Source organism: Spea bombifrons, chromosome 1 (assembly GCF_027358695.1).
Source record: "Spea bombifrons isolate aSpeBom1 chromosome 1, aSpeBom1.2.pri, whole genome shotgun sequence".
In the NCBI taxonomy this organism is placed as follows: Eukaryota; Metazoa; Chordata; class Amphibia; order Anura; family Pelobatidae; genus Spea; species Spea bombifrons.
Genome location: NC_071087.1, coordinates 118,980,266 through 119,033,826, shown reverse-complemented (window position 1 = coordinate 119,033,826; position 53,561 = coordinate 118,980,266). Strand labels below are relative to the sequence as shown.

The following is a 53,561-nucleotide window of genomic DNA, read 5'->3' as shown; positions in this document are numbered from 1 at the left end:
ATTGATAGGTTGTTGCCATAAAACTGAAATGCTTCTGTGTGATTTTTTCTGTTATCAAGCAATAACAGAAAAACAAATAAGGTGACAGATTTGTTAAGGTTTACTTTGTTAACATAGTAGAGAGTGCGATTATGTAGTTAGTGACATCAGTTTGGTCCCTTTAGTTGCAAAGGATGATCTATTCTATTGCTTTAAAAATGTCCTGCAGAGGGAGCCATTATGTTGAGGAACATCAAGACCCCAGCAGACAAGGCCTGGTTTCCATGGTAACGCCCCCTCCCCTCATTCCATCTCTTTGAGACTGCGCGGCCGGCTCGGCACTGCGCCTGCGCGGATTGAGGATCGGTTACACTGTGTGTCCCGGGCATCGCCGGTGGAGTCTCTTCAGGACACTAAGCGCACGGAGCTTGGAGCCCGAGGCCCGGACCCGCCACTATGGCGCAGATTTTGCCTATCCGCTTCCAGGAGCACTTTCAGGTAGCGGATTCATTTTTTTTAAGGCTTATCTTCATAAGGGTTGGGAGGTGGTGGTGGTGATTGCGGAGGTCTTTTCTTAGTGATGGGTGCCTTCATCTCGGTTTCCTGAGTGTGATAAGTGTTTATATGATGGCTTACAGAAACCCCTTAATGGCTACAGGGGCTTCAGGATTGAGCCTCCTCCGTAAGCTTAGTGTGAGTGTCGTGAATAAGTAGTGAGTAAGCAAATGCCCGGCTGCCAAGGGCAGGTTTTTTTTTGTGTTGCTGAGGGCCAATTTCTGTGCGGGCATTCAAGGGTTGAATTATTTGAGGAGGAGGCGCTCAGACGTTTTGGTGCCCCCCTGTGTAGTATTTCAGGGATGGCAGTGTACTACGCCAGCTCTATTCGCCCCTGTACGATTCTAGCATCATGACCGTCAATGTAATTTACAAATATTTTCCCTTAGCCGTAAAGCACCCCCTTGTTTCTGTCATACGGACCCATCTCTGGCATCCCTTGTGTGCTAGATTTGATGTCACCTTCCCGTTATAAAATTGCTTGGTTATGTAACACCTCACACAGTGTCTTTCTGAGGATGCTTCCTCATTGTAAATGATCATGAGTGTATTCTGATATTATAGTGTATAGTGTGTATGTGCATACGATTGTTTTGTGACAGACTGCATTTTTTGTGTTATATTTGTTATTGGCTAAAACCCTATTGAGGTCATTTTTGTGTCACTTATTTTTGGTTCAGTATATGTGTGTGTGTGTGTGTATATATATATATATATATATATATATATATATATATATATATATAATATAAATATTGTGTGTACAAGTGCCTATATGTAGCCTGAATCTGGGGGAGCTGCAGGTAATGCAGATGTGATCCCCCTTCCCAGTTATTGATTTCTCCCAAGGAGAGAGATGGCAGATCTAGGGCTGTGTGCAGGGATTGCCCTCACTTCTACCCCTGGGTACCGGTGGAGGCGGCAGAGATATTTGGATGGTGTCATATATCTGCACGTAATGATACAGATGCCAGGTATCCCGGAGCAGCTGATTTCCTGCTCATCCCTATTATTTACATTTTTTTTCTGCCTCAACCTAAAAAAAAATGATCCCCCCCCCCCCTTATGGGGAAGAAGGGTCAGTGTTAAGTGTGAGTGTAATAACATGCCGGCATCCCAACAGTGTCCTAATCAGATGATGTGGTTGTTTTTTTTTGTGTCGAAAAGGTTAAAATCAGGAATTAAAGGAATGTGTTAAAATGAATAGAGAACAGGAAGTGCTGACTCTGCTCTCTCCCCCACCTTCCATGTAATAGTGGGACTGGGAGTGTCAGATGGCCTTGCCTTCCTCCTCACACTATTTGTAGGATGTAAATTAGCCGGTAGCCACAAATAGACCTCAGCCACTTCTATATAATTGTGGACAAGGTGCACCCATGTTTAATCATTGCATCAGTCCTTGCAGAGATCTGACGGTGCGGATTCTTCTTACGTTACCATAAATCAGACGCAGCCTGCTGCTGCTGCTGCATAACTCTTCCAGGAACGGTTCGGGTCATCGTGGCAATGGGAATGTATTGTCCAAGGTCATAGGAAGCCGGCAGCTTTTTTTTATGTTTTAAATTGTCCTCATCAATTTCACAGTTGCTTAAATGCTCGTGCTTGTAGATCGGGCAGTTATGATTTTGAAGGCAGCAAATATCTGTAGTATACACGCATCACTGCTGGTGTTCTTCAAATGCCACCTAGTGATATATGCATTATAACACCAACACCCAAGTTGCTAGCTTTATGTTAAGTGCAAACATTCTGCTGGTTTTGGTAGAAATGTGCTTACTGTTTCAAATACCTTATTCCTCGCCATTTTTCCTTGTGCCATCCACTCCGACCTGCTCCATGCAACCGTAAACTGGTTACTAGGAATGCGGTGCAATCGCACCATATTGTATCTCCAATCGTTTTAGGTGTTTAGACTCGTTAGTCATATTCTTTATTGACCATTATATCGATAAGGCAAAATGTTGGTTAGATTAACACTTTTGAGAAAAGTAGATGAAAGATAACATTCAAAGAGACAATGTAATGTACCATACAGCCCCACCAGGGAGGATGTGCGCGCGCCTACAGCCAATGGGAGGATGTGCGTGCGCCTACATCCAACGGGAGGATGTGCGCGCGCCAACAGCCAACGGGAGGATGTGCGCGCGCCTACAGCCAACGGGAGGATGTGCGCGCGCCTACAGCCAACGGGAGGATGTGCCCGCGCCTACAGCCAACGGGAGGATGTGCGCGCGCCTACATCCAACGGGAGGATGTGCGCGCGCCAACAGCCAACGGGAGGATGTGCGCGCGCCTACAGCCAACGGGAGGATGTGCGCGCGCCTACATCCAACGGGAGGATGTGCCCGCGCCTACAGCCAACGGGAGGATGTGCCCGCGCCTACATCCAACGGGAGGATGTGCGCGCGCCTACATCCAACGGGAGGATGTGCGCGCGCCAACAGCCAACGGGAGGATGTGCGCGCGCCAACAGCCAACGGAAGGATGTGCCCGCGCCTACAGCCAACGGGAGGATGTGCGCGCGCCTACATCCAACGGGAGGATGTGCGCGCGCCAGCAGCCAACGGGAGGATGTGCGCGCGCCAACAGCCAACGGGAGGATGTGCGCGCGCCTACAGCAAATTTTCTTAGTTTGTTCTTAGGGCTTGGTTATAAATCACGTTTTCTACGCAATCTCAGTGGGGACCCCAAACTGATGCTACGTACCACCTAGGGGTTTAGGTATTATATGACAAGCCAAGCTGTTCATAGATCCCTTAAGTACCACTATGTATGCGACTGCAGGAAAAATGTTCTGTACAGTAGTGGAGGTTGCTGATCCTGAACCAAAGAGAGAGCCCCCCCCCAATATAAATTCCTAATATCCCAATTTTTAAAAATGACAAAAACCACCCAAATTATAAAAAAAAAAGAGTAGTGTGAGCAGGTCATACATGTAGATTGCACACACAAGCCAGGTGGCAGTACACAATAAAACAGGCACATATATCGAGACATGAGGCATATGTGAAAAGGGATTATGTACAATAATAATGATCCTGCAGGAGCAAAATATAGGTGAAACAGGCACAATCCCAATTAAACCCCACTCACCCTCATCATCATTCTCTGTCATTAGCCAATTGTTTATGAAAATGCATTAAAAAAAAAACATTTATTTAACATGTGTGTTTTGTGTGTAATTTTTGGTTAATAAAATATGTTCTGTGGGGTGGCACTTGTGATGTCACACAGACTGATCATAGCCAATTGCATGCAGGTTTGTAAACTGCCTCCTTGCTTCATTTTCTGCATAGCCCAGTGAAACTTTGGTCTTCAGAGTTGTCTTCAGTTCCACCGTAAAATAAATCTAATTAAACCTTCTATTGCCCGCTAGTCTTTCTGTGCAAACTACTCGTCTCCACTTTCTACTTTCTGTCTCTCTCTGAGGATTCTGCTATGGTTTAGTTTCGTTGGTAGAGTAAATTTGGGCATAAAGTAGCAGGTTTTAGTGCTAGGGAGGGAGATGGCGCATTTTTACATTGAGGAGGCATGGGTTGAAATACTTTAAACCCAGGCTGTGGAGTGATTTTTCACATATATACTATTCTGGCTTTCATGGTAGTTGATGGGACGCTCCGCTGATGCAGACAAGACATAGGCCTTACAAAGCAAAAGGCATGTAACCTATATGGGCATGTTCCGATGTGTGTCCTGTGACTTCCAAAAGCCACAATAAACCCGTGCATGTGGGGTAATTTCAGAATCGGGGAAATGCGGTTGAACACGTTTCGGTGGGTTTCTCTACATTTACGTGTAACGGCACAAAAAAGCCTAAGAAACACTCTCTTTCACAAATGTTACTTTATTAGCAAATTGGCTGCATAGGTAGCTTTGGAACAATGTACACTCTGTAATTGCCAGAAATGTATGAAAACTCCATATAAATGGTATTTCAAGATAATAAATAAACTAGGAAAAACCATCTCCCCCCCCCCCCGTTTTTCTCTATTGTTGTATATGATTCATACTAAATGTTGTACCATACATATAAGATGGCATAAAAAGAAAGCCAAATCTTTTCTTGATAGAAACAATATATCATTTTTCTGGATATGCTAAAAATGAAAAGAGGCGAAAAAAAAAAAAAGATATAGTAAAAATGACAAAAAGATCTCATCTCTAGGGTTAAGCACTTGTAAGGAATTCTTGACTTCAATCTTTTGTATGTCTCGCTATATATATATATATATATATATATATATATATATATATATATATATATATATAGTTCTGACAGAACCTACGCTGTTTTTGCTTTGGTGGATTTTAATGATATAATTACAGTAATTTTTACTGTTAGCCTCAAAATATAGAAATAGAGCGCTTAATGTGTTTTTTTTGGTTGGATAAGAGTGGGATTGCACTAAATCTTCACTGTCATTGAGTTCTGTTGAAGCGTAACACTTTCTATACATTATGCAGGGCTGCATGGATTTCTCCTGCGTGGAGGTCACGGTTGGCTCTGTACAGTTGTTAAAAATCAACTGTAAATGAGCTCTTATAGGATGATCTCTGGGGCTGGCGCTTCAACATAGTTATGAAAGTGATATGTAACTTTTCATGATACGGAGATGAAAACCCCAACAGATGTATGTATTGTTGGGCCAGCGAAGTTCGTGACCGATGTTTTTGTATAGTCTGTTTTGTATGTTGAATAACCATTTCTACCATCTGACCTTTTTACGCAGACGCTATTATTTGCCGGAAGTGATCGCAGATGACATTTGCCAATTAAATTAGTGCAGTGTGCATAGTTTTGATTTCTCGTAAAGCAAGATTTTCTTTATTTTATTTCATCTAAGGAGTGCCGAAGCTATGCAGACACAATAATCTTACCAGGATTCATCTGTAAACACATGTTTCTCTTGCCGACCCTGATAGATGATATTGTAGTCGCTGGTCATTAAGCAAGCCTCTGCTTTAGTAATTCCAGCCCCGAATGGGAAGTGATTCATATCCTCGGTAATGTGCAGGCCGGGCGGCCATTGCAGAACAGCTGCATGAGACAGCAAAAGCTGCAAGGCTGACATCCTCTGCTTAATACCATAAAGTAATCTCGTGTTGTCCACACTTGGTCTGCATAGATGGCCTGAGTGGAAATGTCCTACTCGTATGTCACATACAAGCATTTGGCGTCACACGAGTGGGGAGTGCGTTATGGCGTTCTAAACGAGTTGAGTCGTAAACCCTGGCAGCAGACTCTTGCCGGATATTTAGAAACGGCATATTCTGTTGTTATGGTGCCTTGTATTTAATTACTCTGGGGTGATCACGTCCCCATGTTATTACAACTTTACAGGTACCAAACTCCCCCTGTCCACCTGTTAGCTAAGCGCCCCATTCATAATGCCCCCCATTCATAATGCCCAGGCCTTGTTTAACCCCTTCTGTCATTTTTTCCTGTGATTCTGGAGGGCGCACAGGACATCTTCTGATTCTGCTATGGAAACTGAAGCATATTTTTGATATTGTAACTCTGAAGGTGCCAGGCGCTGTTTCCCCGTGTGACCCCAGCGTCTGGCACCTGGGACAGGACCTCTGGCATCCGTTGAAATTTCCCTGATTGGATGCTGCTCATGTTCCGCTGATTTTATAGCGGGGTCCGGCCAGGATTCCACCTAATATTTATGGGGATAGATGCCCTAACAAAAAGTCATTTTTTTTCTCTCTTATTCATGCAAGATGCATTGTTAACCCTCCAATATAGGCATTTGCATGACGGCACAGCACTACTGTTAACTATAATCCACCTGGTTTCAAACATGAGGCTGGAGTCAAATAAATGCAGTATATGTATATTTTTTTGTTCTTTCTCCAGTTATTGGGCATTACATGAAATGTTAATTCACCTTCCTTTCCTGCTGCCATCAAGGTAATGTTGCCTTTTGGAGCTGTGTCTGAACGGCGTTGGTGTCATCTAGTATGCTTGCACCATTGCAGCCAACGTTTTCACTATCCTTGTTCTATAACTTATAGGCATTCGGTTTTTTCTCCATACAAGACATTCTCCGATAGCGAGAGTAACTCTTCTCATGGCTCAGCTAGTCTTTCTGATGGATACATATTTCTCCGACAAATATGCTGATCATTATTAATAATAATAATAATAATAATCACGCTCTAAATGTGTGCAGCGGCAGGGATGGGTAATGCTGATCAATATATTTCACTGTACTTTGCTCCAAGCATGTGGTGAATGTGTGCACGTAAGCGTGCGCTGTTCGTGTGTTTTTACCCAGCGTTTCTTAGGGATTGTAGGGAAGCGTTTTGTCAGCGTGCGGTGTATGCGTGCGCGTATGTCCTCTGTGTATTAAACACGCCCCGTGGTCCCTGGCCTCGGTTCTCTGGGGAAACCACCTGTCTCTGCTTTGCTTCACCGGCTTTCTCCAGTAAACGTAGCCTCGGGTTAGTGGTTTTATTCATGGGGTGAATCATTTGGATCCTGGCCCGGTGCTCACTTAGCGCTACATTCCCCATACTTACTCATCCTTTTTGTATTGCGATTGAGGCCAGTGCTTGCTGTGTATATAGAATGCGGAGCAAAAATGCATTTATCTGCAGTGCCGATATTGCAGTATTAGATGTTTTTTTTTTCCACGTTTAATCATTTTCATATGTTTTTTATTATTTATATAACTAATATTACGAAGGGACAAAGAATATGTATTAACACTTAATTACGTAAGTACTTTAATATGTCCTGTGAAACGGCAGCATCAGCTTCTAAATGTTTTCCCCCCGGCTGCTTGATGCCAATCAGTGGCAGGAAATGTTCCCATTGAAGTCTATGGGAGTGTTTTTTGTGCGTGCGCACAGTGGGGTCTTCATTAGACTTCTGCTGGAATACTTGCCAAGCCCAAGCCGGTGGTTAGTATGCTATGTTGGTACGGGGAGCAGTCATATTTGCAAGAGGAACCACATAAAAACTTAAAGGGGATGCTAACCTATCATAGGTGCGTGTAATAGCAAAACGCTTGTGCAAACCAGAAACCTGCCGCTATTTTGCCCACTAATTGTGCAAGTGTAATTGGACAACAGCCTTATTATTATCTTTTATTTATATGGTGTCAATTTAGACAGCGCTTCCTACAATACATATATTCAAGGGGTATGACAAGACGAGAATTTACAGACTTTTGGGTAAAGAGGGCCCTGCTTGCACTTTAACCACTTATTGGTATGTTTTCTCATTTGCGCAATTTCAAGAGATATGTTAAGTTTTGTTTTTAATATTGTTTTCTGTTTATTTTAGCTCCAGAATGTGGGTATCAATCCAGCAAACATTGGTTTCAGCACCCTAACTATGGAGTCAGACAAGTTTATCTGCATCAGAGAGAAGGTTGGGGAGCAGGCCCAGGTGGTCATCATAGATATGGCTGACCCGACCAACCCCCTGAGACGCCCCATCTCTGCTGAAAGTGCTATCATGAACCCAGCTTCCAAAGTCATTGCTCTGAAAGGTAAGCTGCCACGGAAGAAATGGTAGTATAATCATAATAGGACTGTAAGTGAGCAGTGCTTATCTCGAATAAGCAGAAGTGGGCTCCATAACAGTTTTGTCTGCATATTATCTGTCTGACCTTTTTCGCTCCGTGCCTCCGTTTCATAGCAGCTGTATAGTTTTTTGAAGGAGCAGGAGGTATTCCGTCTAATATGTGTACATATGATTTTAACAGTAAGTAACATTGAGAATCCAGGAAGCCAATTTACAATGGTATTTTTCTCTTTTTCATTGTACTAGTGAATGCTTCAGTTATTAAAGTCTTTAATCTTCTCGGCCCCCAATTAGAGCTTTGCAGTGCATCCCGTTTGGAGGTTAAATGGGGGAGATCATTTTTTGTTGCATTTGTCTGTATTTATACTAATTTCCATACCATGGGGTTGAAATGCACTGTGACATTATTGGAAACATGTTCCTCTGCTGTGTCCTATTGCAGCTGTCCATACTGGGGGTCATGGTGTCGTATATAAACTATAGCTCTTGAATGACTCGCTGTACCGGGTAGGACCTGCTGCAGAGCCGCTACGCTGGTGTCACTGCAGTGATCGCTCTGCAGCAGGGTCTAGAGCTGCTGCACCGATTCCCGTTTTCAGGCCAATCTTTAGAATGCATCACTGCCAGGACAAGAGAAGGCTCTTCAGATTCTAGGATGCAACTCTAATGAAAGCAATAGTTAACCCTCCTACGAAATAAATGGCAAAGGCATGGTTAATGTGTATGCAGCCTCCACTCGCTGTGAAACTCCTTTTGCTTGCTGTCTGGCTTGTCTGTAAAATTGCACATATAATATGTATTTAGTTTTTTAGGAAAAGTAGACAGTGTGTGACTAGATGCATACGAATAGAATCAGGCTTTCATGCACCATTCTCTGGCTACCTTATTTCCAATTTTAGTGTGCTTATTATACCTGAGCTTTTACAGTGATAACGGCTCCTTAAAATTGATCATAACTGAATTGAAGACATGCCATGTCCATCGTAGGCCGATATCGCTTTCACCTGCCACCGGTAAAATATAACAGGTTTGGACAGATTCTGTGTATATATTGTAAGCATCCCGTGTAAGGATTCTATTGCATGATGAGCTTGAGGTGGTTTATTTATAAAAACTGTCCTCTTTTTCTGAACGACCCCTCTGTAAAGATTCCCTACAGCAATAAAGGGTTAATGTTTTAATGGATGTAAGACATAGGTTTAAGCCTTATTTGTTGAGGGGCTCCTAGGTCAGATGTTCAATGGACTCCATTTACATGGAATATTTGAATCCCCAAGCCTTACAGGAGAAAATCAAAACCTGCTCGTAGACACACAAGATTGAGGTTTATGCTCTATTTCTTTTATTCTTCTTGCTTCTAAATGCTGTTTTGCAATGTAACGTGTAAATTTCCCCCACATGCCTTACGCTGCCTTCGCTTTGTATAAAGCACTGCTTCTTTCTCTCTCTTGCTCAGTTTTGTTACTTATGCTTTGTTTTCTTTCTTCCTGCTTTCTCCTCTCAAACAGACGGTGAGTTTACTTTGTCCAGTCTTTCTTGCCGTGTCTTTGTCTTGACTGTTGTGTAAAAAAGAGGAATCCTTTTTCTTTCACTCTGTACATCCTCAATACTCTGTTTTAACTCTGTGCTGCGTTTTCCAAGAGCATATGGCCATCTCTTGGGATTGGGCCAGTGAGAGTTTGGGGGAAAATACATATTTAATGAAAATGTCAACTCAAACGAACTATAAATAGCAGCCTATAAAAGCTACTGGTCGCATAGATCCAACTACGTTGTTGATGATGCTTTTTGGTATATTTTTAGGTTTTGCTATTTATAACCTTCAATTCCAATAATCCTTTCTGATTGTGCGCAACATCAATTACTAAGAATAGAAAATACTGGGGGAGGGCTGAACAGATAGTTTTAGGCTATTTTTCTCTTGTTTCCAGAACTCGTATAAATCATAACTCTTTCCAGCAGTATATAGATTGCCAGGGAGCAGGATGATGAGTGCACCCATTCACAGAGCCCCCTCCTGGTTCGCACAGCCCCTTCCTGGATGAGCATTAAAAGGCTATACAGATCTTACATGTGTTTTTGTTCATGTCTCCTGGTGAAACAAGTATGGTGAAGCCAGTGGGTGTTTGTAACACAGATGGCACGATAGATAGGACAAACAGGCTAGGTTTTTGGAAACATTCTAAAGGTACATTTCTAGAGTAGTGCAAGTGATAATGTCCTAGTGTCAGCCTCCTTCCCCCTGTCTTTATTAGTGTACAGTGTCTCGGCCTGATCACCTTCATTATCCATTTCATTTCAGAAGTTAATGTTTGATAATGTTAATAACCAACAATGTGTGTCGTCATATTCTGCTGAACTCAACTAAGTCCTTGTACGTTAAACAAAAATAAAAAAAATATCAGATCTCAATATGAGCAGTGGTCTTCTTAATCCCAGATATTAGTTGAATATGGAAGAATGCTCGCCTCTGTTCTGTTTTCACTGAAAAATGCCTGTTTTGTGAAGCAAACACCGCTTCATTGATTGCTTAAAAAACTGTCCTTTGAAAGAAAAATCAGCGTGTACGCTGTTCTGTACGCCCGCCCTGTTGATTAAATGTCTTTTACAAGCCATCAATATATTTTTTCTACTTTGAAGGAACAGAAGAAGTGTGTGGTTGTGATATAGCGTAAACAGCTGGTCTAATGAGCAGCAGCGCTATTGCTTCTCAATTGACGTATTTCTTCTGAGCTATCCCATGTGGCCATGTGGAATGTTGGAAACAAACAGACTCATACATTTCATCTGACGATAGCCCCTCCACCCAGCCAATACCCGTAACCACCTACTCCTGTGTTGGATAACCGGTCAGCCCATTTGATTTAACATATTCCCTGCAGAAACTTGTATATTTCGGTATTATTTTGGGAGGGTGTTATCCCAGTATTTGCTCCCTTACGGTGAACACACTGCAGTTACCAAATGTTTCTAAGTTTGGGCATCTGGCAAAAATTAGTCTGAATGACACATTTGGGTAATTTTATCACGTTTTATGAGTGCTGAATTCTATGTTTTTTCCCCTAAATCTCCCGCATTGATTAACCCTTACTTGCTTGCTAACCCTCACCATCGTGATCATCATGTCTGTTAATAATGTTGTTTCATTGGCCTCCAGCTCTGTTAAGGTACCCTGTGGTATTGTTTGTGCTGGGAATGGATGGCTGCAGTCTTGTGTGGCACCTCCAGGGATTACTCCCTGTAAAGACTTAATAAGAGGGAGAGAGTAGATCACTCTGCCATCCTTGATACAGACAGCATCCTTGAATTTGGATGCATCTGGAAATAATAAAAATGTATTGAATTTACAGTCGATATGGGACCAACTGTCAGTTTAGGCAGTATTCTGTAAAACAGAGTTTTGTGTATATGATGAATTGAAAATTTAACGTTTTGTCATTAGCCACATGCTAAACGTACAAATTCATCCAAATGTCACCTATAGAAGTCGAGCAGGGTAACGTAGACAGTTCCTTGCGTTCCTCTTTATTTGACTCCAATACAAAGTAGTAGAACGTAAAAGTCATGTTCACGATGCTTGTCTACGACTTAGATGGTCCTCTGGGGATGGGTGGGTGTCCGCAGCAAAAATGCAGTGCTGCAAGGCCAAGTTAACAGAGGAGCATGTCGCTTCCAGTTGTGTGCAGCTGTACCCACAGAAATTAGTTAAAAAAATGTTAAACTATGAACTACTTAGTTCTTAAATAAAGTTCTTTAATAAAAACCCGAGTGTGGCATCGGTATTTAAACCAATGAAAAGCCATGTTATTGCCCAAGTCTAGTAGGCCGTGGAGAGAATAGAGTTGAAGTTGAGCAACACGGGATGGTCCCTGAAATATCCTGTGGTTTTTCGGCATCATGTTTGAAGTCTAACTCAGCAGGTGAGGCTGTGCTGGGTCGATTAGCTAGGCATCTTGTCTCCTAGGATCTCTCAAGCTCCTGCTGTTTGCTGGGACTGGGCCAAATTCCTCTGAAAGCTTTTAAATGTGTAGGGGCTGTGGGTAGGCTGTGGTGGGATTATCTCCAGAGCCCCAGCAGCTTCATGTGATATGGCGTAGCTCCAAAGTATGTTTAATATTTTGTTTCATCTTGTGTATAGCCAGTGGCAACAGTTTTCACAGGAATGCTGATACATTTTAAGACGCACTTAGGAGCCAAGAAAGACAAACCTCCCTAGATTTCAATATTCAGCCACACATATGATTCAGAGGTCAGCGGTAACGTTTTTAGTAGACTTGCTGTGTCAGACCCTGCGTTAAGATGTCTTGCTGATTCATCTGACGGCGCAGATTTAAATGTTAAGCCCAAGAGGAAGCGACAATGGTCTATTCATTGGGTTACTTTGATCCTTAACTAAAAAATACTATGTAAACTCATGTGGTTTATTAATTCATGGTAGCAGAAGTTTAATGTTACAGCTGTTTGTGCAAACTGGCCGTTCGCTGTTAGGTCATCAGTGATTTCCTGCATCCGTGATGCCCGGTTTGAGATCGGAGGCTGAATGCCACACTGCTTGTACAATCATATATGAAGAGTCTGGCACAGCTACGTGTCAGTCTGCTAACATAGTGTGACACGGACAGTGCTTCCAGCTATGTAAGGAGAAGAATTTCAGTCTGTGCGTTACTCTGATCATGTGGTCCCTTTAGTGCGGGGTAGCCTAGTATTCACAGTTGGAGTAGTCAGGGACTGTAGGCCTTTTCCATGTTGAGAGATTGGCTGAATGTACTGGTATTTTGGGATTAATAGCATCATTTAATCTACATTTAAGATCTCGTTAATAAAAATGTTTTCTTGCATCCCAGCTGGGAAAACCCTCCAGATCTTCAATATTGAGATGAAGAGCAAAATGAAGGCTCACACCATGTCCGAGGAGGTGATTTTCTGGAAGTGGATTTCTGTGAACACAGTGGCCCTGGTGACTGAGACGGCCGTGTACCACTGGAGCATGGAGGGGGACTCTCAGCCACAGAAGATGTTTGATCGTCACGCCAGTTTGGCCGGCTGCCAAATCATCAACTACAGGACAGACGAGCAGCAGAAGTGGCTTCTTCTGATTGGTATCTCTGCTCAGGTACAGGGGCAGTTTTGTAAATATATTGAATCATGTCTATGAGACAACCAGCATTTATATGAGAAAGCTACCAGCAGTGCTTTTTCTTTAATTAGCACTGCAAATGTCTTTAGGAAGAGATGTTATTATATTTTCTTTCTTTTGACTAATCGAGTTAGGCAGTCATAATGCTTATTGAAAACAACATGTTGAAAACACGTTCCAGTTCTGTTAATTCTTTGGTGATTCTTATATTTACCATGTTGGCCCGATTATAGGCCCCACCCCCATTAAGTTTCATGCCATTTTAAAGAAAAAAAAACTTTTTGTTTTTTATGCCGTTAGTCAGCATAGGTTTTATATGATATGGCACTCTGCCCATCTGAAATGCTTTATGCCTGCTTATGTGCCACTCTGACCCTCAGATATGCCACTCTGCTTCCTAAAATGCTTTATGCCCCCCAAATATGCCACTATGCATCCCCCCCCAACTTACCAATGCATCCCTAGACTCCCTCTGCTGCTGCTCTCCACTCCATGGGTTCTAAGAAGGAAGGCCGGCATAGAAGCACCGGCGGAAGTGCCAGCAGCAGAGGAAGTTGTCTGCGTGCATCGCACAGACGCTCACCGGCTTCTAGAGAGGAGGGTCCAGGTTTCCTGCAGCTTTGCAGGAATCCTCATCTCTAGCAGCCGGTGAACGTCTGCGTGATGCGCTCAGACAACCTCCGCTGCTGGCCGGTACTTCCCCTGGGGCTTCTATGGTGTAGGGAAGTGACGGCAGCAGCGGGGGTTGTCAGCATCGTGCAGACGTCCAGCAGCTGCCAGAGAGGAGGATCCAGGTCTCCTGCAGCGCTCGGGGGACCTGGAACCTAACTCTGCTGCTTGCACACAGTATTTTTTTCTCTAGTACTTAGCCCTGCCTGGCGCCCGGAACTGCATGTCCTGGGCGTTGGGTGATACGAATTGCCCATCCCTGCGCTAAACCCTGATTATAGGCCGCACCCCCATTTTAAAGACTTAAAGTGAAGGGAAAAAGTGTGGCCTATAATCGGGCCAGTACAGTTATATAGGTCTCAGCAAAGGAGGGGTTTGTATCAGATCCTTTTCATGGTGGACCAGATCTACGTTTTGGCAGCTCTTTATATGCTATGTTTATAAAAACATTCTTTCCAACCAGCTGTCTTTCACTTTTCCTCAGCTCTTCCTTTAAAAAGAGTTGTAGTTTTATTTTTTTTTATTTTTTTTTTATTTTTTTTTACACATTTTGGTTTTCTTACTTGGTTGTATTTCCTTCATCATTATTCTCTGTGCCTATTCAGCAAAACCGTGTTGTTGGTGCGATGCAGCTGTATTCAGTGGACAGGAAGGTTTCTCAGCCCATAGAAGGCCACGCTGCAGCATTTGCAGAATTCAAGATAGAAAGGAACTCAAAACCGTCCACACTCTTCTGTTTTGCTGTGCGTGGACAGGCAGGCGGCAAGGTGAGTTTGATTACCGCAGTTCCCATTCAACCTAGCAGAACAGATTATCAAGGTGGATTGGTAGCAGGGAGAAATGTGGATATTAAACATCCTGTACTATTTTCAGTCTGTCTTAATTAATTATACACTTAATTATAAACTTTCCTAATCCCAGGGCTTTGTTGTATTATGGAACACATACCTTTCCTTTCTAACATTCCTTATAGATTGATTGTTGGATAGAAAGGGACTGATTTGTCAGCAGTTGTTTTGTTTGAACACATACCCGAAACAGCTTGGATGCTGTCCTGATTAGCAAGATTAATCTTGAAACCTTCAAATGAACAAGACATTGGAATGTATGGGCTTCTTTGAGGTTTCCATGTTTAGAATGTTTTAAATGAAATATGCTATTTGATTTCATAATTAACAGGCTTCTCTAGTTGTAATTCTGATACCTTTTGTAGCCTACTGCTCTCTGATACTGATACTGCTCTCTGATAGTGAGATGGTAATTTAGTATTGGTAATTAACAACCATGCAAACTTATATTTATCTGCAATTTGTTTTGTAAACGCTTTCAGCTGCACATTATCGAGGTAGGACAACCTGCAAACGGGAACCAACCTTTTGCCAAGAAAGCTGTCGATGTCTTTTTCCCTCCTGAAGCTCAGACTGACTTCCCTGTGGCCATGCAGGTAATAGATAATATTGCTTATACCTAGTTGGTCTCATGTGCTGTGTCAGTTGCTCAATTGAGTACTTTTGGATGGTTTACATCAAGGGTTCAAGCTGAGCCTTCCTAGGAACTTGACAAAATGATTCTTAAATTGTGTAATCAGTTTTGGAAAAATCACTGGCAGACACACTATAAAGCTGGGACTGGTGTATTATGTAGTCCCTCTATTGGATAGTCAAAACAATTGAAAATATGTACTCATTAAAAGGGTAAATGCAGAATTTGTCATTCTATAAAAATCTGAAAACATAATAAATGAGTCTTTGCTTTTGGTGGTTAAACTGAAGTGAAAGAATAAATTAATTACTAAAAAGTATAAAAGGAGAAAACATAACAGGTCTACCTTTTTAATGTGCAAGTTGTTTTCACTCTTAGATTGGATCCAAGCATGGAGTGATTTATCTCATCACGAAGTATGGATACATTCACATGTATGACTTGGAATCTGGCGCATGTATCTATATGAACCGCATCAGTGCTGATACCATCTTTGTCACTGCTGCCCACGAACCCACTTCTGGCATTATTGGTGTCAACAAGAAAGGACAGGTAGATATCCACTGTTTTTTATTTTTATTTTTGTCATGAGTGATAACATGAAGGTTGTCTAAATATTTATCTGGTTTTTGTGATTTTTAAAATCATAAATTCAACTTAACCTTAAGTTATCTTTCATATAAAAGGGTTTAATCTTCATGACATGCAGTGCTTTTTTTAAAACACAAAATGGAATTGACCTAGCACAAATAATAAAGCAGTAAGTATAGAAAAATAAACTCAAAGTACATATTTATATCTGAGAGGTTTGTGTAAGGATGAATTCCTCCTGGGACCTTCTGTTTGGCAAAGTAAACAATTCTGTAAAATCTTTAGCACTAGAGCATTGAGAAGACCCACAAATCATTTGTTACCTTCCAACATTTCATGGGTACTCCCATCGTACCACTTGTTTGGTGGAAGCCGAGACTTTTATAAAAGGATTTGTGGGCTACCTAGCCACAACATAACGAATGGCTTGCTGTCACACACAAATCATCAACTACCACATTTGTAACAACTGCTATGTAAATCAACTGATACAGTTGACTATAGACTAGATTATTTTTTTCTTGCTTGTCGGTGCCATCTCTGTCTGCAGCTTCTCTGTGTCATCTTTACCTCCAAACAGCTTTTCAGTACCCCCAAACATCCTGCCTATACTACCCCCAAAACCCCCAAACAGCCTGCCTGTGCCTCTGCTTACACCTCTTACCTGCAGGAATGGCATATCTGTTTTCTTCCATGGTGTGTGCGCAGACTGATCGGAATGTAGCAGGTGGATGTGATGTCACTTCCTGCCATCTGGATCAGTGAGACACAGCATGCAGGGATAGATCATCCAATTGGATGATCTCTACATTATACGTGCCACTAGATGTGGGGATTACCGGCACTCACCAGCTTTAAAGGGGGGGGGTGATTGGCCGCAGGCAACCTCTGGGGTCCCCTAGAACGGTACGCTTGAAATTATATATGCGCACAGACTTTTTGGAGCTGGCGTGAAGAACATACAATTTGCTTGTCTTTGGTTCTTTTATATCCCTATTTACTTGTTTTCTTTCTCATCTATCTTACCCTGTCCTGTGTCTTACCTGCTTTGTCTCATCAGTGTCTCCTCTACTCTACTATGATCTTCAAATAAACGGAGAACTCGTGTGTGCCCCGTGTTATTCATGCAAACATTTTTGATTGGAGATAGTTTCACTTCCCGCACTTTTTTTGTGTATGAACAATACACTGTACATCAGATGCTAGAATACCAGTACCTAGCCACTTAAGTTCTGTTGGGATGTTCCAACACAATATTTGCCATTTCATCTATGTTTACTTATTTCATACATATTTCACCAGAATTGGCTTTCCTTATGTTAACACGATCCGTCTAATGTGTAGTAAAGTGTCTACATCTTTAAATGACTTATTGCCGGTGATAAAATGTTGGCTTTTAGGTTTTAAAATGTGTCTCACATTAAACAAATGAATGAAAGTATAAGGAACAAATGCAAAAGTAAACTGCAATTTTCTGTGGCATTTTATGAAATGTCTTAAAGGGAAGTTGAGTAGCTTTGTATCTTAAATGATTTTCTGTTCCTTTCCCTCACAATTTCTTTTTTTATTTTTTTAAATTTTTTATTTTGATACAAACAAAGAAATACAAAACATAAATAATAAACGGCAAAGATACACAATGACCCAAATTACAACAAATGATGCATAAATACATAATACTGATATATATGTTGACGTATCAACATTGAGCCATAATCATAATCATAACATCAGATACAGACTTAAAAGTGGGCCAGGATATTCAATAATAATCTTCAAACTTTCCCTCGCAAATTCTAATTGTAACGTTTTTAGCAGATATAGTAACCGAGAACACACTGTGGAGTATGTTTGTACGAATGTGTTAAATGCTTTTCTTCTTGCATGTGATGTGTTGATTTACAACATGCATCGTGTAACTCTTATAATCCCTTGCTATAAAGGTTCTGTCAGTCTGTGTGGAAGAAGACAACATTGTGAATTACGCCACCAATGTGCTGCAGAATCCAGACCTGGGCCTTCGTATGGCTATCCGTAGCAATCTGGCAGGAGCCGAAGAACTCTTTGCAAGGAAGTTTAACACTTTATTTGCCCAAGGAAATTACTCAGAGGCTGCGAAGGTGGCAGCATCTGCTCCAAAGGTATCCTTTCCTGCATTGACATGTGTGTAATGTATCTCATTAAATGCTCCTCTCCCTTTCTGTATCACATTTTGATCTATCTGTCCAGGGCATCCTTCGCACGGCAGACACGATCAGAAAGTTCCAGACCGTACCAGCACAGCCTGGGCAGGCATCCCCTCTGCTTCAGTATTTTGGGATTCTGCTGGATCAAGGGCAACTGAACAAGCTGGAGTCGCTGGAGCTCTGCCGACCTGTTCTGCAGCAGGGACGCAAGCAACTCTTGGAGAAATGGCTTAAGGAAGATAAGGTAACCAGCACGTTATAAGTCTTAATGGACTTCTACCTATACTCCAGTGCAAAACGATGTGGAATATTTCAGTAAACAGTGAGATTAGAGAAATCCCTGCCATTCTACTAAATATTGGCTGACTTTGCCCTTGTTGCAGGGGAACTTACTAGAGTTGTCTCTGGAAAAGTGATATTTTTAATTTTTTTGCTAAGCCCCGGTGTCTCAACAGACAGGTTCTAGAGATTTAGCTAGAGTTATTCTAGTTTCTGCATTGAATGTTCATTTGCAAAGAGGTGAAACAAGTCTTCTAGTGTTTAAGAACCATAACTGTCATTGCATCAGTGGCCAGCAAGATGCACTTAACTTTTGTCTGTGAATAATGGAAGGGGAAAAAAGATATTTAGTCAATAAACACCCCAAAATAAAAACAGAAAGCGACGTGCAAACATAGATCAAAAGCAAAAATTAGAATGTGAAATAACTTATACACCATTTGATTTATATATACTTATTGTTTAGCTTGAGTGTTCTGAGGAACTTGGAGACCTGGTGAAGGCTGTTGATCCAACCCTTGCTCTGAGTGTTTACCTGCGTGCTAGCGTGCCAAACAAAGTGATCCAGTGCTTTGCAGAGACGGGCCAGTTCCAGAAGATTGTGTTGTATGCCAAAAAGGTGAGAGCCATTCCTAGCTAGTCGCACAACTACAGAGTGGCAGAGAATCGGCCAGAACGAGGCAGGTGAAAACATTAAGATGTGTTCTATATTTTGATTTTTGTCCTGTTAATTTCTTTTATTGAGCTTTTACCTTTTATAACACTCTTCCTTCTGGACACTTGATGATAATTGTGTTGGAGCTGCCATATTTACCCTACCATTGTTTGAACAATCCTATCTCTGTCAGGGAAACAATACAATATTTTGTGTCCCTTTTTAGGTGGCGTACACACCAGACTGGATCTTCCTTCTTCGTAGCGTTATGCGGATAAGCCCGGATCAGGGTCTTCAGTTCTCTCAGATGCTAGTCCAAGATGATGAACCTTTAGCTAATATTAATCAGGTAATGATTGAGCTTGGCTTCTGGCACGGAGTTAACTAAATTATTAGTTAAACTGTACCAGTTATGCTATTTTCAGCCCACTACTTGACTGAATTAGCATCCTTTTAGACTTGAGTGATAATACAGGGATGATATTTTCCAGCTTCTTTTTGTATATTAAATTGACCAATTATACTGTAACATAATAATTAAGATTTAATTAAATATCTTTGTTGCAGAATACCATATAAGCCAATTACAAGTCACTATAGCTACACAACGTAATTGAGTCAGCATAGTAAATTTCATCTGATTAGATGTTTAAATCCGTGTTTTATAAAATATATTATGTACTACTGAGTATGTCTATTGTACAAATGCTATAGGAAGTTTTAATAGCCAATATTCAGATGTTCTGGTTTTCTAATGGATGAGATTCCAGAAGTAGGGATCCTTGAACTTTGGATTCATACTAAGTAGTTATAGCGCAACATTCCTATTCAGACAGCTTCATGTAGCTGCCCTATAAATTACTTTTGTGTTTAAAAAGTTACTCTAACACTGTAACTTGAATTATTTCTCAGCCATGAAACATTCAATTTTCTTTGTGTTTTCCTGTAATACTTTATTTAGGTTTGTTTTAAAAATATAAAATCACTTAGACGTTGACGTCACAGAAATTCTTGCTTTCTCTCCCTAGATTGTGGATGTCTTTATGGAAAACAGTTTGATCCAGCAGTGCACATCCTTCCTGCTTGATGCATTAAAGAACAATAGGCCAGCTGAGGGCCATCTTCAGACTCGGCTTCTTGAGATGAACTTGATCCATGCTCCGCAGGTATTGCTGCTCAGGGATTTACTTTTATTTTTGCATGGTGCATTCTTTAAAAACTAACAATTACAAACGTAATTGCGACACGCGATCTTCTGCAGACTATTCTTGCATAGCATTTGTCATTGCGTAATGCTGAATACTGCCAAAATGCAGTGTTTAGAGTGCTGTATAACACTAGTAAAAGCTAATATCGAGCTTTGTCTGTGTCAGGTATTTGGAAGAAGTCCCCAAGCAATTCATTTGAACGCATCAGATCTGACTACCTTTTTTGAACCTGTCTTTGTGTCTCGATTAGGTTGCTGATGCTATTCTTGGAAATCAGATGTTCACTCACTATGACCGGGCTCACATTGCCCAGCTGTGTGAAAAGGCTGGTCTTCTACAGAGGGCGTTGGAGCACTACACTGATCCGTATGATATCAAGCGAGCTGTTGTACACACTCACCTTCTAAATCCGGAGGTGAGAATCACAGAAAACCTTTGTTTTATAAGATTACCTTTATTTCCCTATTATACAATGGCTTTAGTTTTATTTTTCCAACGTTTGCCAGGTAACTGTTAGAACGGAAGTGTCTTATGATCTGTAACAAGTCATTTGCTCGTGTTGCGCTCATAATTTATTTTTTTTGCTCGGTTGATGACAGTGGCTGGTGAATTTCTTTGGCTCCCTTTCTGTGGAGGATTCTGTGGAATGCTTACGTGCCATGCTGTCTGCAAACATCCGGCAGAATCTGCAGCTCTGTGTTCAGGTGGCATCCAAATACCACGAACAGCTGGGTACCCAGTCCTTGGTGGAACTCTTTGAGTCTTTCAAGAGTTATGAAGGTACCAGTCATTTGTCTGGCATTATTAGTAAAACATGTTATTTGTGTTCATGTAAATACTTTAACATCAGACCTTCTAAAGAGATTGGCTAAGATATGTTCCTGAGGTTTACATTTGTACAATCTCTCATACGTTGCAGGACTCTTTTACTTTTTGGGATCCATTGTGAATTTCAGTCAAGACCCTGATGTGCATTTCAAATATATCCAGGCTGCCTGTAAAACAGGCCAGATAAAAGAAGTGGAACGGATCTGTCGGGAAAGCAATTGTTACAACCCAGAGCGTGTCAAGAATTTTCTCAAGGCAGGTTTCTGTTCTGATTTCTAGTATCCAGCAATCTCTTACACGTTCCTGGCAAAGACAAGCAACTAGGGACAGACCAGCAACATCTTGTAAACTAACATTTTATAGATTTTCGACCACCTGAGTTCAGGAAGAGCCACTTAGTTTCTTGGAGGCAGAATAAGTGCATTCATTTTGTATGTATTTGGAACAAGATGATTTTTGTACATTTCTGCGCCGTAGTACACTTTATTATAGTTCCCGAATATTTGAATCCAAATAAGAATTGATGCAGATATTGTAACATAATATATTTGTTTAATGGAACATCTATTTAATAGTTACATGCAAGCATGCAACAGTTTGTCTGCAGTTTTGTTCCTAAGCTCACTTTCTCATTTTCAAAAACTAGGAGGCCAAGCTCACAGACCAGCTCCCACTGATTATTGTCTGCGATCGGTTTGACTTTGTACATGACCTTGTTCTGTACTTGTACCGTAACAGTCTACAGAAGTACATCGAAATCTATGTGCAAAAGGTGAGTGAGCATCTGTGTGTTGATTCACACCACATGGCTGGTTGACAAGAGATGAATCTTTGTGTAGCCATGAAGATGTACGTTTTTCTGATTAATAATTTTGCCTTTTTTGCATTGGTTGTTACTTTTTTGCAATATTGTATAAAATTATCATCCATCCGTGTGTTTGCAGAGCTATAGAAATAAGCCATAACTTTTTTTCTGCCTTACCATGGATAACAGTAAACATTACTAATGCCTTAGGTGAACCCCAGTCGTATACCAGCGGTAGTGGGTGGACTCTTGGATGTTGACTGCTCTGAGGATGTCATTAAGAACCTGATTATGGTTGTTCATGGTCAGTTCTCCACTGATGAGCTGGTGGCTGAAGTAGAGAAAAGAAACCGGTGAGAACTTTGAGTGTTCCCAATGCATGCGCAAGAAACATTTGGCTTAAACTTGTTGCGAGACCCATATAAGTTCTGATTTCTCTCTGTCAGAATGCATAATCATTTTAATTTGACAGAGAATGGAATTTATTTTAACCTTTTGATGAAAGGAAAAGATTATTAGGGGAATATTGATAAACCTACAGACCAAAAAAAACCTGAACAATTTTCTGGTTCAGTAGATAACTGGTTTTAATGCATGCCATGTTATACAATACAGGCAAATGTACTCACTTAAGGAATTGTGGATTTTGATCTCACTAATAACCTAATAATTACATTGTTCTGCCGTATAAAGCTGCTTAACGCTCTTCCCATTGTCCTTCATATGTTCAGGCTGAAGTTGCTCTTACCTTGGCTGGAAACCAGAATCCACGAGGGCTGCGAGGAGCCGGCTACACACAATGCCTTAGCAAAGATTTACATTGACAGCAACAATAACCCTGAACGATTCTTGCGGGAGAACCCTTTCTATGATAGTTGTGTGGTGGGCAAGTACTGTGAGAAAAGAGATCCTCACTTGGCATGTGTGGCCTATGAACGAGGCCAGTGTGACCTGGAACTTATTAAGGTGGGTGGGATAAACCTCTGATTTGCAAACGTTCTTATATTATTTAGAGGTTTGACCAGAGTGGTTTTAATTTCAAATTGATGATTCTTCCTAGGTGTGCAATGAGAACTCCTTGTTTAAAAGTGAAGCCCGTTACCTGGTGAGAAGGAAGGATCCTGATTTGTGGGCAAATGTCCTTGAGGAAAACAATCCCTTTAGACGACAGCTAATTGACCAGGTCAGGGGAAATTATATTTGTCAAACTTTTGAAGCATAAAGTAGTTTTATAGCATTGAGGTTGATTAACTCCTATATGCATCATCCTATTCTCTATTACTCAAAGGTGGTACAGACAGCCCTTTCAGAGACCCAGGATCCAGAAGAAGTATCTGTAACTGTGAAAGCCTTCATGACTGCCGATCTCCCTAATGAGCTTATAGAGCTTCTGGAGAAGATAGTGCTGGACAACTCTGTCTTCAGCGAACACAGGTTAGACAAGGGCATAGAAGGAATGAAGACTTCGTAAGTGGGTTATAGAACGTTTTGTAACGTAGACTTTTTTTTGGAATGATTACAGAAACTTGCAGAATTTGCTGATCCTGACAGCCATTAAAGCTGACCGCACAAGGGTTATGGAGTATATCAACCGCTTGGATAACTATGATGCTCCTGACATTGCTAACATAGCAATTAGCAACCAACTGTTTGAGGAAGCCTTTGCCATATTTAGGAAGTTTGATGTCAACACGTCCGCCATCCAGGTATGCAATGCTACATAGAAAAACTGGTATAAGCTATTTTCCAAACTCTGTGGCATGTATGAATAGATCTTCTGCAATACTTCTGCAGGTTTTGATTGAGCACATTGGGAATTTGGATCGTGCCTATGAGTTTGCTGAGAGGTGCAACGAGCCAGCGGTATGGAGCCAGCTGGGTCGAGCTCAGCTACAGAAGGATTTGGTAAAGGAGGCTATTGACTCTTACATCAAAGCTGATGATCCCTCTTCTTACATGGAAGTGGTACAAGCAGCCAGCAAAAATAGTGAGTCTTTTTTTTTTTAGTGTATTTTTTTACTTTTTCCATGCTACTGAGATTCATATTTTTTTCTTTTTTGACTCTGTAATATTTTTGTTTACATTCAATGTATAACCTTTAATTATAGATAACTGGGAAGACCTAGTGAAGTTCTTACAGATGGCACGGAAAAAGGCTAGAGAATCCTATGTAGAAACAGAACTCATCTTTGCATTTGCCAAAACGAACCGCCTGTCTGAGCTGGAAGAGTTTGTCAGCGGGCCCAACAATGCCCACATTCAGCAGGTACTGCAAGTCGCCTTGCTCTTATGATGTGTGTACACAACATTTATAGATGTATATCGATGTAGTGTTCTGTTGTCTCCTTTAAATTTTTTCTTGCACCCACAGGTTGGCGATCGTTGTTATGAAGAGGGCATGTATGAGGCTGCCAAGTTGCTCTACAACAATGTATCTAATTTTGCTCGTTTAGCATCAACGCTAGTACATCTCGGCGAATATCAGGCTGCCGTGGACAGTGCAAGAAAAGCCAACAGTACCCGCACATGGAAGGAGGTAACATATGCTTAAGGGTAGATGTAGCCAATGCATTTCCTTATGTCATTATTGCATAGAGGTATACATCTGACATAGTGTCTGCATGGTATTTCTGTGTTTCTAGACTTCTTTCTTTTCTCTTCTTTCTAGGTATGCTTTGCTTGTGTGGATGGCACAGAATTCCGCCTGGCTCAAATGTGTGGCCTGCACATTGTGATACACGCTGACGAGTTAGAAGAGCTGATCACTTATTACCAGGTGAGTGTGTAGAGCTTAATTTTAAGGTTAAACAGTTCCTGCAGGACCATCATCCACGCCATTGACTCAGTCACCAAAGAATACGGACGCTGTTTTCAGGCACAGACTGACCCATGACAGATTTTGTCTTTTGTATTGTCCACTCAAGCATCTACTTTCTCTCTCCGTAGGACCGTGGTTATTTTGAGGAGCTCATTGCTCTTCTTGAAGCTGCTTTGGGATTAGAACGTGCACACATGGGCATGTTCACCGAACTCGCTATTCTGTACTCCAAGTTTAAACCTCAGAAAATGCGTGAACATCTAGAGCTTTTCTGGTCTCGTGTCAACATCCCCAAGGTAGGCAAAGGCTGCCTGTTTTTCCTCTGGCTTTCGGTGTAGATGGTGTGACTACACCCAACAGATTTACTTGCACCTCAAATCCAGTGTGTTTCTTCTGTGAAGAGCGTTTCCTTAGGTTTAACCCAGTTTCCCCCTCCCTTTCTCCCATCTAGGTGCTGCGTGCAGCAGAGCAGGCCCACCTGTGGGGTGAACTAGTCTTCCTTTATGATAAGTATGAAGAGTATGATAATGCAATTATCACCATGATGAATCATCCCACCAGCGCCTGGAAAGAGGGGCAGTTTAAGGACATTATCACCAAGGTAACATGGCATACTTTGTTTTTATATGAGCTCCTTTTGTCTCGGTTCCTAGTTATTAACTGCCGCTATTTCTTTAGGTGGCCAATGTGGAACTGTATTACAAAGGCTTGCAGTTTTACCTGGAGTACAAACCTCTGCTAATAAATGACCTTCTCCTGGTCTTATCTCCGAGGCTGGACCACACTAGAACAGTTAACTACTTTTCCAAGGTGAGAAGAATGTGCACTGGAATTACTCTGCATATGTATGTGACTTAATACAAGCCATTTATTTTCTTGTTTCATATAAGATCAAACTGCACTTTCAGTGTGTAATAACCCTTAAATTATTAGATAATTAGTCATTCACCATAAAAACAATACTTGTGATGGAGTTACTGGGAAAAATATCTTCTTAAACTTTTTTGGCTTCTAGAGTATATTTTTTGTAGTGAACATTTACATACTAAACTGTAATCCACATCTTTGATTTTTTTTTTTTTTGTTACACAAGAACATCTCCACGTGTGCCCATCACTAAGAGTAGTCAAAAATGATTAGTCCTGAGGTTTAGTTTTTATATTATGCCCACCTATTATTTTCACCTGCTCACATGACTTTAGGTGTTCTTACAAGAAAGGAGTGATTCGAAAGCAGAAGCTTAACTAGTGAACACGGGGTTGTATTATAACTATAGACCCTCGATGTCTGGATATTCATGCCTTTTATCTGCCATAGATACTTAAAAATGCTGTTAAATGTGTAAAGGGAGTTGTTTAGTCTATGGATTTTAACTCCTCTGTATGCAGTGAGTGAATATGGATTAAAATGAATTGGTACCTCTTCCCAGGTGAACCAGCTACCACTGGTAAAGCCGTACCTGCGCTCTGTACAGAACCACAACAACAAGTCTGTGAATGAAGCTCTCAATAACCTGTTAACAGAGGAGGAGGATTACCAGGTAAACAAATAGAAGCATAACACTTCTGTTTCTTGTCAATGCTCATGGTTTTGCAAAGCCTGTATATTGGCAGGAGGGTTGATCGTTCATGAACAGAGCTCTGAATGCTGCAGTATGTGCTGTCGCCAGGGAGGATTTCAGCAGCAACATCCTTTCATTGCCATATTTGAAATGTGACGGCTATCCGATGTTAGCTAGCAGGACCTACCACAGTGCGCACAGCTTCAGTGCTAAGCATCCGTAGCCAGCACGCTTTGAAAGGGAGCAGAGAAACAGAGATCTTATAGGAACAGACACTGCACTCCCTTTACTTTGGGCCAGTTAGAGGGAGATTATTGCTTTATATAGCTGATCAGGTTCCGCAGAGCTGTACAAAGGGTAGACAGGACATAACAATTAGTATAAAACATAACAAGATGACTTACAGAAACAGGTGAAGAGGGCCCTGCTCAGATGGGTTTACAATCTAGAAGGCGTTATGGCTTTAGGGTGTATTATACAAGAGGTAAAAGTGCAGTTTATAGAGATGGACCAGCGATGATCTCCTCTGGTGGTGGGTAATACAGTCCGCCTCTGGAAAGAGTTGGCAGGGTAGTGAACATTGGTCAGTCGGCAACCTGGCCGCGTGCTACAACAGAGGCCTTGCCCTTTGTGGCATGCGTGCTGCTGTGCAGTATTGCTTAAAAGCGAAACCCAGATCTTCAGCAAGTTTCTGAACTTAACTGCACACAACCCAATGGAGAGCGGGCAGAGCTTTGGTTACATAATATCTGATTATTACCACTTTCAGCCCATGTGTTAAATGAGGCAACAATTTGTTGAATATGTGGTTTCTAACTTAATCTCAAGACCATTGGAAGAACTAAAGAGCTCATCTGTCATGTTTCTGAAACTAATCATCCCCCATTTTTTGTCGCTTGCCACTAAAGCTGCTGTTTCATAGGTGATGTATATGGTGTGTCTTTTGTACTTAGGGTTTGAGAGCATCCATTGATGCGTATGATAATTTTGATAACATCACCCTGGCCCAGCGACTGGAGAAACACGAGCTTATTGAATTCCGCAGAATTGCAGCATATCTGTACAAGGGGAACAACCGCTGGAAGCAGAGTGTGGAGCTGTGTAAAAAGGACAAGTTGTATAAGGTAATGCAGTCAACACCAGATTTTCCTTGATTAATAATGGCGAAAGAAAATGGAAATAGTCACTTTGTACCTGGGTCCCTTTGGGAATATGTAGTGCCCCAGGTGTGTTGGTCTTCTCTGGATGAGCCCTAATGCAAATGACTTTGCATTAAGCCGAGCCATGCTTGGGTTTTTGGCACACAGGGTTGGTGCACCAAGGCTGCGCATTGGGAAAAACACTGCTTGTTGTTTGGCTACATCGTTAACAGGACTTGACAAACGTCTACTAGGTGGGATGTGTGTGCTCTCTATAAGGTTGTTTAATTCCTACTACAATCCTGTACCTTCGCAGGATGCCATGCTGTACGCTGCAGAGTCAAAAGACATGGAGTTGGCAGAGAAGCTGCTGCAATGGTTCCTGGAGGAGGGGAAGCACGAGTGCTTTGCTGCCACTCTCTTCACCTGCTATGACTTGCTACATCCAGACACTGTGCTAGAGCTGGCCTGGAGACACAACATCATGGACTTTGCAATGCCTTACTTTATCCAAGTTATGAGGGAGTACCTAACTAAGGTAAAGTAGGGATGCACAGGTAGCAGCCTTCTCGCTTTTTACCTATGTTGCTCTTTGCTCATCTAGTACATCTGCTTGGTGTGCAGTTTCTGTCTTTCATGCATTGAACAAACTTACACGGGTTTCCCTTCGGAAATGTTAGTAAACATCCTATCCTTTTTGTTATAGGTGGACAAACTGCATGCTGCAGAGAGCCTGAGGAAGGAAGAGGAACAGGTTACAGAACCAACTCCTATAGTATTTGGTGGGTATAAATTGAGCTGAAAATCATTTACATGTCTCGTTTTAAGTTCAGATAATCCCTTTGTTTCTGGATCAGTGAACTAACCGGCTTGCTGTACTGAAAGAGTCTTGATAGTTAGCCACACAGCCTTTCCATAAGAAAGGCAGAGTCATACCTTGATCCGGGCGCATGTATGAATTCCCTGTATCTGACATTAGGGGAGGGAATGTAGTGGGAATGGGCGCTGCCGAAGCTTGTGCCTTACTTCTCTAATCTTTGTTAAGAAAAAACCAAAGAACAATTCATGCCCTTTAATGAAGTACGGCTCAGGTTGAAAATATCATCTTTCCATTCTTCACACACAACAATTGCCAGCTTTAGTGATTAGTGATCATACATTAGTAATGTAGAATGCGTGCCCTTGCGTTAAATGTAATGGTTCCTGTCAGACCTGTTGGTTAAATTCCTTCTTCTCTCCCCACAGGCCAGCAGCTGATGCTCACAGCAGGTCCTAGTGGTGTAGTACCGCCTCAGCCCAGCTTTCCCTATGGATATGCAGCTCCTCCAACCTTTACCCAGCCTCCCCCTCCTTCTGTCTCTCCTGGCTATGGCTTCAACATGTAACCTCCTGCCACTCAGATTAAACCTGCAATGGCACATTGAGCGCCCTCTACTGGGAGCTGACTGCAGTTCATCTTGGACACATTTATTTATTACATTTGCTTCGACAGACTTTTATCTGGGAAAGGCAGCTTTTCAGCCACTCATTACCATTAAATGTTAAACATGTTTTTATTTTTTGTTGTTGTTTTATGGATGGGAATGGCAGAGAGCTGTCAGCACTGATTTCATGACTATTACATATGTTAATGGAGCAAATGTTCTGTACTGTAAACTGCCGGATATATATAAAACACAGCAGCTTCATATCCATGCACAAGCCCGTATGAAGCGCTGCCAAGGAGGACTGTCATACTAGGTTTCATCTCTGCTCCCAGTTGCTGTCACCTGTCACTGCTCCACCAATGCCTGATTTAGAAGTCTTGCATTGTTGTGCCTGTTATCTCTGTTATTGGGGGAGTTTATGTGTGGAAACAGATACAGGAAGCCTTGTAGCCTAAAACTCCATATTAATCAGAAACCGATGTTTGACAAAAGTGATACTATTTACATGTTGAATAATATAAATTTGAAATGCCAATCGCAGTAAATGTGTTCTGTCCTCTAATCCTACAATTTACAAACATTTCCATCTACAGTGGACCTGTCAACAGTCCATGGTTATGGTGGTTTGGGGTGAGGTTGGTTTGGCTCAGTGGAGAAAAAAAATTGCATTTGAGGACTTGTTGGAAGCTCTCTTATCATTCACTACCATATAGATGCAGAATTACCGATTACCTGGCAGTCCCAGGTTAATGTTTATACAATGCACATGACTTTTAATCAGGCTAAACCGTTACCATTGGCTACCCGGTGCAGAGATTGAATAATCCCCATGACCCACCTGTAGAGCGCTAGTTATGACCAGTATCCTGGGAAGAAAAATATTACATGCTTATCAGTCCATGCTGCTGTTTGTATTTGGGAGCAAGGTGACTTAATTCTTTTTAAACTTGTGAGCTATTGAGACAGTAAAATAAACTAGTTATCGATTTCACTGAATGAACCATGTCCTCCACCTATAACTAAAACCAACTTAAATTATTTAGATTATATCATTAGTTTTAATGGTTCCAGTTAAGCTACAGGTGTAATGTGTCGCATAAAAAATGGTCATTCCATTATTGTTTTGTTTCAAACCCTGGCCAGAGCAACACACGTCAAGGCTTGTTAATCATTGCTTTTAGTGATTGCTTAGAATGTGACTTGAACCTGTCAATTGTCATACAAGTTCTGGGATTCTAGTTTATCACAGATACAAGATGTGCTTCCAGTTTTGTACTACAAGTTAATGTCAGATCAAAGCTGTAGGTGGCAACACTCATCGGATCCTTCCAGCCAGATGGAGCTCACGAAAATGTTTTCATCGGTCAAGTAACTGTTTTCTTGCAAAGGGAGCATTAATCCACACTATATAGCCATTGCATGTATTGAATCCCATGTCCTTTGGAAATATTCTTCATAATCAAGTTGTAGGTAGATATCTGCCTTACACAGTATTAGAAAATAAAATAACCTATAACGCAAAGGCATGACAGTGCTTAACTGGTGGGGTAGAGGAGGAGCAGCAGCAAGCTTACCAGTCTTTTTATGTTTGGAGGTTTCAGACAGGTAGGTTACACCACTATTACATGACATTGTTTCATTAAAATTTTAAAAATCCAGTTTGGCCAATCATACCTCAGTGGTGTATTCTATGTAAAACTGGATTCTTGCAAGAAATTCAGGTAACTTTTTTTTCTCTCCTTTTTAAATGATTTGTAGCAGATCAAGCTTGATTTGTTTTCCTCCACCTCTTCCCTCACAAGGCCTATCTCAAAAAACACCTTTTTCTATGTTACAGTGGTTGTTAGACCTGGGAGGAGTGAGCCGTGTAAACGCTAGAGCTAGATGCCATCCTTGAAGCGAGACGTGTGTAGCAAACACACAGAACTTTCCAACATTCTCAAAATGAGTTTGTTCGCGTTCTGGTTTGTTTGCATCTAGGAACAATACAAAACCACCTCTGCTTAATGTCTTTGTTATAATTTCCATGTATTTTTTTGTGCCATATCGCTTTCTCAGACCATATTCTTAACATTTTATGTACTGACGTTAGTTTGCTCTGTATAATTTATGGCTATGAATATTGTGCTAATCATGAATATTATAAGAGAAGAATTCAATTATAAATGTGTAAGATGAGATGCTTGTCCTTTTGTATTTTGTGAATTCACCACCATTGGCTTCAGTGCCAGCCCTTACATGGGTCCCAGTGGGTCCATTGCTGCCCCGTTCCTCCAATTGGGTGAGAGAATGGGCCCATAAGCTCCGCTCTTTTGAGGAAATCTGTACCGGGATGCCAGTTTCATAAAAAAAAGCGGAAGAAGACAGGGGACATGCGAGAAGTGGACGAAGAAAGAAGACAGACTGAAGAACAAGAAGAGACGAGAAGGAGCTGAGCTGTAGGAAAGGAAATGGACATCTCCTCCTTTGAAAGAAACGTAACCATTTTTATACATAGCTCTTTTATGTTGATCAGAGAGGGGGTTAATTTATACAAGAAGACGCCCAGGAGAAATGTCCTTAAGCTAGGAGACCGGTAGTATGATAATGCCCCTAATGCGCAATTGAGAACGAGTGCAAAGTCTGCTATAATGCAAGGAAAGAGTCACAACTCTCTGGTACCCCTCCCAAAACATGTATGCAAAGACCTGTGCCCCACATGTTATGTCAAGTCTTCACACAGTGACCTCAGGGAGTAATGTCCTTTGAACTGCCTGGTGGCTGTTGCTGTCAGGCAAGGAAGAATAAAACGCAGTTGCATTCCCTGATCACCACTCTGCAACAGGGTCACTGACCAAAGTGTCGTACGGTGCCATTTACACAAATCTCTGCAGTATAACACTCGTATACAACTACAGCAGCATCAATCACAACTAATTTTGCTGTAATGCCACCAGTCATTGGGTTTTGATCAAATCATCACTGTTACAATATCTTGTAATACGGTTAGCTATTTTCTCTTAGTTGTTTCACACTGGTTAGTGGGTTAATTATTAGTAGAATAACTAACTAAATGTCTGTGTGTTGTTTTGTACACTATGTGGCCAAAGTATGTGGACACCCCTTCCATGTGGGTGCACTGTCATAGGATGCCACCTTTGCTGCAAGTCAGTTTGTGAAATTTCTGCCCTGCTTGATCTGCTCTGGTCTTCTGTAAAGCAATATCGGCACATGCACTGTGCTTCAGGAGCTTCATGAAATGGGTTTTCATGGCCCAGCAGCTGTACAATAGCCAACAATCACTATGAGCAAGGTCAGGTGGCAGCTGGAATGGTGTAAGGACTCTGGAGCAGTGGAAACATGGTGTCTGAAGTGATCAAGTCTGATTGATGGATCTGTGTTTGACAGATGCCAGGAGAACACTACCTACTGGAATACTGATTGTAAGCCAGGCATTCTTGTCAAACATTAGTGCCTAACCTCGCAAATATTCTTTTAGTTAAATAGCACAGTTTCCCACAAACTCCAAAGTCTTGTGGAATGCCTTCCCAGAAGTGGGTGGGGGAACTCCATATTAATGCCCAATGTTTTGGAATTGGATGTCCAACATGCTTACTTAGGTGTGGGGTTCATAGTTTTGATCATAAAGTGTATGTCATATTTGGTCCCTGAGATTTATTTCATCTGTAGGTTGGAACCGACACCTTTATATTCTACTCAGACTTACTGTAGTGCTTTGCTTACTGCTATGTTGTAGTTGTAACAAGTTGTACAAGTAATGATCTTCATAGCTCCTACCATTAGTTACTAAAACTGACCTTTGTGATGGACTAATAAAGGGTTTATATTTATTATTTATATTATCTATAAGTCTCAGACAGGATTTTATCCATGGTACTAAGACATGCAGTGTGCTACAGTGTTGAACATTGAGCCCAAAACCTGAAGATATACACATTCCATGGCATGTGTACCAGTACCACTGCTCATACCTTCTACTCCAGACCAGCCAGTTTATCACGGTGTTATATAACAGTACTCGACTGATGACCTTTGGGCAACTGTGTAATAATTTCTTTTATTGAGGAATGCCGTTTTCTCATATGCCATTGTGAAGTTTGTTGGTGCTATATGAAGATTGCTGGACTCCCTAGGTGCTTGAATTGTCAGCAGAAGAGGGCTGGCACCTATTGGGCTGGACGCAGCTAAAGCCAAGTGGCCCCATCAGCCCCTTGTCCCCTCCAATAGTAACTAATATACACATTGGTACACATATTTACACGCACAGTGACACACATGCTTACACACTTCAATACTTATACAGACTTCCCCTAACACACACTTACACATACTCATTCATTCTAGAGCACACTCCAGCTAAGACACCCATGTACACACTCATGCTAACACACACTCCCTCTACTACACAGACATACAAGCACATACAAATACATAAAAACTTATGCTAATACATATACATCCACTCTAACATATATACATACATCCTCATTACTTTATCTCCCTCACCCTCCCACCCACTCCTTTCTGTCACCCCTTTATCTTCACAAAGGGTTTGTTCTGGCCGCTGGAGGCACAGTGTGTGTGAACAGCCACACTTTTGCTGTGGGGTCAGGTAGCACTGCGTTATGTGACCATGCTCGTTGAGTGGGCCAATCCGGCATGCCCATCATTGTCAGCCTCGAGTATCAGGGCAGCAGCATCTCTACATACAGTACTTCTGTTCCCACTATAAACATTTCACTTTGGTTAATTGTGTCTTTCTAGCCTCCACCTTCAGTGTATAAAATAAAATTACCGACCTATATGTTGACTGATTCTAAGATTTATATGTGGTTCACCTCATAGTCACACACAAAGCCAAATTTATCTCTAAATACAGAGCAGCTTAAAAAAGAACAACACACAAGAACAATATATGTAAAAGAAAAAATTACATGCTATATTATTTTCATTGCTTGTCTCTGACCCATGTAATGGCAACACATCAAATAGTCAGCACGAGCACTCTCTACATATACATGTACAGGAAACTCTCTTAAAGTTCTACTCTAGTGACATACGCTTATATGCTGTCCCACCGAAATCTTTCCTTCACATTGTGACCACTCCATGGATAGAAACATAGACCACTTGGTCATCTAGTCTGCCCATTAATAATATCATGTTTATATGTTCTCGTTTTAAGATTTCGGATAGCCATATGCTTATCCTATGTATGTTTAAATTCCCTTACCGAATTATCCTATTCCATTTCTCTACTACTACTCTGGAATCTACTTCCACCAAACCTTCAGCTTTCACCCACCCTCCCAACATTCAAGAAACATCTCACGGCCCACTTCTTCAGAGAAGCCGCACCATCTTAGCTGCTAGAACTTCCCTGTCATTGATACAACCACCACACTACCTCTCACCCTTTCTCTGTGCCTTATGTTTGTCACCCCATTCCCTCAAGATTGTAAGCTTGCGAGCCGGGCTCTCTCCACCTAATGTATCGTTTGTCTTAGTCTGTCAATTCTCGTCGCCATACCCCTGTCATTTATTGTAAGAAGTGCTGCGCAGATTGTTGGCGCTATATAAATAAAAGATAATAATCTAAGCCTCCGACTAGACATCCCTCTTGCACCCTACCACACAAAACACTATCGGTCACACGGAACCCGATGGGTCACACACACCACTGTAAGCCACATATGGAAATATTTTTCCCCATGCACACAGTATTAGGTGATTTTTTTTAGGTTTCCTCTGTTAACGTGTTCTCCTCACATGGGAACATTATGATATTTTTGCAAGCTTAGCCATGAGCAGACATTCCAAGCTGCTTCTACTAGCTGGGCCTAGGGCCGCTGTGGGAAATCTTGGGGTTAAGTACAAACCTAAAGAGCAGCCCTCCTGCCTTGTCCCACCCCATATTCCTCATACCCCCTGTCGCATGCTTGTAATTGGGACACTAGGCCTCAATTAGGACACTAGGCCTCAATCCCCAGAGAGGTACTGTCTGGGCCCCAAAAGATCGAGGGTCAGTGAGGGGCTCATGACATATAAGTGACGCTGGGCCCCAGCAGCTCTGCTCGCCTTCCGTATACTAGTTAAGGATTGATGCCAGATGCTGGGGTAACGCGTCTGTACCCCCGGCCTTGGGGACACAGACTCCCCCGTGCTTTTTCGTATGTATGGAACCAATTAGCCTCCCTGCCAGAGGCCGTGTACCCCTTCCGTGTGTACACATCAGCGCCTGCCTGGCTCCTCCTCTTTCAGGCGGCACGGTGTGAGTGTGCTGTGACTCCGGGCGGGGCGCGGCTGTGGGAGGGAGACTGCCAGGCCCGATACCGCCCCCCCCCTCCCCGGATCCCGGACACGGCGGCTGCTGGTACCAGAGGAGCCCCGGCACCGAAGTCCCTTCCCTCTACGTACACGCACTATTTCGGCAGCCCCGTGTCCGACTCCCTCTGCTCCTCTCCGCGCAGCCATGTGCTCCAAACCGGGCGCCCCCTGCCCTCCACCCGCACCCCATCTTCTACGGTCACCCTTTCCTGCCGTGATGGGCTCCCCTCTGCCAACCGGGCTCCGCTGCCTGTCTGCCGCTGCCCCTGCCGGGGGTGCCAAGCTCACCCACCCGGGGAAAGCCATCCTAGCAGGTAAGTACCCGTGCTATTAACCCCTCGTAGCAATGAATTAAATGTGTCCCCCGTGTGACAGACGTGTCCCCAGTGGAATCCCGGATGACAGGTGCCACCCGTAACGTCACGCGTGTAAGTTCCCCACATACTCCGTCTCCCGCTGCACTTCAGGTGGCAGGAATCTGGGCAGTTTGTGGTTGTCACCCCGGGGGTGACCGCTCCCATGACTTAATTGTAAACAACTGTCTCCCCCGGTGCCCGAGTTGCTGTCATTAATACTCGCTCGACGTGAATTGTGTGTGTGTCCTCCTTCAGGGAACGGGTGTGCGTATGTATGTGTGGAAGAGTGTGTTCTACGGGGAAGCAGTGTGTGTGTAAGAGTGTGTTCTTCAGGAAAGGGGTGTGTGTGTGTGTGTGTGGAAGAGTGTGTTCTGCTTCAGGGAAAGGGTCTGTGTGTGTGTGTGTTCTCCTTCAGGGAAGGTGTGTGTTAGGAAGAGTGTCAGGTAACGTGTGGTGTGAGTGACAGTGTGTGGTACTCTGCACAATGTATGGTGTGTCTCCCTGCACTGTATGAATGGAAGAACATTCCTGTTGTGGTGCACTGTAGCAATCTTCCCCTGTGTGTAACATCACTGGCCCCTGTCTGTCGCTGTGTGACAAACTAAGTGGCATTTAAGGCCCGCTAAAGTAATGCAATCGCTGCCTGCTTGTGTGTGTGTGTGTGTGTGTGGGGGGGGGGGGTGTTATGTGGCTATAATTCTGCTCGGTCCTCAGTTGGGTACAAGTTAGTGATGGCATAGGGTGTCCCTTACGAAAAAATTACTGCAGTTTTTCTGAAGTAATACTGCAGTTTTTTGGACATGAAAAAACTGCAATACTGCACTTTTACTGCAGTATTACTGCACATTTACTGCAGTTTTACTGCATTTGTACTTCACTGTACTGCAGTTGTACTGCAGTTATTTTTGTACGGAAGTACAATTGCAATAAAGCTGCAGTACATTGAAGTACAATGCAGTATAATTGCAGTAAAAAAAAAAAGCGCAGTAAATGTGCAGTAATAATGCAGTACAGTGAAGTACAAATGCAGTAAAACTGCAGTAAACGTGCAGTAATACTGCAGTAAAAGTACAGTATTGCAGTTTTTTCATGTCCAAAAAACTGCTGAAAAACTGCAGTAATTTTTTGTAAGGGGTGAGGGCCTTGGACTTGGTCTGTACAAATGGGGCAAGTATGTGACCCGCGGTGTCCTTGACAAAGTCTGACCTCTTTAAATGCTATTATTAGGAGTGCATGGAGTGTTTCCTCCAACTAGAGGAGTAACTAAGTGTGTACTGGAAGGGCAGTTACTGGGGTGCAAGATGTAGTGTATTGATTAACTAGGGGTGTACTGGAAGGGCAGTTACTGGGGTGCAGGCTGTAGTGCACTGGAAGGGCAGTTACTGGGGTGGAGGCTGTAGTGTATTGATTGATTAGCTAGGGGTGTACTGGAAGGGCAGTTACTGGGGTGCAGGCTGTAGTGTATTGATTGATTAGCTAGGGGTGTACTGGAAGGGCAGTTACTGGGGTGCAGGCTGTAGTGTATTGATTGATTAGCTAGGGGTGTACTGGAAGGGCAGTTACTGGGGTGCAGGCTGTAGTGTATTGATTGATTAGCTAGGGGTGTACTGGAAGGGCAGTTACCTGGGGTGAAGGATAAAGGTGCTTAGTCCTCCTGTACAGTTTGGTAATGATGTAGAGGGAACTGGTCGGTAATCGTTAATTATCCGTTACTGTATCACGAACAACGCAACCTACTTAGTGACAATACACAGACAGCATATAATACTTAAAATATGATCTTGTTTCGTGTAGCAGAGGTGAATACTTCGTATAGAGGATGGGGGGTTGACTGTAGAATTTTAGGGGCTAATCTTTAACATAAAAAATGCGATTAGACAAAAACTGATGAAGTGGATGTGTTCCGTGTGCAGTGTGCATCGTTTTACAGTATAATACGTGCCACTTTTTTTTTTTATCGATCTAAGCACGTGTTTATACGTCCTTTTGTACAAGAAATGATATAGCTGTCTCTTCCACGCCCCCTGAGCTGTTTTGCTGAGGTGTTCACCTTTGGACCCACATAACTAGGAGTAGGAAAAGCAAAAAACAAGAATTTGCAGGTCAAAAGGCATCCGGGGTTGAGCCATACAACTGTTACACCAGGGCGCATCCAGTATCACTAGGATAATTAGTGTGAGTTGTATCGTGCAAAGGAAAAAATCGCTTTGGGTGAAGTGTCTGCATTAATAAGCACAGTAACACGCCAAACTGGTTGAGCACATAAGTCCTTTTCAGAAAAGGGTTGGTCAAATTGAGAAGCATTACTATTTTTGAATGCAGATTAACATTTACAAACATTATTGTTCTTTCATATACATATCTACGTATATCCTGCTTTGCTGTAAATGGGAGTGTCACTGGGTTTTATTCGCTAAACTGTGTTTTGAAGCGGCGAATGAGCCAACTGTAATTACAACATATCAATTTTGGCCAAACTTGGTGAGCTTCTTCTTCTGCATTATGGAGGCCAAGCTGGACCTCCATAATGCACACCCAAATCACAGATTCATTTCACTAAATCCATGGTGTATTCCTTATATTTTTGGTATATTGTTTGTGTTTTATTCCCTTGGAATGTAGAATGGTTCATTTTATGGCCTCTCGGCGTTGCTATAAAATATGGAACCCACATGCATTTGCAGCCAGCGGAATCATCTCTGGGCTCCTGTATAGGGCAGAAGAATTGGCCCCGTAGCTGTAGAAGGGTATTATAAAGTTCAATGCCATTCATGTTGTGAGTCTGTACATTCATATCTTCATTGATCTTGCACCATGAATTACACACAAGCTCTATAATAAAATGTTTGTGTAAATTGTCTTTATTCGCTAAACATTGAGGTGAAAAGAGTAATGTTTTTGCCTGCATAGTGCCTGACTTAAATTGGTGAGATGGTTACAATGCAGGGCCAACACTAATATATATATATATATCTTTCTTTCTCTCAACAAAAGTAATTTGCTCCATTTATTGGCTTTCACCAGTCTCTTCTTCCCGGACACTGGGTGTTTGTGACTTGGAGACAAATTATCTCATACATCACAGGCCAATCTTGGCAGAGTGCTCTGCGGTGCAGAAGAGTCCATTAGTCATATTGGGTTAACACTGCAGCATGACCATAATTCATTGAGTAAAGTGAATGTCATTTGGGCAGAGGTGGCTTTAGGAATACAAATAGCCATGTTTAATATATTTATGTAACGGTACGTGTCTAGGCATTTGAGCTCGTATATACTCTCACTATATGACTTCAATGTCCATCTATAGTGAGCATATAAACGAGCTCTATGTGCTGATATTGCGCAAACACTTCTTGGTATTTGCATTGTTTTCAAGGGGTGACACATTACTACCGGTAGGTGTTTTGCTGTATGTTTTATATTTCTCAAATATAAACACCCGGTATGTGAAAGTGTGCTATAGAGGATTTAAAAAAAAACACTTATTATAAGTTATTGCAAAACTTATTATAAGATAACTGCAAAAACGTTTGCACACTAAATATATAATATATTTAGATTTTGCATTTGGGAACAATAGGTGAGCCTTAAGATATAGTTCATCATAGCATGTGCATAAATGGTATAAATTTCACATGAAACTACTGCTTTACAGCACAAGGACACAGTTTACAGTTCTTGTACTACATTGAATGACCCTGGTTATACAGATTTGCTTCTGAATGGTAGGAGAAATTAGCCTCCTAAACCTCTGATAGCAATATGAGAACACCTTTTTCATCGGGGCCACACACCACCAAATGACTGCAAATGTCAACTTTAGTAGACAGAGACCATGCACAATAAGCACCAAGACTCCATTGAGGTATAGTGGCCACATGACTACTTTACAAGATCACACATGCCTTGATGATCTAAGAAATTGCTGCTTGTAGTAGTGCTGGTTGAGCTGAATGGAAGTCATAGTTCCAGTGAAGCTAGTTTTGCTACAGATCTCTACTTCCTAGCTTCAGTTTGCCTTACAGCTAAATAGACCCAGAAATACCCTTTACAGGCATGTTTTTGTATTTGTAGGTATATGGGAGAGTAACAAATGCACTTAGTGCTTTCCTCCACTAGCCCTCCTCTCTGTCTCCAATGATTGTAATGTGCCTGTGTCCAGCTTCCTCCCAAAGTTAAGAGTTTTATCCTCATTTTGTAACTGAAGTACCAGAGCCTCTGGCATTTAAAGCACTTCAGAGCGCTTGAATGACCTACTTTTGGCATACCTTTTTCCCCCTTTATTCTTTTTTTTTTCTTTCTATGGATTATTATTTTTTTCTTTTGCACAAAATGTATCGGGTTAGCTCTATGTCACAAAATATGTACTTTATGTAATAGGTGAATAGGTACAGAACAAAAATGAAATTCAGTGCCATAAAATGCATTTCCTGATTACCTGTGCCCATGTGCGAATACTCACCATGGCTAGCTCCAGCTCTGGGAGATTTCCAGGGATCTAATGAGTTCATCCTAATTAAAAAAAAAAAAATTCAAGTGAGGGACAGAAAAGTTGGTTTTCCCTGGTGTCTGCTCTGTTGTTCAGGCTTCTCCCCGCAGTCCCAGAGTGATTCCGCTCCATTTTTAGGGAAGCGCTCTGGGGCCACGGGGAGAATCATTAACAACGGACCGGACACATGTGAGAACACAGATCCTTTATCCAAAATACCTATGGTCCCAAGCATTTCGGATAAGGGATACTCAACCTGTACTTAGTAAGTTCTTTAGTACGAATAAATCATTGGTGAGTCTGTTTGGGATGGTAGACTGTCCCTTTACTTGATCAGAACACACAAACAGGGAAGGTATTGCAGGATTGGGAGTTTCAGGGCATTCAAGGTAATGTTCAGTAGGTTGAATAAATGCAAAAGCCAGCTCACCTCCCTATATATTCATCTGCACGGATCCGCACGGACTTGATGCGTGGAATAAACACAAAAAAAACCACAAATAATGTTCAGTAGGTGTCGGTAAACAAACAAACAAAAAAAAGGGCAAAAAAAACGGTTTTGTGTGGAAATAAGCACCCCAGTAATGGGATTTGGACTGCATGCCCTAGGGCAGCCCTAAGTAAGCCACACTGCTTTATGGTGGCCATTTCAAATGTAACACCTAGTTTGTAACTTTGGGGTGCCAGGGAGCCATATGTCTGTTATAATAGGGAAAGTAGTGCCCCCTACTGACTGAGTGTACGTGTGTGCATGGCTCCCGAAAAGCGTTTGTATAATTTAACATTTTTAAATTTCCCTAATTTTTCTTTTTACACTTTTTTTGTAATTTCTTAACTAATAATCTTTTTATAAGCCATTCCCTCTTTAATGTATTAAAAAAGGAATGTGATAAGATGATAATGCCATTTTCCAGGAATGGCAGAACTGAAATAGACCTTGCTCCTATAAATACACAGAGCGCAGATCCCCACTCCTGAACTTTGCACCTTGCCCTCAGGAAACTGGTTTATGTAAAGACCACAGAAGGGCTGGGGAGAGATCACTTACGGTGTAGTCGTGCGCTGCTACCATATTGCACCATACTGAGCCATTAGCATTAGTCCTTGTACATTGACTTGCATTCTTCCCCTTACTCTAGAAGGGAGATGGGGGTGTTGTCCTATTTGACCAATCAAATATAAGCTCCTCATGGCCATGCTGACTCACGCTTATTATGCCTAAGAAGAGAGGCTGCCAGACATGCAAAGACTGAAATGTGACAGAATGATGCACCCTAATACACACCACGCGGTTCTAAATCAACGAAGTTCAGCACAAATTGCAGATTCCTGCATATCTGAACCAAGTGTACTATATTCTTTGTCAGTCTGGTGGTTCGTTATTTCACACACACACATACTGTGTGTGTGTGTGTGTATGATTTATTTTTTAATCTGACAGAAGTATTGATGGATAACTTTATATCACAAACAAAAAAAATATATTGTTCTTAAATTTACACTGGCCTAAACATTGTGTATTCTTTTCACCTTTTGATGCTCAAGTTAAGGCTGGAAAGCTCCCTGAGATTAAAGTCCTGCTCACATGACTTTCCAGTCACATTGTACAGAGACTGCTGCTTTTACGAGATCTTCAGTTATTTAGATTGTATTGAACACTAGACCTCAGGGCCTTTGCAGTCTGTATGAGAGGTCTTACTGTCGGGGATCTGGGGACTAATGGTCCGTATTCCCCACAGGTGGCATTGCCGGAGGGATCGAGATCTGCATCACGTTTCCCACTGAATACGTCAAGACGCAGCTTCAGCTAGATGAGAAAGCCAATCCACCGAGATACCGAGGCATTGGTGAGTGTTACATGAGACAATGGCAGAAGCGTGCAGCTGAGATGTGATTCATGTGATTTCTAAACCTAGTGTACTTTTCCTCTTTTCTTGTTTTCCTGAAGCTGACTGTGTGAGGCAAACAGTGCAAGGTCATGGTGTGAAGGGGCTGTATCGGGGGCTCAGTTCTCTGCTGTATGGATCCATTCCCAAGGCAGCCGTAAGGTAACGTTGATGAGTGGATTGTGTTGTGGGGGTAGATGCAATAACCGTATAGTGTTAATGTGCACATCTGTCCTTGCGCTATCTTTAGTTCCTGCCTCTGTATTTCTCTTCACCCTCTGAGCGCCGTCCTCTATCTCACAGCCATTCTCTCTGATTGCATTGTTGCTCCATGTTTGTGCACCTCGCTTTTCCTTCCCTCACCAACATATCTCTCCCTCCAGGTTTGGGATGTTTGAGTTTCTCAGTAATCATATGCGGGATGCTGATGGGAAGCTGGACAGTAAGCGCAGTTTGCTGTGTGGTCTTGGTGCTGGTGTGGCCGAGGCCGTTGTTGTGGTCTGTCCCATGGAGACGGTGAAGGTGGGATCCTCTCTCGTGCCCTCTCCATGTGTCTGTCACTCCACAGGCTGATCTGTGACAATTACATCATTACAAAAAACTAAACTGAAAACATAAGAAGCAGAAGAAAACCTATATAAATTGCACTTCACTTATAGATGAGTGGGAAAGAACTGCATGATTTCTTAAGCGTTTTATGGACCTCTTCACATTAAGTAGCAATATAGCCACTAAAAGGAGAAATGTAACCATGCATCAAGCAATAAGTATCCAAACATACAGCCACATTGAAAGCATCATATGAGCTCTGGAACTATATAGAGCTACTATATTTTAAATTACAACAATTTTTGCCTCTCCCCCATCTCTTTCAAGCAAATATTTTGGCTTAGCTCAAACACACACTCTGCTTTACATTTTGAATCAGCCCAACAATTTCCCTGATGGGCCCGATGGACTCTGCTGTACCATGGGGCACAGTTTAAGAATGACTGTTCTACAGAACAATGAACTCAAACAAAGAACAGTTCAGTGTGCAAAGCACCATAATGGCATATTTACAGGAATATAATAAACATAGGAAATGCTGTATAGGCTCCATTTACTTATTCTTAATGGTAACATATTTAAAATCTGTATCCACGCTTAGGAGGACATGATTCATGCAATAACACACAGAGCTCAGCATTAATTTACAGCAGCATACTATCATACAATCATTTGACATGAATTGGTTGTCCATGCATACAATCTTACTGGCTGATGCATAGCCTGAAGTTCCGATTATAAAGTGCTGCAGCTTCCTAGGCAATCCCCGCGACTGTGGAATCTCTGTACAACTCCAAAGTCCTGTTATTGTAAAAGGAGTGCACACTTGTGTGATTTAGTCATCATCTTTACTGAACTTTGAATTCTTCACTGTTTTTGTTTCAGTTTATTTTTCTCCAACTTGATGGTCTGATTAAGACCACTTGTAGTCCAAGCTCCCCTTTAACAATATTTTTGCCGTTTGAGGTCCCATGTAGACGGTTTGAGGTCCCATGATCTGTTTTTAAGCTCGATGTCCTCCATCCCAACACTGCCTTTCCTGCTAGCCAGCCTGTTTAGAAATTACAACAGATTTTCCCTCATCCTGCTTAAAAACAGCAATTCATTTTGACATATCCTTAGGCCTGCCCAAGTATAAAGGTGCTTTATGACTATTAGAAAATGTTCTTGCATCACTGGTCAGTTTTCCGTTCTCTCAAGTCATAGTATGGCCTCCTTTCTACAAAGGTGAGCAGGTAGTACCATCGCTACTGACGTATTAGGAAGAGAACAACTCCTCTGTCCTGTATTAGCCAATGTATATCTTCAGAGAACTTTTTATATAAGCCATGTTGGCATGACTTCATCACCCAAGAAGTTGGGAATATATATCTCTATCTAGTAATTTGATGCTAAGAATGGTCTTTGTTTTTTTAAGGCCAAGTGATAAATAATGTTTTGTTCTTCTTAGCGTCCAATACTTTTTCATATTAAGTGTCAGACTGTATTTAAAATAATATATTGGTGCCACCCTGCGTTCACATTGACATTTGCACCTTATTACTCACAGTCAACAATAATGTTTTGTATAGTAAAGGACCTGTGATATGTGTTGTATTGTGATGCAGATGAAATCCTAATAACCTCTTCTTTTTTGTAGGTGAAGTTTATACACGATCAGTGCTCACCTAACCCGAAATACCGTGGATTCTTCCATGGGGTGCGTGAGATTATTAGAGTCCAAGGTAAATTCTTCCTGGCTGTTTCATACAATTACTTTGCATACCCTAAATTGGCAATACATTGTTTCATTAGGAAACCGCACAGCTTTACGTAAGATTACCATACCCTAACTGTATAATGAACATCCTCCTACGAATTCCTGATGAAAAATAGTGTGCTCTGGTTATTATAATTAAGTAAAGCTTACAGGTTCTCAACCCATTTTCTTGTTTACATAGGGATAAAGGGGACTTATCAAGGTCTCACAGCTACAGTCCTCAAGCAAGGGTCAAACCAAGCCATTCGCTTCTTTGTTATGACTTCCCTGAGAAACTGGTACAGAGGTAAGTGCAGACTGGAGAAGACTTTTTATTTGTTGATTTGTGTCTGCTGACAATATGGTTGCGCCTTAAGGCATTTGTACACTGCTTGTCTGGATTCGAACAGTGGCTTATATATGTTCTTCTGAGTGCTATGTTTCTCTGTAATTTCCTGTGTGTACATTTTGCCACTTTTTTTACTCATATTTCTTAGTTTGCTATCAGCCCCCTCTTAGCACTTATGTTAAAGTTACAGTAGAGGTCAGTGTTGAGTTTCTTTCACTACATATCTAGCTTTCTAATCCTCAACTTACCAAAACTGAAGCCGTGTCATGAGATACAGCTAGTCCTCATTTAACGTCGCCTATATTAAACAACATTCCAAAGCCACCCTACCTTCTCTGACCGCTTCCATGTCCCTGCCCTTTTCCACAGCTCCACTTCTGATCTTGTTCTTCAGTCTTCTGTATTCGTTTGCTTCTTCCCATGTCTGTCAATCAGGTATCCCGGCGCACTTCCACAAAAAGACATTCTCTCCGATTGGAGAAGCAACACAATGCATTAGGTTAGAGATTACATAATGATCCGCTTCAGTAGCCATTGTAAGGCTGGGTAAGGAGATGGAAGAAGACATCACAAAAAAATGACGTCTGGCTTCCTTCAGTTCCATGATGAGATATTTTAAGCCAATTTCACTGATTGACAAACAAAAAAACAAAAGTTATCTTGGTATTTTTAGTAATGAAGTAACGTTTGCCAAAAACTGTGACTATTCCCCCATTAAGCCTTCTCTTGTCCTTTGTTTTTTCTTAGGTGACGACCCCAACAAACCAATGAACCCGCTAGTGACTGGTTTATTTGGAGCCATTGCCGGTGCTGCCAGTGTGTTTGGCAACACCCCTCTCGATGTAGTAAAGACTAGAATGCAGGTAACACTGAAATTAGTGCACGCCAACATAAATCGTGGCATTAATTCAACATGGTTATAGATACATAACACTAACATGTCATTGATTTCTATATCTTACAGGGTCTGGAGGCACATAAGTACAAAAGCACATGGGACTGTGCTTACAAGATACTCAAATACGAAGGACCTAGAGCGTAAGTCTGTGTAACTGTAACCATCTCCACTTCATAACTGATAACTCAGAGACAAAACTGCAAAACTATGTGACTTATTTATCTTTGATCCAACCAAAAAGAATGCTTGCAGGCTTCTGGCTCTTCCTCTGACTTGGTCTTTATTATATATTTTTGCCAGTAACTGTTATTAAAAGTTGCACTCATCCAGCATAAGTGACACATCCACAAATGCTGCACACAAGGCAACTACCACTCAGTCAGTGGAGGAACAAAACTTCATTATCATTGCTGTAAAGAATCAGCTCAGCTGGTGTTTGGGCAGGGAAAGCCGTCACTGACAACAGCCACAGCTTCCAGGTCTACAGATACATAACGTTTATTTGAGGACACATCAGGGGCGTACCTAGAGTATTTGGCACCTGGGGCGGATCCTGTATGTGGCACCCCCCCCACATACACTTTAAAACTGCATAGCTTCTACCGTTATATACCGGCGCAGACACTGAAGGTGGTACAGCATTACTGTTATTATATACTGAGGCACACATTGACAGTGGTACAGCGTAATCCCTATCACTATACATTGGGCCAGACATTGGTAATAGTGCAGCATAACTCCTATCACTATATACTAAGCCAAACATTGATGTGGTGTAGGCCTACCACTTCATTGTCTGGCTTAGGGATGCCCCGAAACAAATTCTGGACTGAAACCGAAAATGCAGCATTTACCTGGCCGAAACCGAATATGACCCCCCCACACCATAAAAAAATCTAACACTTTTATTTAAAGTATACAAGAAACACCTGTTTGGTAGGCCTCGTATTATACATTTGTATTATTTGAGCCTGTGATTAGCTTAGCGCACCGACATTTTTTCTTTTCCCACTTTTATTTAAAGTAAGTAACACACCAAAATAGGACAAAACAATTAAATATATATATGTAACCAAAGAAAAAACGGGCACTCACGGGTCTTTGCAGTAGTTTATTGCAATCAGCACGGCCAATGTTTCGGACCACCTCCGGTCCTTTCTCAAGGCAAAGACCCGTGAGTGCCCATTTTTTCTTTGGTAACATATATCTGGCTATTTTTGGAGCACCCGGGCAAATAAAAGCCTGTGTATATTAACAATATTTCTGAGTGTGCAGCCGCTCCCTTTGGTTTGTATATATATATATATATATATATATATATATATATATATATATATATATATATATATATATATATATATATATGATTGTTAACAGCAATCACATTCTTATCATGCCCAGGCATACCCAGATTCCAGGATATACTCGCAGACTTGGCATGATAGGAGTATGATTGCCCTATCTACCCCTTTCTCACTCCCTTCTGCCCTATCTACCCCCTATCCCCCATCTCACCCATTCTCCCTATCTACCCCCTCCTAACTATCTACCCTCTCCCTCTTTGAAGTTCACTTACCTTTCAGGAGTCCTGCAGTGGGGGTGCAAGGCCTCTGTCTCCCAGCTCTGCCACTGTATGGAACAGTATAGAGTGATGGGAGTTATGATGTACTTTAGAGCATAATTATATAATGAAATGGTACAGCATAACACCCATCACTCTCACACTTACCAAACCACACATATACCAATACCAATCCACACGTATACCAATCCACACGCACATCAATCCACACGCACACCAATCCACACGCACACCAATTCACACGTATATCAATCCACACATACACCAATCCACACGCACACCAATCCACACGTATATCAATCCACACATACACCAATCCATACGCATACCAATCCACACATACACCAATCCATACGCATACCAATCCACACGCATACCAATCCACACGTATATCAATCCACAGACATACCAATCCACACATTTACCAATCCACACACATATACACCAATCCACACACATAACAATCCACACACATAACAATCCACACACATAACAATCCACACATATACACCAATCCACACATATACACCAATCCACACATATACACCAATCCACACACATATACCAATCCACACACATATATACCAATCCACAAATATATACCAATCCACACATATACACCAATCCACACATACCAATCCACACATACCAATCCACACACATAACAATCCACACACATATATACCAATCCACACACATATATACCAATCCACAAATATATACCAATCCACACATATACACCAATCCACACATATACACCAATCCACACACATATACCAATCCACACATATATACCAATCCACACATATACCAATCCACACACATACACCAATCCACACATATACCAATCCACACATATATACTAATCCACACATATATACTAATCCACACATATACCAAACCACACATATATACTAATCCACACACATACCAATCCACTCTCACTTAATGCTTTCCTACCTTTCCTTTCTTCTTTCAGCTTCTTTTCCTCTTCTTCGCTTCTCTTCTTCAGTTCTTCTGTCTTCTCTGTCTTCTTCCGGGTCAGAGGGCACGGACAGCGGTGGGCGCGGCTTCAGTGTTGTGCGCCGGGATCTGACAACAAACCCCGGCGCACAGTAGCTGTTGCCGCGCGGATCGAAAGGGAGCGGTATCGGAGGTCTTTAACAGACCTCCGGCTCCCTTGAGTGATCTTTTCTGTGTTGCTCTCTAAATCATTCCTGTACACAATTGGCAGGTTCTACAAGGGGACGGTACCTCGGCTTGGACGCGTGTGTCTGGATGTGGCCATCGTCTTCATTATCTATGATGAAGTGGTGAAGATGCTGAATAAAGTGTGGAAGACAGATTGAGAGCCTACTGTGGAGGAGAGCGAATCCAGGGACCTTTTCAGGATCTCACGATTGCCAAAGGCTTTTTTTTGCCAAGCTTTACTGACCCCCTGGTAGCCATAGACCCTAGTTCCCTCCATCACCGGGGGACTGTCTCTCCGCTTCCCTTTCGATATACAGCCCCTCTCTCTGCCTCAAACATGGTTTAACAGTAGCCAAAGGATTTGGTAAATCTTAGTGTGATGATATTTTAATTTGATTTATTATGAAGATTTGACCCACAATTTTTAACATTTCAACTCTTTCCCCTAAAGAAAGTTTGTTTTAACAGCTCCCCAGTTGCTCTTTGCCAAATACCGGTATTTTATTTTAAATGACAAACATATGTGGGGTGGGTAGCCTTCTGCAAATGTTATTTTTATGATACTTAAACAATCTAACAATGAATTTGTGTGTGTTTATAACTTATATGTTACAAACACACGTGTATAAGCTCACTCCTAGATGGTTTTAGTTGAAATTCCCTCTGAATCGGCTTTCCTCCCATTAGTGTAAGGTCTAAAATAATGTTTCTGTTTATAGATGTTTTATTTTTTTTTAAAAAACATGCTGTGGGGTTAGTTTTATTGATCACGGGGGAAAAAACTCTTGTCCTGGCGCACGATTACCCATTACATTTGGGGTTCAGATCTGAGCATCATGCCACCCCTGTCCCTGCCAACAGAAAAGTTAGGGTACTGACATCTCCGCATAGCAGTTTTTCATACAAGTGCCCTGCGATTAATTGAAAATAAATCAAAATGTTTTGATTAACTTGTCCTTTTTTAAAACAAACGGACACTACTGTCCCATTATGATGTGTCTCATTATTTTTGTTCTGATGTGTGTTGTTACATTATTTTGTGCTATCTATCCTTTGGGGGAGCCACCTCAACCTTTATGCCATCATATCACAAAGTAACAGAGGAGTCCCTGTTGCAAAATAGGTTTTGATTTTTGGATATCTTAGGTTGAACATGGTCATCACATAAAAAAAAGTGTTTTCATTGAAAGATACAGCTAGTTCCCAGCCTTTTTGTGGCCCTTGAGACTTAAAAAGTGCTATAGGAACTCTAAGGCACCGAACAGGGTTACATAAACATCAGCAATACAGCCGTGTTCTGTACGTGTGTGCATAGATGTGTCTGTGTCAGCATGTATCTACACGCAGAATACTGACACTAACCATCTATGGAACTCGGCAGTTTATGTTACCATGGCCAGGTCCTTTTATATTCCATTATTTTATGTCTTGGGCGATATTTTTGAAAAATCTCATAATAGCCTAATTTACCTGCCATTAGACAGATTATACCCATGCACACCTGGAAAATATTGTAAAAAGCAGACCTGTCACCTAAAAAGACAATAATTTGTAAATCGTACTTTACTGCACGTTAAGGCATTTGTAAGAAAGGGTTTTGCTTTTACAAGCAACCCCCCCCCCCCGGTATTTTAAATATTTGCAGACTGTTTTTATTGATGCAGGTTTACAATTTCTTTTTACATACCCCCTAGTACCTGATTTTTTTAAAATAAATAAATTTAAAAAAAAAAAGATAAATCTGCACCATTTTTCATTAGGAAGGATCCTCTCCTTAAATTTTTTTTTCAATCAAATTACATTAAACTACAGACACAAATAATATATAAAAATGTAAGAGATATATATATCCAATTTTTTTTTATTAAGCATGGGTGTATGCAGTTGCAGGCAGAAATCTTCTTATAGATGCCACATGCTCTATAGTTTGCTAAAAAGTAATAGCTGATGTTAGGCATTTATCATTGACAGATATACTCCGCCTTATAGGACAAATATATATATATATATATATATATATATATAATATAATCATACCTGTGAACTTGGACTGGAGTCTCTGGTGGCATTTGATCTCTGGGCATCTCCCTAGCCCTATATAGTTTATGGGGGCTAAGAGCATGAGCGGAAGACTTCTAGGAGATTCCCAGGTATGGATATAAGCGTGCGCAATGTATATATTTTATATGTTGCTATATTTCATAATGTGCACGTAGTTGGGTATTTCCACTTGTACTCTTATGTACAGGGGTTTGTGCAACAGACTTCTAGGAAAGGTTCATTGTGTAAACCTTGTTTCATGGCAGCATGGTGAAAATAACAATGTACTTCACGAAAGGAGTGTTGCTTGGAATGTTTTTGTTTTGGGTGTTGCTCACAGAATTATCAGTCACTTCTTGAAATCGTGTGCCAAGTCCTTTGTGTCAGTCCAAAAGAAACACATCCCATGCTTCCAGTGTTGCTAGCAAATCATCCAACATAAACCAGTTTTCCCCTCCACATGCAACTTTTAAGAGCCAATACTTGAATGTCCTGATGTTTACAATTATGCTGCTGTAACTGCCTTTTGTAATCCTGCAGGTTTGCCAAAGATTTATTTTCAAAAGTTGCCAAACAACATCCTACAAATTGATTGATCACAGGTTGCGATTTATTGGCAGATACAGGGCGTAATATATGCATATATAATGTCATTTTGTCTGTTTCGGAAGCCAGCTGCTGCTCTAATAGTCTCTCTATTGTAGTTTTTTCTTAGTTGTGCATCTTTGCCTTGTTACTGTCTTCCTAGCACTATGTTCATCCTCCACTGTACATTTACGGCTGTCTGCCAGCCATATTATAATGAAGCTTGACAAAACTTGTGTTGAGAAGGCGTGTTTTTATATTGCTTATTTAATACATCTCACAATCAGATTTGCATATCTACTGTACATAAGTGATATATAAAATATGTATAATTTATACATATATCATCTTTTTGGGTTTTGGGTGTGAGATCATGGAATTAGAGCAAATTGCTGTTAATGGCTTCTACTTTTAGTATAAGATAAAAAAAAAAAAAACCTTGACATTTGTAGAGCAAGAGCAAAGTTACATTTTCAAGTGTCCTTTTGTTCTATAACCAGCAAGAGGGTCTACAACACCCACCAAATCGTGTAAATGTTAATGGTTGTAAACAGTTGCTTCTTTTAGGCAGGATTTATTACCATTTGTTAGAACGGTACATGTAAACATTACATATAGTAACTTATGTTGTAAAGAGTGCAGGGAAAATGATTGCTGTGGACCGAGAACGTTTAATTTCATCGAGCGCGGGTCACTTGTGGTAGAGCCCCAAAGAAGAGTGCCTTATTACATTTGGGGTAGATCAATCTGTGGTTGGGCAGCAAAGGAGGAAGTTAAGAGTGTAAGAAAATGGACGGCAGGCTGCCAATACTCCTAATCATCTAATGTGAATTATCCACTTCAATGTATGCAGAAAAAGTCTGAATTAACAAAAAAGTGTATTCCTGTTCTTGTGGTTTTGCTGTCATTCTCTATTAAAGTGGTGTCTTGTTTACACGCTGTGTGGTGTGTGTCTGTGTGTAACACAATTGTGATGGGTTTTGCCACCAATTTGGGAATTATACTTTCCGTTACATCACCACTTTCATTTACTTTCAAATATATTACTACAGTTTGTAATGCCTGGTTTTTGGGCATAAATTGCAAGTGTTTTGACAAAATGTAACGAAGAAGGTGTCATTTTAACAAAATTCCTTGAATGCTTCATGTTTTCTTATCATTGTCTTATTTCTTGTTGCTTCTGATTTCTAATGACCCCAAAACAGTACCTTGATCAGAGTGCACCAAGTGCTGTCCTTTCCTGGTGCTCAGCATCTGTATGACAAAAACTTGCTGTTTCCCCTTGTTTTTCCCCATTCACAAGGATGACCAGGGGTCGATCTCTTTTGATGTCAGCTAAGGAGAACGTGGCAGTTGCCGGAAGCAGGAAGAAAGAAGGCAGCCATCCTATTTTTATTTTTTGTTGTTGTCAAAAATCAGCAACTCTGTGTGGCGATGACAAATTCTGTTTTTTTGGTAAACGTTAGTAATGTGTTTTAAAAGCAGTATAAAGAAAGGAGGAGTATAATTGAGCGGAGAGGAGAAGGTTACAAATGGTAGAGTAGGCTTAAAAAACTGAGTAAGAAAGGACAATGGGGTAGAGGAATCAGGTCAGAGGGCACCTGGGTTCATTATCCAAAGCTTCTATGCTTGGCCTGCAGTTCCACATTTAGCCACTAGGGGGTCTAGCATAACAATTACCGTACTTTAGGCAGCATTTACAGACTTATTCTTTCTCTGTTCCTGTAAATGTGATTTGGACAGCATTAGTTAGCGCATGTTACGTTTTGTATAATTTTCAGTGCCAAAAATGTTTCAGGCTGTTCTATTTCTGGGCCTTTTGGTTGGACTGCCCTCCCCACCTGCATTTGCTAGCCCTCCCTGGTGAAAAGTTAGAAAGATTTTAAGTTATATTGGACAGCACTGCATTACTTAACAATTTTCCCTGCTTTAAATGTTTTGTTTTCACTCTTTAAGTACAAACCGGGTGACTTAAGCTTGTTTGAGTTTGAGAGTATGAGACATATTTTATTTCTTTTTTATTAACCGTGAGTTACATGTTTACACCAGCACTGGGGGTATGTAATTCGGTAGGAGATTATACCATCACTGTAAATCCACAGTCAAGCAGGGGCTATCTTTCATATTTTTAAGATCATATAAAATGACTTTTAAAGAAACCGGATAAGTGCTGCTTGCCAGAGTTTACGGCCTGTGATGATTCTCTATATAATATGCACTTTGAGTTAGGATCCATGACATTGTTCTATACAGGTCATGTTATTATGCACGCACTCTGTGTCGTAAAATATGCTTTTAAAACATTTTATTACATTTGAATTTTTATATTGAAAGGGTTGTGCAAACGAGTAATAGGTTCCAGCCATTGGGACAGTCACCCTGTGTGCCATATTGCCAGCTTGAGTCTACTTTACTTCTGCCTTAAACTAGCATTGATTTTATTAAAGTCTAATTAATCTCATTGTGGCCAAAGGGGTTTTACGCCCCTTAATGACTTTTTAGCGTTTTTGCCATATCTTTGTTCAGTTGCCATTCCCCTTTTCCATGTTCGTTGTGCTGACACAATTTATATTATATTGTGTTTTCCAGTACAGATAGGAATGTCTCCTTATACCTGTTTTGCTGTAGTCTGTCATTTTAGTACTAGTTTTTCCATTTTTAAACTTTAAACTTGGGAAGGGTATTTTGCAATGTATATTTCTAGTGGGAGGATAC

The 53,561-nt window shown here is 41.4% G+C and overlaps 2 protein-coding genes across 2 annotated transcripts; both read left to right on the top strand.

Annotated features, from left to right (window-relative positions):
* Positions 1–341: 341 nt before the first annotated feature.
* Positions 342–29,401, top strand: CLTCL1 (clathrin heavy chain like 1). The gene is made up of 32 exons (XM_053470801.1): positions 342–477; positions 7,829–8,036; positions 12,916–13,184; positions 14,483–14,644; positions 15,208–15,321; positions 15,738–15,911; positions 17,894–18,091; positions 18,180–18,380; positions 18,882–19,034; positions 19,297–19,419; positions 20,099–20,236; positions 20,529–20,693; positions 20,878–21,058; positions 21,198–21,361; positions 21,753–21,878; positions 22,122–22,264; positions 22,643–22,877; positions 22,972–23,094; positions 23,200–23,345; positions 23,434–23,617; positions 23,706–23,898; positions 24,020–24,177; positions 24,283–24,447; positions 24,580–24,687; positions 24,858–25,025; positions 25,181–25,330; positions 25,408–25,539; positions 26,159–26,269; positions 27,244–27,414; positions 27,746–27,967; positions 28,136–28,211; positions 28,675–29,401. The coding sequence occupies exons 1-32, from the start codon at positions 436–438 to the stop codon at positions 28,812–28,814; spliced, it is 5,043 nt and encodes a 1,680-aa protein (XP_053326776.1). The 5' UTR covers positions 342–435; the 3' UTR covers positions 28,815–29,401.
* A 5,749-nt stretch (positions 29,402–35,150) lies between these two features.
* On the top strand, positions 35,151–49,171 carry SLC25A1 (solute carrier family 25 member 1). Its single transcript, XM_053470789.1, has 9 exons — positions 35,151–35,497; positions 41,768–41,875; positions 41,977–42,076; positions 42,298–42,436; positions 44,103–44,187; positions 44,404–44,508; positions 45,298–45,413; positions 45,515–45,588; positions 48,265–49,171. Exons 1-9 carry the CDS (start codon positions 35,329–35,331, stop codon positions 48,377–48,379), a joined length of 1,011 nt encoding a protein of 336 aa, XP_053326764.1. The 5' UTR covers positions 35,151–35,328; the 3' UTR covers positions 48,380–49,171.
* Positions 49,172–53,561: the final 4,390 nt, after the last annotated feature.

Excerpts from the sequence above, each read along its gene's own strand:
- CLTCL1 (XM_053470801.1), top strand. The coding sequence starts at position 436 with ATGGCGCAGATTTTGCCTATCCGCTTCCAGGAGCACTTTCAG. Across the intron at positions 22,265-22,642 it reads GAAGTAGAGAAAAGAAACCG|GCTGAAGTTGCTCTTACCTT; the intron begins GTGAGAACTTTG and ends TCATATGTTCAG. Across the intron at positions 28,212-28,674 it reads ACCAACTCCTATAGTATTTG|GCCAGCAGCTGATGCTCACA; the intron begins GTGGGTATAAAT and ends CTCTCCCCACAG.
- SLC25A1 (XM_053470789.1), top strand. The coding sequence starts at position 35,329 with ATGTGCTCCAAACCGGGCGCCCCCTGCCCTCCACCCGCACCCCATCTT. Across the intron at positions 41,876-41,976 it reads ACCGAGATACCGAGGCATTG|CTGACTGTGTGAGGCAAACA; the intron begins GTGAGTGTTACA and ends GTTTTCCTGAAG. Across the intron at positions 45,414-45,514 it reads TAGTAAAGACTAGAATGCAG|GGTCTGGAGGCACATAAGTA; the intron begins GTAACACTGAAA and ends TATATCTTACAG.